General features: G+C 42.4%; 1 long non-coding RNA gene across 1 annotated transcript; it reads left to right on the top strand.

Annotated features, from left to right (window-relative positions):
- Positions 1-17285: 17285 nt before the first annotated feature.
- Positions 17286-59016, top strand: LOC140701218 (uncharacterized). The gene is made up of 6 exons (XR_012080180.1): positions 17286-17419; positions 23452-23619; positions 51933-52085; positions 52622-52745; positions 57912-58032; positions 58742-59016. It is a non-coding gene; the product is annotated as an uncharacterized lncRNA (long non-coding RNA).
- Positions 59017-72089: the final 13073 nt, after the last annotated feature.

Raw genomic sequence — 72089 nt, 5'->3', positions numbered from 1 at the left:
CCCGGGGGCAGGCAGGTTTAACAGGTCCCTGAGGCCAGCAGGAGGCTCAGTGTGGGGAAATCAGAGTGTGACAACCCCAGGGGGCCAGTCAGAGGGGCCCCATGCTCTTTTTCATGTATTTTACATCCAGGACCGTGTCCTGTTCTCAGCATGAAGGTCAGAGGATAACTCCTCATGCTTCCTGCCTGGAAAGGAGAAAATAACTGTATTGAAATACACCCAGAACATTCTGTTTCATTGGGGGAAGTTGTTTTTTGTTTGTTTGTTTTTTTAATGAGAAATTATTTTACCAGAGCCTAACCAACCTGGGAGAAGGGAAATCCCGTCTGTGTGACCCAAATTGGGGTGGTGGGAAAGAGACACACTTGTGGAGGTCACAGCTCAGGGCACAGGCTCAATGAGAACTAATCACAGGACTGCAGATGCCCTGCTCTGTCCCGCTCCCCCAACACCTTACCTCCATGTCAGTAGGGCCCGTGTGTAATAACAGGAATAAAACTAAAAGAAGTAAATGTCTCAGGAGTGTCTAGGGAAAACCCAAAGACAGCGGGGAGATAAAAACAAGGACACACAGGCTGTTTTAGCCTCTCACACCAATAGCTGTAGCAAACTACACACAGCCCAGCCCCAGTAGATAAACAGACAACCTCACAGAAGAAATTATTTATTTTGGTTTTCTTACCCAGTGCATTCCATGGTGCATCCTCGCCTAGAATTGAGTGGAAGCAAGTCCATCTCAGAAGGGAAATAACTGAAGAGGGATGGCTTCCCAGACTCTGAGGGGCAGAGAGAGCACCAGCCTGGGTTAGAGAAAGGTGAGGGGTGGGGTAGGGTGTGGGCTGCCTTCTTCCCCAAATAAGGAACCTTCCTGACGCCAGCACAGTAGGGGGGAGGGCCATGGGGTGGAAGCAGCCAGACTTCATCCTGAGAACTGGTGGGATGCCTCAAAGGGACCATTCAGGTGCCCAAACTGGGCCCTGAGTGAGGGAGCCAGTCGGTCTGACTCAGAGCCCAGGACTGAGGTGGGCGCACAGCAGGCCGGTCTTACTTGGCCGGATCCATTTCACTTCTCCGAAGCCCTGTGTAAAACATGAAGCGTGGATGGCCTGGTGAGCACAGCTCTGCCATCAAGACCGGTTTCAAATCCTCTCTTCCCAGAGAACAGCATCTCTGAACCCGTCCTGGGTGACCTCACAGAGATCACCCTAGTGGCCCAGGCTAGTGACCGGGAACATGTACCTTCCTGCAGGCAACCCCTGACGTCCACTGATGCATCATATACTGGCAAAGAGTGAGTCCCTGTGCATTGGTCTAACAGCAGAGACTCTGCCAAAGGCCCAAGAGGTGGTGTGTGGGACATGCAGGGGTGCAGGAGTGTAAGCAGTGCAAAAGTGTAACTGGTGACAGGGGTGCAGGGGCTGTGGAGGGCGCAGACATTTCAGGGGATGTGGGGGTGGAGGAATGCAGAATTGCAGAGAGTAGCAGGGGTGCAGAGGTGCAGGGAGTGTAGGGATGCAGGGAGGTGCTCAGGGACGTGGCCAGGATAAGAAGGCAATTGCACATCCTTGCAGTCAGCCTGACCCCGGGAGGCTATTGCAATGCTTTGGGGCGGCGGTGGCGGTGGCGGTTGGGAGGCTGCCCGGGCAAGCCGATCGATTTCTTCTCTTCCCTGCAGCCTGGCCTGGGGTGGGGCTTGGCCGCCAGAGATTCGCCAGATGTTGCACTCCAGGTAAGCTTGCTCCTGGGAGGTGGGGCGGTTAGGTCAGCGGGCGGCGGCAGCGGTAGAGGGGCGGAGCGGGGCTACCCCTGGCGAACGGGTGGAATAGCTGCCTTGTCCCGGCTGCTGGGCCTGGGAGCGGCCTGTGCTTCCCGAGGTCGCCGGACACTCCTGTCCCACTCAGCTTGCTGAGTGCGGAGTGGGGGCGGGGCCGTTAAGGTGCGGGACCCACGGGGGGAGGGGGGCTGCCGCGGGGGAGCCGGTCAATTCGCTCCGCTCTCCCCGGAGGCGGAGCCAGGGGCGGCTTCTGCTGCCCTAGAGGCGGGACGCGGTTCTCCAGATGAGCTTGCTCCTGGGAGGCGGCGGCGGAGGCGGCAGGGGCAGGGGATGTGTTCCAGGGAGCTGCTCCATTTCTTCTCTCCCCCGCGGCCTGGCTTGGGGGCGACCTCTGCCACCGGAGATTTGCCTGAGGTCCGACTCCAGGTGAGCTTGCTCCTGGGAGATGGGTGCGGTGCGGTCAGGGGGCTGGTAAGGTGGCGGCTGCGGGCATAGGGAGGCTGCCCCGGAGGAGTTTGTGGATTAGCTCCATGTCTGCACCGCGTGGCCTGAAGGCGGCCTCTGCTGCTCCAGGTCCCGGGACACCCCTGTCCCACTTTGCCTGCTGAGGGCGGGAGGCAGGTTAGTCAGGGTGCAGGGGTGGCGGTGGTCGGGGGCCTGCAGCGGGGGAGCGGCCCATTTGCTCCCATCTTCCCCGCGTCTTGTCTTGGGGGTGGTCGCTGTTGCCCTGTGTTATGAGACGCGTGTATCCTAGTCGGCCTGACCCCGGGAGTTGGACTTGGTACTTTGGGGGTGGTGGCAGCAGCGGCAGGTTTTCCCATGGAATTTGTCCATTTGCTCCCACTTCCCCCCATGATTTGCCCTGGGGGCGGTCCCTGTTGTCCCAAGTTCGCCGGACGTCCATCTCCAGGGCAGCCTGCTCCCTAGAGGAGGCCACTGTGAGGACATGGGCAAGAGTGATGGCTGCTGCGGGGGTAGGGGCTGCCTTGGGGAGCTGGTGGATTGGCTGCCGTCTCCCCGATGGCCTGGTGTGGGAGTGGCCTCTCCTGCCCCAGATCACCAGACGCACCTGTCCCACTCAGCCTGCTGAGGGAGGGGCGCCCTGGGCGGTGCCTTTAAGTTGCGGGGGTGGCGATGGCGGGGGTAGAAGACCTGTATTGCGGAGCCTGTCAATTTGCTCTCCTCTTCCCCGCGACCAATCCTGGGGGCGTCCTCTGCTGCCCAAGAAGCCGGATGCCCGTCTCCAGGTCAGCTTGCTCCTGGGAGACGGGCCCGATGCTGTCGAGGGGCAGAGGCAGTTGGGACGGCCAGCTGCCCCGCCTAATGGGGCCACTTCTTCTCCTCTCCCCTGACCTGGCCTGGGGACGTCTTCTCCTGCGCAAGATTCGCCTGACACCCCACACCTGGTCTGATTGCTCCTGGGAGGTGGGCGCGGTGAGATCAGGAGGTGGAGAGGACAGGGGCTGCCCCTGGAGAGCTGGAGGATAAGCTCCAATCTCTCTGGAGGCCTGATGTGGGGGCGGCCTCTGCTGCCCCTCGTTCCCAGGTCACACTTCTTCGGGTCATATTTCCCCGGGGTTGCGGTAGGGTGCGGGGGCGTCGGGGTGTTGGCGGGGGTATGGAGCCTGCCGCTTGGGAGCTGGGGGTTTAGCTCCCATCTTTTCCGCAGCTTGGCCTGAGGGCAGCCTCTGTTGCTCCAGGTCGCAAAGCAGTTTCCCTGACAGCTTAGCCACCGGAGGTGGGCAGGATGGGCTGAGAGGGCTGAGGCAGCCGCCAAGGCAGCGACGGAGGGGGCTGTCCCTGGCCAGCTGGTCAATTTGTTCCCATCTCAACCTTTGCTGCCCCAGTTTCGCAGAACGCCCTTCTCCAGTTTATTCTTCTCCAGGGAGGTGGGCGCAGTGCATGCAGCCCGAGGTCTGGGCTCTCCCTTGGGAGGGGCAGAACTCTCTTGTTCTCCTTTGTCTTTATTCTTCAGCGAAGTGGTTACTGGACGCAATTCTTAATTCTGAGAAAGTGTAGCCTGTGTTACGGAAGAGCTGCTGGACAGTGAGGTTTCTGTGTGGATTTTCACATCAGCTGATGCCCCAGGCAGGCAGGAAAGCTATTACTCAGAGCTTCTTAGTCTGGGGTTGTGGATGGCCCCGCCATCCTCACCATGCTTTTTAAAAATGTGTTACTCCCCTCTTTTTCCTAGGTGACATTTTAGGTTATTGGGTCTCAGATTGCTGGCACACTCATCCCTGTTCTCAAATATTTTTAAACTTGGGTGAAGTGATAAGTAGGGGAAGATGATTTACTGAAAGGTAAGACTACTTAAATTCGCATTAAAGCTACATTCTGTCAATCTTTCTCAAATGATTTTTCTCTGATTCTAAATCCACGACCTAGTGAATGTTGTACTCCTGTGTAAATCATTGATCTTCACATCACATTTCTTGAGTGGTCAACGAGATTTGTTAATTAGATTATTCCTGAAAGGAAAAGTTCAGGCTTTTCAGAATTCCTTGTCTGATGTCACCCAGGCAGTCACAGTAGAAGACAGAGCTGATATAAAAATCCCTCAGCTGCCTGAACTGCAAAGCTTCTGGGATTACTGATCCCTGAAATGCAGGTGACTCTTGATGATAATCTGGGGGATGGTTTATATGATCAGATTCTTCCAGTCCTATAAATGGGTTCCGTGGCCCCAGCCCTGGGAGAACTGGTCATAGGGGCCATATCGTGAGGGGTGGGATGGGAAGACAATGTGTAAGAGCTGGAATCACTGAGATTCCACACTCGCTAAACACAGACTCCAGAGCCTAATTGTTGTCAGGTTCTGTTCTGGATTTGAGAGTGTGTTCATAGATGATTCTTGCCCTTCTGGAGTCACTGCCTGGATGGAAGTAACCTTTACATAGATCTGTGGAGGATGACATTTAAGTAGATGGGCTGTTATGGTTCTCAGTGTGCCCAGGCTTGCTCTTCCAGGCACTCGTGGGACTAACGAGAGTCATGTTATTCACTCATTCACTGATTTATTACCCTTGAATTGATCACTCGTCCCACAGTAAGTGAAAGTAGGTATCAGGAAGCTGAGTTTTGTCCCCTGTCCTATCACTGATTGTATCTGTCAGTCGGGCGCCCTGCGTATGCATTGTGAAATGGTGGTATTTCGTGCCCAATGGGGCAGCACTGTCAGTTCTGAGAATCAGGGGAGACACGTGGGTAGGACAGCACCCTGACACACATGGCAACCCCCATCCCGTGAGACAGAATTGTCGATGCTCAGGTGAGCCGATGTAGACCGTGGTGCTAAACCTGAGCATGTTTAGTGATCCTGGTGGCTATGAAAATACAGACTACCAGTCGCTACCTCTGGAGACTCTGAGGGTGTGCACCCCAGAATTCTGCATTTTAAGAAGCACTTTAACGAATCCTGATGAAGAGATCTGAGTGTCCCACGGAGAAACACTGGTGTGCGAGGCACCAATATTGAGGATTCTCAGGGAATGATGTCTTTTTAGGATGGTCCAAGGGCCCTCACTTTAGACTTTTGCCTTGGGTTTAATTGTATGTGTTCAGAAGTGATGTCTTTCACTTCCAGTGCATGTCAGCATGCTCTGTGCAGGGATTTACTCTCAGTAGATGGCAAAAACTATGATTCTTCAGGTCACCGAGCTACAGTGTGAACGATATTTTATTTTGGTTTTCTTTGTAGCAATGCAGAGTCTCCCGAGAAGAGATTCAGACTGAACAGCTTTGTGTCAGACTTTGGAAGACCGCTGCTGCCCAAGGTGTTCTCTGGCAGCGCAATGACGAATCTAGGACCCTCTTTCACTGCTACATCAATGAAGTGGACCACTTGGACAAGGCCAAAGCTGGTATCCCTACCATAGCCCTTTACAGTGATATTCGGCTCCAGGAAGCCATCAGATGCAGCAGGTGGCCAGAGGAGGAGCCGAACAGACTCATGAAATGTGACATCCCCAACTTTATCAACACGGACCAGAACTCTTCCTTTGTGGAAGATGATTTCCTGATTTTGTAACTACCGATTGTTCTAGAAAATAAGCCAGTTGCCCAGAACTCACACAAAGACTTGAATTGAGAAACGTGCTTTGTCAGGTATCTTTCTGAAGATGTGAAGTCTGTCTTTGTATGGAAGGAAGTCCCCTTTCACAGAACTGAACGTGTTTGTGTCTGAGAGAGGGAAATGGAGACAGAAAGACGAAGAAGCAGAAGAGAGCCCCCTCAGAAGAGAGCTAGTTAAGGTGAGTTTTTGTGCCTTTAAAAAACATTTGGGGTTTTAGGGGGAACAAAGTATTTACACTGTCTCATTCTGCTCGTTGGAAACCTTGGCCCCGTCGTCAGAGTCAGCGGCCTTGAACGGGGGTTTCACGCTGCGTTTCATCTGGCGCTGCCACTTCCACGCTCTGCCTTTAGCACGTTGCTTTGCCTGTCAGGGTTGCCACCCTTTTAACTGTAAGGTGAGGAGTCTGGAGTAGATGATCCACCCCAGCTCTGCTGTTTTGCAAATTTCTGATTTCGTATTCAGATGAGGCTGGGATACACCCAGAGCAGTATAAACCAGGCCCTACCTCCTGCCTATTGCTGGGGCATCCCTCAGGTCTGTGCCTTCTACTCAACCCTTTACTGAGCCCAGCTTTTGTCAGGAGCCCAAGTGCCTACCGGGATGGCAGGGGACTTGTCTTTCGTGGTCACGGTGGCCAAGAATTCTATTGGTTGTGCTGAAACAACTCTTCTGAGATCCTCCGCCTACCCCTGCTCAAACATAACGACAGCACTACGGTTCCTTTCCTAGGAGGAGGATCAATCCATGGTGCATTTTATGACAATCCTGTCCCCAGGAATGCACGGAAGTTTATCAGCTGAGTGAGGGGAGGTGCCTCTGTGTCCCTGTATCTCTGTCTGCTCATAGTTCGCTGCCACCGGCTACTGAACAAGAAAAGTGCTATTCACCATGTTGTGTGTTTTCCAAAAGTGTAGGTGATGGTCTTGTGGCTCGTGCGTGGGCTTTGATTTGGGGTGGTGAAGGGCTTATAAATACCTCATCAACATGTATTCGAGGTGGCCTGGTGCCACACAGATTTGATTCATGAAGGCATCAAGCCTGCACACTGGTTTGGAAACAACTTGGTTTTGATCATTCACACTGCATGCATGACTCGCTGCTAATCTCTGGGTGGTTTTTTCATTTCAGATTTATTCACCCCATGTCTTGCTTAAGCTGAAAAATACATTTATTTCACCAGAATATTCTCTGATTCTTTGTTTACACACATCCAGTTTTTTTAATTCCTTTAAAAATGATTCTGTGTTTATAATGCCTCCTAATTTCTATCATCTCTATGTTGCCAGTGGCCTGAGACATGCACCAGATTTGATGCTGGAACAGTTCCACCAAAAGAAATCCCTTTGCTGTAATATCTTTTGAGGAAAATATTATTCTTTAAGGCTCTAACAGTAAATCGTAGAACAAAGCATGGAACATTTCTTGTAGTTAATACATGTTCATGCGAAAAGAAATGATATTTTCATTAAACAATGTCGATTTTAATAACTTTTACAAATGTGAACCTTATTATTCATAATTTAAGTAACCAGATAAAACCACAGTTATTTATTATGAAGATTGAAAACTATTTACACGGTCTCTTAATTAGAAGTAGCTTTATTAGAAGACTGAAGGGTATTTAAAAGATGGAAAAATACCCATGATGACACCATCATTTTTATTAACTAAATATCAAGAACTGTGCAGGGTTAAGATTTAACCCTCTGCAAACTGCCAAGTTAGCATGAGGTAGTTTGTGGATGCTGCCAGAGGACAGGACACTCCCCCAGGATCAGAGACAAAGGACTTCCTGCCAGCACAGCAGGCAGCCTGTGGTTCAAGTTCATATTGGTTCCTGAGTTCCTTTCCTATTGCTGTTGTAACAAAGGACCACAGACTCAGTGGCTTAAAGCAATACACATTCATCTTCTCACTGTTCTAGGGTGCAGAAGTGCAAAGTCAATGTCAGTGGGCTAAAACCAACTAGTGGCCAAGGCTAAGTTCCACACCGAGGCTCTTGGGAGGGATTCGTCATCCTATCTTTCCCAGCTTGCAGAGGTGCTCACACTCCTTGGCCCAGGGCCCTGTGTCACTGTGACCTCTGCTGCCACTTTACATCTCTGTCTCTGACTATATAGATATAGAGGAAGAGTCTTCTACATCTGGTATGGACACTTTTTCCTAAATGGACATTGTATCCTTATTTATGTGCAGATGAAAACCCCTTCCCTCCAGGGTGCAGTGGCATCAGCTCACAAGATGACCACTCTTGGCTTTAAGTGTCCACTTTGTATTGTCATCAGGGAACTTCTGTCTCCATAGTTAGCTCTGTGTTACTTTGTTGTTATATTTTACCCGGAATTACTGAAAATTTTACTTAAAAGGGATCCTAATTAGCTCTGTTTACCTGTTTCCAGAGCTGAAAGCTTCAGTTCTAGAGTATCTGTTTGATTTTTCTTAAAAATACATTCCAGTATATTTCTCTGGTGAAAGTCTCTGCCCTGTTATCTATTCTCCCATCACTTCCTTATTTTCTTGAATATATTAAAAGTATTTTATAGCCTTTATTGGTAACTCTGATGCCTACATCACCTGGGGGTTTGCATCCTTTGTCTAATGCTCCTTATTCTCATGTTATTTGTCATATAGTCTGGACATGTTGCATGTCTAGAAATTCTTTATTACATGGCAGACATTGCAAATGAAAAATCCATGTTATCTTCTGTGAGAGCTTTTCTACCTTCCCGTTAGGCAGACAGTGTGAGGGACTGATCATGTCACTCCAATCAGGCGCTGAGGTGGATCAAGACTAAAGTGCCTTTTTTCTTAAAACAGCTTTGAGATATATTTGGCAAAATAATTTTCACACGTTTAAAGTGTACAGCTTGATACGTTTTGACGTAAGTATATCCCCAAGGAACCATGACCACACTCAAGACAGTGAACATACCCATCACCCACAAAGCTTCTCTCCTGACTTTTGTTGTCCCTCCCTCCCTTCCCGTCTCTTCCCCTGGGAACCATTGATCTGCTTTCTATCACAACATATTAGTTTGCATGTTCAAGATCCTTATATGAATGGATTCATGCAGTATCTACTCTATGTTGTCTGACTTCTTTCATTCAGTGTAATTATTTTGAGAATCATCTGTGTTGCTGTATTAATAGCTTATTTGTCTTATAGTAGAGTATTGTTTAGTGCTGAGTTTTTACTGAAGAGTTTATTGTGAGCAGTGTTTGTATAGACCATCATTTCTTTCTGCATTTACTTCTTGATGGATGCATGGGTTATTTACAACTTGTGCTATTATAAATAAAATAGCAGTGAATATTTGGTTACAAGTCTTTGTATGGACATATGCTTTTCCTTTCTAAAGCACCAGATGAGGAATATCTGGATTATATGGTACATAGGTGTTTACCTTTTTAAAAGAATCTGTTAAAGACTTTTCCAAAATGGTTGTACTATTGTAAATTCCTCGTGGTGTGTATCAGTTCTGGTTGCTCTACTTCCTTGCCAGCACCTTGTAAGGTCAGTCTTTCTAACCGTATTCATTCTAGTATGTATGTGAACTAGTATCTCACTGTGGTTTTTAAAAGTATTTCTCTAATGACTAATGACATCTTTAATCAGCATCTTTTCATATGCTTATTATCCATCTGGATATCTTTACTGAAGTGTGTTTTCTGGCCTCATTCATTCATTCAGGTGTTTGAATTATTATTGAATTTTGAGACCTCTTTATTCTGGATCAGATACAAAGAGAGACCTTTATCAGATATATGATCTGCAAATAGCTTCTGTCTATGGCTTGTCTTTTCATTTGCTTAGCAGTGTTTAGAAGAGCATTGAAGAGTCTTCATGTTCATAAAGTTCACTCTATCAGTTTCTTTTTAAAATAGATGATACTTTTGGTGTCAAAGCAAAGAAATATTTGCCAAACCCAAGGCCATAAAGCTTAAGCCTATGCTTGTTCTCCTAGCTGTTTTATAGTTTTAGATTTCCTATTAAGATCTATGATCCATTTTGAGGTAAATTTTGTATATTTTGTGAGGTGTGTATCAAAGTTCATTTTTTTTTTGGCGTATCACTATCTAATTGTTCCAGCATTACATGTTGAAAAGACCCTTTCTCCACAGCATCCTTTTTGAGAATCAATTGTCTGTATAAGTGTTGGTTTAGTTCTGAACATTCTATTGTGTTCCATTATTCTATTTTCCTGTTTTACACCAACACCATAATTTCTGATTACTGTAGCTTTATAAAAATGTCTGAAAATCAGATAGTGCAAGACTTCCAACTCTGTATTTCTTGTTCAAAGTTGTTTTGGATTTTTGGGATCCTTTGAATTTTTATATGAATTTTAGAATAAGTTTTTAAATTCCTTAAATCCTGTTCTGCCAAAATTCCACCCATGTCTTTGGCCGTCTCCAAAGCCACATTTTCTGAAGAAGTCTCTCTAGATCCCAGGTGAAAGGAATTTCTCTTTCATCTGTGCTCAAATTACATTTGATATTATTTGATTACATTTAATCATATTTGGCTGTATGTACTTGTCTGATCTTTCCAGCCATATAGTAAATCTCAAAAGATTAGGAATCTTGACTTGGTTCCCTCTGTGTGCTGAGAAACTAGTTCTATGCTTTGCAGGAGTGAGCCCTGCAGTAAGAGGTATCTGCAGCACACATCTAGCTCATTGCTTGAATATTGTCAAGGAATTCTGCAGATTTAGAATTGTTTATTGATTGTTGTCTCCAAGACGGCTCAGTCTTTTTTATTTCTATTGCTACTGCTGCAGTTTCAAAGAACAATGGGCTAATTATTTTCCAAATATCAAATCATACTCTAATTGTGTTGTCACGCAAATTATGTGCTGCTGTGTCTTAACAACCTGCTTAGTGTTCACAGGCTCCTTCACTCATGGAACATTTGGGAGAATGTCATATCCTTAGAGATAGCAATGCTGTCTTTGGCGACCTGAGCAGCAGTATCTGAACTCACTCCTGCTATTTTTCCAGTGTCCCATCTAGCCCTCCTCCAGCCCTCCATGGTGGGCCCTGTAGTTCTGCCCTAGAAAAGCCTGTTGCTTCTCAGGAAGACTTCCCTATGAAACATAATCATGTCCTTCTTGTTGGGACATTCAGTCCAGAGACCTGAAAGCAGGGGAAAATGTTTAGCCTGCTTTTGGTAGAACCTAAATTCTTCCATACTTGTTAGAAGCAATTTCAATGAGGAAACTGTTTTGGCATCTAACAAATCATCATAAATGACTGATGAGGAAGATCAGCTTCCCCATCCCACTCAGTTGTCATGTTGATGTGACACTCACATTGGCAAACATTTTCTCCTGTGAGCAACGTAAAGTTCAAGACGTTATGAAAGGCTTTTTGTTTTTATTTCTTAGTCTTTCCACATTCACTGTGTCTCGTGAGATTATATGAATCCTGCTTATTGTCAGCCCAGCACTAAACTTTTTAAAAGGATCACGTGTTTAAAAGGCTAGTGGACAATTTTTTAGAAGACAGAAATCCTTAGATTTTGGTCCCAGAGTTGAATCTTGGTTAGTGGTGAATGAAAATTCCCGTTAAAATTTTAAATTCAGTGATATAAGGTCTTAAAAATAGTTAAATATTAGTCAATTTCATTAAACACTATAAGAGTTATTTACCTTTAAGCCTGTTTCTGGGGCAATTTTGCAATGATTCCCTCCCTTTATCGATTCCCTCTTTATCAGAATCCTTGAGAGGCCCCTGTCATCATTGTCAGTATCATCATCATCATCATGGAACTGATTCTTCTGGAAGATTCTAGGAAAATAAAGAGATGGACGGGATTATGTGTAGGTCAGTGTGTGCATATACAATAAGAACAGCTGTCAGACATTAGATGCAAGATACCCATTTCATTTAGGGAAGAATATGGTCATGAAATCCTGATGTGGTGAATGAAGGAAGCGGTGGGAACAGGATAGTCAATGGAAAGGAGGAGGAAGTGAGTGAATTGGAGAGCATAGATCCTTGGTTAGTTGATCAGCACATTGGTGAGAATGAGGGGAGAGTGATGGCAGAATCATGTCCCTCCCCGGCCACAGGGTAGCCACCTGTGACATGTTACTGTACACGGCAAAAGGGATGACAGATATTTTAGGATAAAAATCTTAGAGGATTTCTGTCTCCTAAATTGTCTATTAGTTAGCCTTTTAAACCCATGATACATTATTAAAGATTAGTGCAGGGGCACAAATAAAAAGGATTCATATAATCTCACCAGACATACTGAATGTAGAAAGGATAAGGAAGAAAAACAAAAAGGCACTTATAAGTGCCTTGAACCATAAATTGCTCATGAGAGGAAATGTTACACAAGGTGAATGTCACAGCCACATACATACTGCCTGAGTGGGATGGGACAAGGGGATCCTGAGATGAGACAATAGGGTGAGTAGCCTGGATTGTCCAGGTGGGCTGAATGTAATCACAGGGGTCCTTAAAATGGAGGATATTTCCCAGCTGAGTTTAAAATCAGAGGGAGGTGTAGCGATGGAGCAATGTTCAGAAAGGCTGCTGACCATGAAAATGTAGGAAGTTGAGGGGCACAAGCTAAGGAAGGTGGGTGACCTCTGTAAACTGGAAAAAAAAAAAGGAAACATTCTCTTCTAGACCCTCTAGAAGGAAGGAACCCTGCTGGTACCTTGAATTTAGCCCAATGAGAACTGTGTTGGATCTCTGACCTACACAGCCATAAGCTGAAAATTCTGTGCTAGTTTAAGCTATTAAGCTTATGGGAATTTGTTACAGTGGTAATAGGAAAATAACATAGTGAGCGGTAGTGTAAGGGATTAAAGGTCTAGGATGGGGTGTGGAGAGAATTCTGACATTTACACCTAAAAAACAACCAGGTGAAGTGGGAAGGTGATTTAAGGAAGACCTACCTGGCAGGGCTGTCAAGCAGACTGGAGCGAGCGAAGCCTTGGAATTAGAGGAATCAATTAAACCTCTACAAGGAAAATAAGAAATAAAATGTAACAGGGCTTCAGTGTTAGTAGATGTAGGAATGGAAATGGGCAGAGAGATATAAACATTATTTTGAAATTAGCTACAGGTTTGATGACTGCATGTTTGGGAGAGTTAGCCGATGTGTGGACTGAATGCATCCCCTCAAAATCCATATGTCGAAACCTCATCTCCCAGGGTGATGGTATAGGGAGGCGGGGCCTTTGGGAGGTGATTAGTAGGATAAAATGAGGTCATGAGAGTAGAGCCCTCATGAATGGTATTAGTGTTCTTATACAGGGCCCCAAAGTGCTTGCTTCTCTCTCCTCTCTGGGCCATGAAGATAGTGGGAAGACAGCCATCTTCGAGCTGGCAATCCTCTCCTAGATACATTGACCTTGAAAGCCTCAGCCTCCAAACCGTAAGGAATATGCTGGTTGTTTAAGCCACCCGACCCACGGTAATTTGTTACAGAATCCCAGAATGACGAAGACAGTGGAGAATGCCACTGAGTTTGGCACTGATTGCCTGGAGAATGCTGAAACCCAGGGAAGTGGGCAGCACAGACGTTTACTCATTTAATCCTGCCAACACTGTAGGGGATAGAGTCTACATATTCCTCGCTATTTAAAAGGTAAGGAAAAAGAGGCACAAATAATAACAATGACAACGACAACAACAACAACAACAACAACAATAATTTGTCCACGATTCACACAGAACTCCCTGGAGGGAGAGTGAGAATTAATACTTATGCAGGCTGGCCCCAGAGACCCTGCTCATAACTACTAAGTCAGATCACCTTGCTTATTTGGATCAGTTTTTTTTCAACTGTGATATGAGTGTACTGTGTCCAGTAACTTATAATTTCAAAATACCTCAGTGTAAGGGAATCATTAGTCGCAGGCATTACAAACCACAGAAAGCTAGACATACAAAAATAACTTGTTAGGGCAAGATAACCAATAATGTTTTTAAATATTATACCTGCTGACCCTTTGCAATAAAGTGTTTATTTATAATTCTGTCTGGCTACAGAATAACATCATAATCCTGCATGTGGCTGGTGGCTCCCGTGTTGGACAGCACGGGTCTAGAGAATTTAAATGACTTGCCCAGCCTTGCCCAGGAAGCTCGTGGTGGGATCAGAGCTATAGTCTGGGACTGTTCCTTCCTATCCAACAAGTCCCTCATGGAAGTTTAGAAGCTTCTCCTTTGGTGCCCAGCTGTCTATCCGTACATATGACATCTAGTCAGGTGCCCCGGCCTGCTCCTGAACATCAGCCAGAACCCACTTCTGCTCTTTTTTGGCGACATAATACCTTCTAGCAACTTTCATTGCTTTCTTGGCATCAGTTCTTACCTGGAAGGGTAGTGGCTAGAGATGGAAATGTGTCCACATGACAGGTTTTTCATAAATATAGTAGGAGTGGTCAAGAGAAGAAAACCTCAGGAATATGAGTGGAAGCAGGTCATTTAATATACCAAATGCGTACTTTCAATGTATGTTTGTGTTTCCGAGTCCAGGCTTGTTCTACTCGTGCATTACAGGCCAACACATCAGGAGACAAGGATTTGGGGCAAGAAATAGCGGCTTTAATTTGTAAAGCCAGCGGAGAAGATGGTAGACCATTGTCCTGGAGAACCATCATCCCAAGTCAGAATTCAGGCTCTTCTTATATTAAAAAGGGGAAGCGGGAATGCTTGGTTGTTGCAAACTTGGTGTATGAATTCTTTGTTGTTATAATCCTTTGCTCTTGCGGCTCTTCACCTGGGTCAGATCCGTGCAAACCTCCAACAAGCAAATGTTATTTTCTATTCTGTATCTTGTTATCTTTATACGAATGGAAAAGTGTTAATATCCTTCAAAGTCAGAGCCTTGAGAATAGGGTCTCCTGTATATTTCAGGATCTTTGCAACATTGTTTCACAAAAGGTGCAGAAACAACATGACTAAGCCTAGTAAACAGGGCACAGGTTTAAAGTCAAAGGAACAGATCTAATATGGAGTCAGATTTGTTCTTTCCTATTTCAGTAGTGCCATGGGGAAGGCACTTTGGGCAGCTTTCTGTAGGGTCCTGGAGGCTTTCTCTCTCAGCCTCTGTGCCCCTCTGTTGAAAACCCGTCATCGCTATCTGGCCTGCTGGAAAACCACTCTGCCTGTTTTGCCCTGAAGTTGTGTTCTGTTTATAACTCATCTCTACTCCTTGGAAAACAACTCAATAAAACTCAGTTGGTTTTCCACCAGCCCTGGGCAGGGGTGAGGGATAACATGTTATTATTTTATAAAAACAAATATAAAAAAGTTTTAAAACAGCACTGGGCACATAGGAGAGAGACAATCAATGCTTCCTGGCTTAAATTGAAAGTGATGACTCAGTGAGTCTATGGCTGCTGTATTTGCTGAGCTAGTTACTCCTTTGCTCCATTACACATTTATTTTAACTGAAAAAGAAATATATGCATATGGTTAAAAAAATTCAAACAGAGCAAAAAATACTCAAGTGAAAGAAGTTTTCCCTCATCCTCTGTTCTTACACGCCTCCCTGGAGATGCCAATGTTTACAATCCTTTGTGTGCTTTTCCAGATATGCTATGCAAGTTCCCACCAATGTATGTAAATTCATTTAAAGTTTTACTTATTTTTAACTTAAAGGGATTTAAATCCTCAAGTGGCTTCTGCCACAGTAATAGAAAAGAAGAAATCTGACTCCATATTAGATCTGCTCCTTTGACTTTAACCCTGTGCTCTGTCTCCTAGGCTTCATCTTGCTTGTAAAACAATGTTGCCTAGAGCCTAAAATATACAGGAGAGCCTATTCTGAAGGCTCTGACCTTTAAGGGTATTTAACACTTTTCCAATCATATAAAGATAACAAGTTGCAGAATAGAAAATAACGTTTGTTTTGTTGGAGGTTTACAGGGATCTGACCCAGGGAGATAGCTGCAAGAACAAAGGATTCTAACAAGAAGGAATTCCTACACCAAGAAGTTTGCAAAAACCAAGCACATAGGAAAGCAGCCTGAATTCTGACTTGGGGAGATGGTTTTCCAGGACATTATTTTGCCATCTAGGTCTACAGAAACTTGCTATTCCATGCCCCAACACTTGGTCTCCCAACTTACTGGCCTGTCCTGCACTGAGGAGAATGAATTTGGACTCAATAACACTTCTACCTACCTAGCAAGCTGGGTACTGGGACTGAGGGCAGCTCTCCCATACACAGGGGCCTACGGTGAGCCCATGATTATTCCCCGAGGTTGAGGTGTGGTTTACCCAGGAGGGATGGGGACTATACACCAACACTCAGGCAGTCTGCTCCTTCTGGGGCTCTGACATTTTGCCTCCCGCTCCCTGCCAGCCCAACACTTGGGACAGTGGAGCTAAGGCAGAGATCTTGCCTGCCTGTTTCCCAGCGTGTAAAAGGGGAATATGTACTCTTCCCAAGGTAGTTCTGAGAAACAACACCTGCGGGTGCTTGGTTCCCGGAGCAACAGTAAACCTAGCTCCTTGTGGGGGCAACAGGTGTGATACCCGTAGGGTTTCTGCAAAGACCTTAGCTGGAGGGCTGGGACAGGGACGTAAAATATGAGCTGTGGGCAATGACGGGTTAGAGAAGGGTGTATAGGCAGGACTGCTGCCTCCTTCGGGGTGCCCCAAGAGGTAAAACGCTTTCTCCACATCTCTGCTACTCCCCTCCCAATTCCAGATAACTGCCTTCCCTCTGCTCCTCCTGTCCATGTGTCTCCCTCCACTTTTCCCCTCCTCCCCTCCTCCTCCCCTATTCTCTGTCCCTGGGTTCCCCTTCTCTCTCAGGACCCAGAGAGGATCGCTGGCCCTCCTGCCCATGCGCAGTCGCTGCCAGCTGGACCGCGGGTTGGAAGCTCCAGCTCCGAGCCGGGGATCGGCCCCAATGGCTTCTCAGCTCTGTCGCCCTGTAGGCCTTTGGCTACTGCCTGGGACCGGGGCCTCTGGCTGTGGAAGTGTAAGGTGAGGGGATATCGGGAAAGGGGTGAGGCGGCTGCGGGAGGGAGGTCGGCGTGTCACAGCCCCCCAGGGCGCCAGTCAGCGTGTGTTCAGCTGGATTGCTCGGGCCAGGCCCCTCTGCCCGCGCCACCTGCCCCGGCGCCCCGGCCACAGCTTTCCAGGGCCAGGTGTGCCCCTGCCGCCTCTTGGCCCAGCCGGGCTCCCCTCAGTCCGCGGCTGGCGTCCCCTTCCCCTCTCCCTCCCTCGAGTCCTCTCCTCCCGGGCTTCCTCTCCTTGGCCGCCGACCAGTCCCCACCACTGGGCGGGCTGTGTCCCGGGCGGGCAGGGTCTGCACACCCGGACGGGGCGGGCGGCTTGGGCTGGGGCTGGGGCTGGCCTCCTAGCGGGGCTGCAGCCCGCGTCCCCCACCCCGCTCTCCCTGCCCCGCGACCCCGGGGCTGCCTTCCTCTCCCTTTCCCGATCCCTGAGGTCCAGATTAGCGGCGTGGGCGCTGCTCCCCGGGCTGAGAGCCCGCGGCTGTAACTCCCAGCTTCTCCTGGTGGAGTCGGGAAAAGGGAGCGTCAGTGCTGAGGGAGCTTCTGTCTCCTTGATCAGTATTTCTGCCCCAGGTAAGTACCTTGAACTCTTTCAGGTGTTATGATGGCGGTGCTTGTTGATGTAACGTGTTTTTATACTGAGAGGAATTACAGTGGTGAAAGCAGGGCTTTGTTCAGTTAAAAATGAGCTGAAGGCATGAGGCTGTCTCATCCTCCATCCTTCACTCTCCCAGGGTGAAACGTGAGACTGTTGATCTTAAAAAGATACTTATAGTCCCTAACTAGTCCAGCCCAGCTATTGTGTGTTAACAGGAACAGCACAACCCGAGGCGTTGGAGACCCAGTGACACTGCACTCCTAAAGAGCTCCTGGCAAAATCTGGTTTGTTTTGTTTTGTTTTGTTTTTCTTTGTTTTTCTTAAATTGTGGGACAGACTAGTAGTATAGAGGGAAAAATAATTGGCAAGAAGGATTTTTTCATATAACAGCTTTATTGTGATATTGTTCACACACCATGAAGTCCACCCACTTAAATGTTACAATTCAGCAGCTTTTAGCATATTCACATTTGTGCAACCATTATTATTCCAGAACGTTTTCATCACATCAGAAAGACCAGTTGAAATGCATGACCTATCCACCCCTTCCCAGTGGTGGTTCTAAAGAAGTTTCTTGGCTGTTCCTGACCACAAATTAACTTGTTACATTCCATGAAATATCTAGGAGGAATTCTAATCAGAATTGCAATGAATCTGTCTATCAAAGCAGGAAGAATTAATGTCTTTATGGCATAAACTTCTTCTACACATGAATATATCTGGGACCCTATCTTTTCATCTATCCAGAGCCAGGCCTATGGGAAATCCTCATTAATTCTTGGGTTTGTGAATGATGAGGTTCAATACATCATTAGATGCAACTGTAGCCTTTCACTGAAGAGAAAAGTAAACTCGTAGAAGCCAAGTGATTCTCTGATGGTTAGAATGAGTGACCGCCAGTGCTGGAGTGTTCGAGTGGACTTGGTGCTTGCAGAGTTCTCCACCACCTACAGCTAAGGGGATTACCGTGTTCTTTTACTTTTTTTTTATGGCATTGCTTTTATTTTTACTTATTATATAAAATTATTTTTTATTGAAGTGTAGTCAATTTACCATGTTAGCTTCAGATGTACAGCAGAGATTCAGTTATAAGCTTATGAATATGTATATAAATGTTTTTCAGATTGTTTTTAGTACAACTCATTACAAGTAATTGAAATAGTACCCTGTGCTATATAGTAGGTCCTTGTCATTTATTTTATATTTATTAATGTGTATCTGTTAATCCTCCCTTTCCTGCCTGCTAACAACAGTTTACTTTCTATGTCCATGAGTCTATTTCTAGCAGCACCGTTTTTGCTAGCAATATATGCTGGTTGGCTCTTTTCTGTTTCAGTAATTCCATCTTATGTGTGGGCGTTTTTCTTCTGGTGGGCCTGTGTGTGGTGTGCACACGTGATAATAGAGATCTGTATTTGGGAGGACTCCAGGCCTTGTGTAGTCCCTCGTATGGAGCGCCCACTGAACTGATGCTTGAACTTGGAAGAAAACAGTAAAAGTTGGAATTTCCACTATGGTTGAGACTTCCAGGTTTCTATAACCTGTTTAGCCCACCTAAATTTTGGCTGCACCCATACTGGATAATTTGGTGGAACTTCATGGTATGGTGGTATAGAGACAGGGCCTTGTATGCTTCTTCTCTTTCCTTTTTCTAACAGTCATTCTCCTGGGCCTTCCAGGTACTCCCCCAGAAGGGCCCAGGGCTGGCTTGGTGCTGCACTTAGGCAATATTTGTTAATAAGTCCCTTTCCTCATCTCTTCTGAGCCTCCATTTCCTTCTCTGCACAATGAGGGCTTAGACTAGATAAGTGCTTTTCAGTTTCTTTTAAAGCCATGTTTCCTTTGAGAAACAGAAAATTCAAATCTCTCCTCTCATCCCAACCCTTTAGATTTTGACGCGTCCTCCAAGGAGTCACATAGCTTTTTGTGGTAAATTGATGTGATTGTGATTCCACGTGGCACAGAAAAGACTCTTCAGAGATTGATTGCAGGGAGAGGGCAGGAAAGGGGCAGTATGTCACACTTTCTTGTGTGAGCACTGGAGCAAAGGCTTGGGTTTAAATACGGTGTCTGATGTGGCATCTCTCTAATCTTGCACAATGTGATAAACCTCTATCCCTAGTTTCTTAATGTGTCAAGTTGGGGTGGTAATATTTTAAGGCTTTTGTGAAACAATATACACATAAGCCATTTGTGTCTCGGTAGATACAAGACCTGCTAGAGAGTCGGAATTTCTTTAAAAATACATATATATTGTCCACAGCACTCTGTCTGTGTGTATTTTGAAGTTCCTGGAGGGTGAGGGTTGAGTGTAATGTCCATCGTGGGACAGATGGCCCATGGGTCTGTGTGCCTCAGATTGCCTCCTCCTCCCCAGTCCTCTTCCTCTCATTCCAGGATGAAGTTCCCTAGTAGATTTACACAGAGGTCTTGTGGAAATGGCTTTTCATTTTATTTTTTCACCAAGGAAGGTTGCCATCATGATCTCTGTGGTCAGGATTTGGTGATCTGAAGGCTATGCAATTGGGGATTTCTATTTAATAAAAAGAAAAAAAATTACAAATACAAAATTAGACCTAGGTTGGTGGCAGGGGCTTTTGAAAGTGGGGACCATTAGCTTTCTTAGCTTCAGGTGCAGTGGCCTCTGGCCACGAGGACCCATCCTCATGCTCTGAAGTTGGAGGGACCAGTGGGTTCAGTGGGAATATTTACTGAGTGTATCTCATGGGCTGCGCATTGTCTTATTTGTACTGTATGTTCCTTATTTGAGACAGTGAGCTCATTTAAACCCAATAGCCTCTTTAAAATATTAGACTTTTTATTTTTAGATGTAATGTAGATTCCCATGTAGTTGTAAGAGATAGTATGGAGAGGGCCTATGGACTCTTTGCCCAGTTTTCTTTAATGGTTCCATCTTGCAAAGTTGGGGTACTATTCATTCGTGACTCACTAACCCTTTTAGGTTTGTGTTATTGCCCTCATTTCTATTTATGAATAAGCTGGTGTTTAGAGAAGCACAGAGGTCTGCCCAGGTCACCCACGTGGTTAGTGTAGATTTGGGTGGAACGTGGGCTTGGCATTTCCAAGCAGTACCATTATGATGGTCTGTGGCAGGGAGCAGTATTCACTTTGCTTGTTTATTCATTCATTCAACAAACATTTATTGAATAAACTCTGTGGGTCAGATGCTTTCATAGGGTTATCTGATTCTTCAGCAGTATGGAGAATCAGGTAATATTTTCTTTTTTTTTTTTTAATATGAGAAAAATATCTCTGAGAGGTTATAATCTCCCCAAAGGAAAAATAGCTCATAAAAGAGGGATAGTACATTTGTACAGTTCCTTCTTCTTATGCAGGTGGTACACTAGGCATTTTACATTTGCATACTTCCATAATCCAGATATATTCTTGTAAGGCAAGGAGTTTTTTTTTAATTGAAGTATAGTCAAGTTTACAATGTTGTGTCAATTGCAAGGTGGTTTTTTCTTGAATTTTGAATTGAGAAAATATTTTTTGAGGGGGTTAATTAAGTTTATTTATTTGTTTAATTTTTCTTAAATGAGGTACTGAGGATTTAGCCTAGGTCCTTGAACATGCTAAGCACGTGCTCTACCACTGAACTGTACCCTCCTCCCCAAAGCAAGTTTTCTTACCCATTATTCTGCACCTTAGGAGTTCAAATAAATTGGAGTTGAAATCCAGATATTTTGATCCTACTATGGTTCTTTGCATTATATCCTGCTGAGGGGTGGGGAAGCAGTTCCTTTATTCATTCCTTTATTCAGCAGTTTTGAGCACCGACTTTGCATCAGGGCCTGCCTAGGTGCTTGGAAACAAAAAACAAGAAATGACCCTTTTCTGCAGGGGATGGAAGCCTAGACCAAAAGCTGGGTAATGTGATCTGAGCTTCAGTAGCCATGTGCAGACGCTGAGGACAAACTTATCCCCGATTTGCTTGGACTTCCCTTGCCTTCTGGCTGGTGCACACCAGGTCGCCGCAACCCAGTGAGGCACGCAGCCCACAGCACAGTATGTACATCGATTTACCCTCCCTTCTCAGCAGGGCCTGCAACATGAGTGCCCCTGACTACGTGCAGTGTGCTGAGGACCACCAGACTCTCCCCTTTGTGGTCCAACCTGTGGGGATCATCTTAGAGAATTTCTTTTGCATCTATAATGGAATCTCCTTGGTGAGCCAGATCAGCCCGTGCGGCTCCCAGTGGGCACCCTGTATCTACTATAGGTATCACTATGTGCCCGAGAATGGATGGAGTGACTTCCAGAGCCACTGCAATGTCGTGGGCCTTGTCACCATTACCGACTGCCTCTTGGCCAAGACCTTCTAGAAGCTCCACGCACAGAGGAGCTGTATGGCACCACACTCTACGACTCTCAGCTCTTTGTCTTTGTGCTGTATGGGGAGGTGGCCGAGAAGCCGCGCACCAATGTGGCCTTCAATCTACGAGGTCTGCTGTGTGGTGGAGAAGAGGATCGAGGACTTCACTGAGTCACTCTTCATCTTGCCCTAGTCCAAGTGGCTGGATGGGGCCCCCGAAAATTCTGAGGAGAAGACCCCCCTCCTCTACATCCTATTTGAGTAGGAGGACTTCGTGGGACTGAACACAGACAGCAGACAAGTCAACCTGAAGGCCGGGCCACCCTGGCTGTGTGAAAGATTGCTTCCCTACATCCAGAATGGGATCAGCAAGGAGGAGGGCTGTCTTGTAGCCAAGGCGGGAACGAGGTGCAGCCCGCCAGTTTTCAGACGTTTAAAAGTGAATCCGCCTTTGTTTCAGAGAGATCCTTTTAGGGTTAGTGTGGACACTTACTCGCCCTTTTCAGCCAGAACCCCTGGTGGGACCCCTGGAGTTGCTGTCCAATAGAGTAGCCACAGCCACTGATGTTAGGAGTGCTGGGGAGGAGGCTGGTCTGAGCTGAGATGTGCTGTAGGTCAAATGCACATCAGACGCTGAAACTTGTCTAGTAAAAAGAATATAAACTATCTTGTTACTTTCTATATTGATTACATGTCAAAATGATAGTATTTTACATACAGTAGAATAAGTAAGGTCTGTTCTTAAAATCAGTTACTTGGTTTTTTTTTTTTTTTTTACATTTTAAACGTGGCAACTGGGAAACGTTATTTACATGACTCTCATTTCATTCCTGTTGGACGGCCTGTCCTGGGACAGTTTCATCCCTTTGCTTATAGATGAGACTCTGAATCCCGAGACGCAGAACGAGGTGCTGGTTGAGCTCGGGGTGGAGCTGGTGTCTCCTGCCTCCCAGGCCCAGCACCAGCACGGCTCAGGCCCTCTCCCCTGCCTGACAGCCACCATGCCAATTTAGGACATCAGAAACACTGCCAGGGGCTTCTGAATGAGCTCCTTATGCAGGGAAAGGCGTGTCACGGAGAACGGGACAGAGCAGGGAAAAATTCGTCCTCACTTTGTCCCTGTGATTAGGTCAAAGGCCCCACTCTGCCTTGGAAGTGCAGACGAGCTCTTCTGGGCTGCCTACCCCCTCACCCTCTACTATTTTTCCCTGTTTATCTTTCAAGCTGTCCCTCGGGCAGAAGAGGGTGAGGTGTATTTGCCGAGAGGTGGTCCCCCTTTACTGGGGAGAGTAAGGGGAGCTGTGTCCCCCCTGGCCTGCGGCCTCGGGCCTTGAGTCTGGAGAGCGCTCATGGCGGTCCCACAGGTGACGGTTGGAAGACATGGTACGTGCTGCCGGGCCCGCTGTGCAGGAGGGGCTCTGTGATCCTCTGTGATTGTAAGGTCAGATTCTACTTTCTTGTTGTTGGTAAGATGGAGGAGAAGATGCCAGAGAATTGATAAAATAAAATCCACACCAGTCCTGTGAATGACAGACACAGGGGATCCGTGCCCACCTGCGTGTGGTGCCTGGCGGGATCTGGATTAATTTTCACTTCCTCCCCGGACATTCCTCTATGGCTTAAGGAAAGGGAGAGGCATGTCGTGGCCATGATCTGTTCTTGTCCTCACAGGGCCCTGTGATCTACATGCCCACACTACCCTTCTGCTCCTTGGAGATGAGGTGTCAGGTTTAGGAAACGGCACTGCTGAAGGCATAGCTGCCAGAACTGTGCTACACCAAGGCTGGCTCCGTTCACCTCACCTGTCACCTCCTGTTGAGTCCCAAGGCGTCATTCAAGGTAGGTGCATCGGTGCAATGTAAGCAGGGACCACCTTCTCCCCCTGGACAGACTGGTGGGTGAGCAGTGGAAGCCCGGAGCCCTGCACCAGCCCCCAGGCCAGTGCCTCCTCTTTTGTCATAGGAGGCACTGGTGACATTTTTGCTCAGCAACTGCTTGGCTTTGAGTCTGCAGACCCACCATAGAATGCCAGCTTGTTTTTGCCTTTTGAAGTCTGCCCTTGGGATTTGGTGGAGTAGCTGGATGTGTGCTTAGCCCATAGTGGTTGACACTGTCACCATTGTTTACCCAGAACCTCGTGTACCAGGCATGGCTCCAGGCATCAAAATACAGCAGCGCATTAAACCTCCCTCCTTGTGGGTCTGTCTGTTTTGGTACCATAAGGGCTCAGCCAGCATCTGAACGTCAGTGAGATAACGCGGCCAGTGAGCTCGGGTCAAGCACGTTCTCCTCCAGTCACTTTTACTCCATTGTTGCTTTTACTATTCCACAGTCATTAATTTTTTAAACAATGCTTTGGTTCAGGAACAGAACCTAATTCTCCCCTGTTCCTCTTGGTGGGAGTGAGTAAAATTGTCCAGCTTGCAATGTGAACACATTTTGTAGCTCAAAAGCTGTCTACACACATCTGGGTGAAGTTTTGGTTTGGGGCGCTGACCACGTTGGGGTCCCCCGGCAGCGCCGCTCCCCTCAGGCCCCTGCCTTCCCTGGATCAGGAGGTGAGGGTGGGTCTCACTGTCCCCGCGTCCCTGTCCTCATCACACTCACGTAATTTCTTGTAAATGCTGTCAGTTATTTTTGTTCTCGTGTGTTTCTAATTTTCGCTGTTCCTCTTTTCATTTTTCTATTTTCCTTTTTCTCTTATACCACCCTGTGTGCATGTTGTTGGGTCTGAAAATGTGGGCTGTGCACACCCTGCATTGGAATAGCCAGATCGCCCTCTGTGCCGTCTCCATCGCTTTAAAAAGCAAAAACTTAACAGTTGCCATGAATCATATATTATCCTAGTCATCTTCTTATTTTCTAGCTTTTTGGAATTTTTGCTCTGTTAGCACATCACCTACTGGAGTTTGATACCTGTTAAAGTCCTTGCTTTGAGGAACCTGTTTGTTCGTCCTTATATTTGGTAACAAATGCTCTCTTACTAATTTTGTTTATTTGTTTTGGAGAAATGAGATGCGAATTGATTTAGGCGGCTGCTGAGGGATACTTTTCATCGAGTATTTAAATTTGGAAAGTCAAAATCTGCAGCACCTTGCTTGATTCTGGCTTTTACACAAACGTGCTAGGCACGCGGTTCCTGGCTGTCGCTGTGTGAAGTGCGTGACGGCGCTTCCTGGCCGGCGGTCACTGGTGAGGAAGTGGCCGGCTCGGGGGTGAGCAGCTGCAGTGGACGCTGTTGGAGGAAGCAGTCACCAGTTTTTTGTTTTTTGGTTTTATTTTTGCATTCACCTTCCCAGTGCCATTTACTTTACTTTGCATTCATAGAGGGGCAGGAGCGGGTCTAAAACCATGCCACTCTTTTGTTCCCTTTATGAGGCTGGTTTTTCTAAGTATCAGGAAATCATTGCCTTGTCCTAAGGAGCTGGTTCACTTGGATCTGGTGGACACAGGGACCGCTAAAGGGGACCGTAGCTTCCTCTCTGCTTCAGCCAGTGGGTATTCAGAGCCGGGTCTGTGGTTTGCCTCAGCAGCCGTGCAGGCCTCCCTGAACCGGCCTTTACTTTTACCCCTTTTTGGCAGTAAATAGCTGACTCTGTGTCTGTTGCAGCTGATGTCAACCACTGACGGCCATGTTGTTATTTTGCGGTAGTGAGTCTCCAACACCCCTGTCAGTCGTGATGGGACCTTGCATTCTCACCCCGACCCTGGTTCATCTCACCCAGGGGAAGGGTTTGGCCACCACCGTCATGCTGGACATGAGGCCTTGTTTCTCCTTTCATGCTCTGGTCCAAATGTGGACACTTCATCCTTCACTGACTTGGTCTCGCTTGAGACAGTCCAGACTTTCTGAAAGAGTCCATCACATTCTGGGGGGGAAACAGAACAGAAGTAAGAGTCGCAAGTAGGAGTCCAGGCTGTCTGGGTTGGCAAATGCAGGCTGGGATCTGTGATGTCCGGTCTGTGCGCTGGAAACAGGCCTTTCCCGTGGCTCCCGAGAGAAAAGGGGTCGGAGCGAGGACAGACTTGCCTGGGTTCCTACCATCCTCATCTGCTCACTGACAGGAGTGTCAGCTAACTAGGAGCTCCCCCAAACCTCGGGCCCTTCAAAGCTCAGACCACGGGAGATCCTTGAGTCCCTTCTCCTGGTCCTTCTTGTGAGAATCCAGTGCCTTCTGAGGTGACCGGCAGCAGGAGATGCCTACCCCTCCAGGGAACTCCCTTCAGAGGACTGTGACTCAGTGCACCTTGCTGTGAGCTTGTGGGTTTCCATCCGTGCTCCCTGCAGAACCAGACTTCAGACTGGCTTAGCGACAGAAATGACAAGACTGATTCCAGGGCAGGGCCAGGTGGAGGGAACAGTGGAAATTGAATGTGACCTCAAACACCTAGGTGGGTGATGGGGCTGTTACTAAAATGGGGAGCCTGGGAGGTACCTGCCAGGAATCGAAGTCTAGAGTAAATGGTGGACATAAGGCTTTTTTTTTTTGACATAAGGCATTTTTAAGATGCCATTTGTCATCCAAGTTAGGACTTCCAAGAGGCATTCGGGTCTATGAGCCTGGGGCTCAGGTGAAGGAGCCGGACTAGAGATACACGTAGGGAGTCGTCATTCTTAGCTGGTGTTCACAGCCGTGCAAGTGGATCAGCTTATCTCAAGAGGTGCAGACTGTGGCTGGGGGGGGCAGGGCTGTGCCTGTTTTGGAGGAAAGCCCAGACCATGCAGCTTTGGTATGTCAGTCAGCGGCGTTTGTGATTTTCAGAGCAATGGCGTTTATCCTTAAGGTTCTGGGGGGTGGGCAGGGCCACCCAGGAAGAAATCTGAAGGGGGGGTTTTGGCCACGTGTGCGCATCTTGGGACGATCCAGAGGCTGCAGGGTCCACAAGGGGAAACTCCTCAGAAGCTGGAGTCGCAGTGGGGAGTTGGGAGAATGTAGTCACACTCTCCTGTGAGGAAGGGAGGGAGGCCTCGGGAGTCCACATCCTAGCGAACTCTCTTTCCCACGAACAAAAGGCAATCAGACAGACGATTTGAGGTGAGAAGGGATGGGCGCTGGGAGAGGAGCGAACCTGGAGAAAGGTGGTTGAACAATTCTGGAATTGTCTCCCTGAAACATAGAGTTAAAAAAACCCAGACCCTTAAGAATATTGATAGTGACTGGGGAGGAGGCAGTTGTTTTTCTGGCCTCCTAAGGGTAAGGTATGTATCCGGGGATACACAGAAGAATCAGGCAGTCTGTTCCGGGGGCTTCACCCTTACCAGGGGGAACAGTGCAAGTTTAAAGGGGGAGAAGGGCAGCTGAGGCAAACTAGCCAGGCCCCGTGTCACGTACCAGTCGGCCGCCCTACTTGCGTGTTCCATTCACATCCATGCCTCCCAAGTGGGCGGTGGCAGCCCCGTTTTGAAGATTGGGAAGCCTTCTCAGAGGGGTTAAGGAATTGGTCCGTTTAGCGGCTAGTAAATGCTGTAGCAGGATTCAAGCAGGGCCTTGTCACACTTCAAGGGCATGTTCTCGCTACTAATTCCGGTACCTCCCCGTTGTACCTGAAATGGTGAAGTGAGTCAGTTTCAGAGCCTTTCTGAGAAAGTACGCTTTAAGTGCCTCAGGACTGTTGCACAAAGCTCAGTGTTCTTTGATGGTTCGGAAGCACCGCAGTGCTTTTTGCCCCACAGGTGTAAGGTCTTACTCCTCTGACGATGTCGTGGTTGTAAATGACGTACAGGTGCAAAACCACACTTAGCAGCTTCTGAAGGGAAACTCTCCAGTTCTCCCTTGATCCGTTTTCTTCCACGGGATGTAACTGTGCTGCAGCGTAGGCCTGAGCTTTCCGTATGGAGTGAGGGTTTTGTATCCAAATTTAACATAAAACAGTCAGATGGAGAAAATCGAAGATGACAATATATTTTGGGGTTTCATTAGACAAGATATACTATCTGTTAATGGCCCATAAAGTGAATGAAATTGAGTACAGAACATTGCATTTCTTACTTTCTACTGAGAGATGTCTTCCAACATAAGATTCTCTGCTTTGGAACTTCAGCTCAGCCACTAGGGCGCCTGTCATTGTGTTGGTGTGATTGCATTTACACAGTGCATGTAATCTGGGCTTCCTTAGCCCCAAACACTCCAGTGCAGAATCATAGGCTGTAGCCATCACTTAGTTATACAAATACTTCTAAAGCTATATGATACCAAAAAAAAGAAATAAAAATAAAGAGAGAGAGGGAGATTGCCTATATCAAAGTTCCTTTGGATTTTAACTGCAAAGTGTTGTTGAGCAGCTCTGGTTTCCTTTGGATATGAATATATACATTTCTTTGCATGTAACTTGGATTTTAGGCTTGAACACCAAGCTCTTGTTTTCCATGAGCCACAAAAATCATAGCCAAATGACACACGTATGAAATATTTTATTCGTTTTATCTGAGACAGAATCCTTGAATTTGGGACTTGAGCTGTGATTTTGCTGTTTGCTCTTCCCACCCCTCTTGTCACCTCACTCCTTTTTCCCACGTGGCCTCCAAGAGGTCATGGTCTCAAAGGAGCAGGTGGACAAATACCAGTTGATCGCCAAGCACTGCTGCTGTAGACGGAGCCCAACCAAAAGCTACAGGACATCATCAGGGAGGACTTCCTGGAAGAAATTGGCTCTACATTCAGTTCTGAGGACAGAGTAAGAGTCAGCCAGGAGAAGGAATCAAGAGGGTGACTCAGGTGGCAGGAGCAGCCCGGGTAGAGGCCTGGAGGCTTGTGGGGTGGGGACTCGGGGAGACTGCCCTGTGTGGTCCAGGGTGGTGGGTGACCCTGCTTTGAAGGACACTGGAGAGGGCCTAGGGGTGGAGGGCTTCGGAGGAGCTTGATTTTTACTAGAACTGACACAGAGGAGGCAGTGAATGGTGTCAGCAGGAAGTGACCCTTAGGAGAGCAGCTCTGCCTGTCCTTTTGAGTCCCACCCCTTCATTCTTTTATTCATAACACACGCAATTCTGAGTGCCTAGGGGAGAGGGGGTGGACCCACAGTAGTAAGCAAAATGTACTTGCTTCTTGAGAGCTTAGCAGTGTCAGAAGTTGACTTAGATTAAAATGTTCTATTAACACAGCAGGGCACCTAATCCAAAGTGCGGAGGTTGGAGGGAAGGAAGGCTTCCTTGACAAACAGTCAAAATGAGCCTGGAGGCTAGTGGGAAGTAGCAGCAGGCCACAGGGCCCCTGAGGTCACTGGGGACCTGGTACTGAGGTGAGGATAGGCAAGCAGGGTCGGGGGTGGGGCTAGAACTCTAACAGGGAGCCTCTGAAGGGTTTGAAGTGGGGGAGATGTAATCAAATTTGTGCTTTGGGAAGGCTGCCTTGGCTGTGTGTGTGTGTGTGTGTGTGTGTGTGTGTATGTGTTTGTAGCGGGGAAGAGGGGGAGGGTGTCACCAACTGGGAGGGTCATTAGAAGAATATTCACAGGCTCGGAGGCCACCAGTGGGAGAGGGGCGTCGGGGCTGCTTGGGGACTGCAGGGGCAGTGTGGATGCCGGATTTCCTTATGTGGAGGGCTTGTTAGTGGGGTCGCTCTAGCGACACCTTGTGGCTGGAAGTAAACAGATGGAGGCTGCCAGGTGGACTTACCTCTTCTCTCCTTCCCTGCCTTGTGTGATGATCTTAGCTCTGCCAACATATGGAAAAGAAGAGCTAAGTTCCAGAGTAGCCCAGGACTTTGCTGAGCTTGTTCAAGTGAGATCTGATAGGATTTAGGCTTGTGTTGAGATCTGTAGGTTAACTTAGCTAGAAACGTCCCGTCTTTTGGATTTCCATAGGGGTATTAATTCTTGATAAAGATTGCTTCCTTGGTGAGAGGAAATTTAATACAGCTGATGTCTTTCTCAAAAAAAAATCTTATCTTTTAAGAAATTTAATATTCAAAATAATAGGAATATTTTAAAATGATAAACTAAGGCTTTCGTGTAGTTTCTTTGGTTTCTGAGTTGATGTGTAGGTAGACCCTTTGCATTACATAATAGCACATCTTTGTCAGTATTTAAAGAGCTGTTAGTGAGTGACCCAGACCCCACTTTTGAAAGCATCATTAAAGCTTGCTCTGAAATACTGATGTCATATAGGTCTTGTTTGCAGAAGCCAGATATTTGGTTTATAATCTGCAGCATAGCTCCCTTTATAAAATAATAATAGGTACAAAATTAAGAAAGTGGAAAATAATTGATTTTTTTAAAAACTGAAACATAAACTTTCTTGTGCTAATGTTACAACTGGAAATTTCGAAAAGAATAATCCTACTGTAATATCATCTATGTGAAATACATATATGTCTGTCACGTTTGAATAGTAACTGCACAGTGGTTTTTGAAGTCAGGATCATTCCAGCTCAGATACTGGCAGTGATGGTTGCTGGTTTTCAATGGAAGAGCCTAAATTTGATTTCTTAGCTTTATTCTTTTCTTTTTCTTTTCTTTTGTTTTCTTTTCTTTCCTTTCCTTTCTTTTTCTCTCTCTCTGTCTTTTTTGGGTTTTTTTTTGGGTAGTGCGAGGGTTGAGTAGTGCTGTGCCAGCATGATTTGGGGGCAATTTGGGGGCAGATGTCGTGCAGCAGCAGTGAGATATTTCCATGCATTTTATTTTCCGAACATCACCAGGGAACATGTGTGGTTTGTGCCTGCAGAATGGGATGCTGCAGGACTCCCTGGTTCATCAATGTTATGTCTTGGAGCTGCTCCGGTCAGTGAATGATTTTCTGTGGCTTGGAGCTAATGTGGTCTGATGCAGATGATCAGATGTGTAACTAAAGTACTGTTACTTGAAATAAGAGAAAAGCTAGCAAAAATGGCTCTAAAATACAGGATGAGGGAGGAGAATTGGCTGAGCTGCTTACAGTGGGGAATATCCTCAGGTGACTCCCTCACTGTGTCTCCTGTCACTCTCCCCCACAGCCCTGCACAGCAGTCCTACTGAAGCAACCATGCACTTTCTCAGAAACGCGCTGAATTTCCTTGTGCCTCTGATTGTTCGCTTTTTTTTTTTGAAAGCACATCTTGCCCTTTGCTTAAATGCCATCCCTGCTAGCCACCACTTACACTCATTCTTCTGGACCTCGTCCATATATAGCTGCTGAATGGATGAACAAAATGTAGTATCTCCATTTAGTGGGACATTATTCAGACATAAGAGTGAATAAAAAAGAAAAAATAAATAAAGGGGAATATGAAAAAAGCCATCTGCTCTGGGAAGTCCACCCTGACTGCTCAACCCGGCCTTTTCCCTTTTAAACCCTATCCTTTATACCACTCTCTACTATTTTTGATAGTATTTACCACCTTCTAATAAAGTTTAGCATTTTCAAAAGAAAAGAGACATGCTGATACCACTTCAACATGGGAAAGCCTTGATAACAGCACGTTAATTGAAAGGAACCAGACACAAACGGCCGCATATTGTTGATTTCAGTGATCTGAAATGCCCAGAATAGGCTCATGCAGTGGCAGAGAGCAGATGATAGTTGCAAGGGGCTGGGTGGAGGGGGGTTGTGGAGTGACTGCTAGTGACAGGGGTGTTCTATTGGGGTGATGAAATGTTCTGGAAATAGATGGTGGTGAGGGCTGCACAACCGGGAGTGTGCAGAAGACTGCTGAGCGCTGTCTCTGGGAGTGCCTGTTGTCGGGGCGGCTTTATTTTGTTCTCATCCTGTAATGTGAAGTGTCATCTTGTGCTGAGACCATTGAACTCCTGTGAGTGGTAAGGCTAAGAGACTTTGCAGAGTCATGTTTCTTTTTTCCCCCTTGCTGTAGGAAAAAATGGTTTAAACCTGAGAAAGTGCTCCATATGCAGAAATGTCTTTCAGTTTTGCCTGGTGTAAAAATCTTGAGAGCTTTTTGATCGTTTAGGACAGTCTGTAGGGGGAAACAGCCCGTGAAGCCTGGGTGAGACCTGGAAGAGCCGCGCTTCCCTCCCAGACACGGGTGGGGATTTCACCCCCGTTCAGGCAGTGAAGGGCCAAGACCCGTGAGCGAAGTTGACAGTCGTGAATATTTATGTGTATCCGCTGCTTCATCTTGGATATTAATTTCTAACTAAGTCATTTTGTGGCGGCAGCCTCATCCTACATCAGGAATTTATAATATCTGCTCTTTGAGGTGAAGACCTGACAGACTTGATTATTTAACAGTCTCCCTTGAATTGATATCTCAGATTCCTTTGTCAATCGCAAAACAGCAGAAATACAGACGTCCTTTAATGCCGATGTGACCTGGAGCAGGTTTAGTTTCTGTGCCTCAGTGGCCTTATCTGCGGGTGGGGAAGTTTATAACAGTGCTTCCCTCAGAGGGGCTGGTGAGAGGAGACTGAGAAGCACAAATGGAAGACTTACACGAGATGCTCATGAATGACAAAATTTCGTGCTGTCAGCCTGGTGAGGCCTCAGGGACAGAGATGTCAGATCAGAGCAGTCCTAGCCGGAGTTCGATCCGCATTGGCAGGTTTTATGATCACTATCACCACTGTGGGTTATCAGGTAGTTTTAAGACTTGGTAATATGAATTCATGAATAATGTTAAAGACTAGACAACTCAGATCCTGTTTACATAGTTCTCAAGATTTCCTGTGAGAAATGGATATTTTTTCCCCATCTTAAATCTGAGTGGATTCTCTAAAAAAATTCCGTAGTCCTCCATCTTTTTCCTTTAATTCTCCTTTTTTTTTAAAAAAAAGTTTTTAAATCGAGTTACTGGGAACTGAACTGAGGGCCTCATGCGTGCTGAGCACATACTATCTCAACAGAGGTATACTCTCCCCCATAATTTTTTTTAAACTTTACTTTCTTAGTATTCAGAGGCCTCTAATTCTTTTTTTGGAGACTTGTCCATAAACCTGTAAATCTAAAATTAATGAACAAAATTTGTTTTATTAAAGAAATCATTAGAACTTTCTTCAATCCATTCAAAAGGAAATGCTTATTGAGTTAAAATGTTTCTCCTTTATGGTGATTTCTAATTTTTGGTCTAGCTTAACTTATTAAAAGTAATCCTCATCATCATAATGACCAAGCTTGCTGTGAATGGACACCTACCAAAGGCTAAACTGTTTTTCTCATGTTTTACTTCAAAGCAGGTGTTTGACTGTAGGTATCAATGTCTCATTTTTGCAGCTGAGGGATTGAGAGGTGGGCAGCTTGTCCCAAATCAAACGCAGCTGGCGGTTCCTAGCTCGGTGCTGGAACCCAGACTGCACAGGATGCATTCTCAATTTCTCCTCTGATCAGCCTCCCGTTGAGTGGTTTCCAGAACACCTGAGAGTCCATAAATGACCGATTTTGGCGATCTCAGCCTGATGAGGCCTTCAAAGGAGAGACACCAGTGAGAATGTGAGACAGAGGGGCATAAATTAAAATTGTACATTTTCACAAATGTTTTATTCTCAGGTAATGACTTAAATAGTTTATGTTTTTTTATTTTAGTGCTATGTAAGCACTAAAAACAAAACATTAAAAATGATTATAGTGCAAAATAGGAGTGGGCTTTGAAAGTCCAACCATTGCTAATGATGTTGCTTGTTTTTCTCTAGTGGTGCTTTTTGACAGAATAATTTACAATGACTGAATTTGTTTTATGTATGTAGTCTTAGTATGGAGGAGAAGTTTGTCAGTGAATATTGAAAGTAAAATCTTTACTCATTTCTTTCCTGATGATAAATATGTACGTTGTTTCCATGGCTTAAGTGTATTTCCTCATTTGTGAAATTTGAGTGATGCCGTTTACCGTGTCTGACTGTGAGAGGTAGACGCCTTGTATACAAAGCATCCAAGAGCTGCTTAGTAAAAATGTGCTGTCACAATGACAGATAGTTTAGAAGGATCAACTGTGAATACTAAAGAGGGTGGCTTGTTTCTGATGCATATTCAATATGGATATATATGAATATGGCTTAAAGTAACAAGGATTCAGGTTTCGTGTGTGTGTGTGTGTACGTGCAGTATGAAGTTTTAATGAAATCTGTATCATTCTATTGAGACAGGGAGTAGTTAAATTGACTTAAGCAGACGACCTTGAAGATTATTTACACAGAATGTGTATTGTTACAACTCAGTGTACATGCTGCCGTGTAACTATACACTCAGACATTTAAATTCGTAGGATTCTGACCAGAAGCATTAAGTTTAGAAAAATCCACATTGATCATTTTCAGGGAATAAGCTTCTCTCTTTTGTGATTAAAGAAAATTTTGATTTATTTTTCTGCACTCTTAATAGGTTTTAAAATATCAAAACATTGATTTGACATGTCAGCTTTTTTAATAGAAAAAAGTTCATGCTGTATTAATATGTAAATAAATGTTTTTGTATTTCAATACACTTCTATGATTTCCTGGCTCTTTGAGAAGTATTTTGCAAGATACTTAGATTACCTACTGTTGGAAAAATACAGACATGAAATTTATGAATATAGGGCTAGTACAGGTCTGTTGGTTTTTGCTACAGTGCAAGACATGAGGACTAGGAGAGCTTTGCTGCCGATGGCCAGGAGGACAGATCCCAGATCTCAGTCTCCCCTCCTGTAAAATGAAGTGGCTGGACTGGATTCTTTCCTCTTCAAAGATGAGTTTCCATGAGCCTGTGTCTTTTGTATATATTCAGGAGTATTAGCAATATCTGATTAAATACTGAATACCCCTCCCTTTCCTGAAGCGAAGTGCAGTATGTGCTACATAAGCTTTTAGTTATCTGATTCTTGTTTCTGATCCACAGGTAATTTTTGTGTTGCATTTTTCCAGGCAACCTGGAAGGCCTTTTAAGCCATAGGTGGCGCTGTTGCAACTTCTTACAGTCTTAACTTTCCTCTTTGTAAAGGAAGTCTTAAACAACGTTATTTTTTTTATTCCTTTGCTTAGTGCTTCAGGGTAGCAAATTGTCCATTATGTCTGACTACCTGGAAATATTATACTGCTTATGCCTTAGTTTTATTCTATCATCTCGCTGTGAACATTTCAGACTTCCTGTGTAAACAGTGGCAACATCGGACTTTTTTTTTTTACATTTGTTATCGATTCATAATCATTTTACAGTGTTGTGTCAAATTCCAGGGTTCAGCACAATTTTTCAATCATTCATGGACATATACACACTCATTGTCACATTTTTTTCTCTGTGATTTATCATAACATTTTGTGTATATTTCCCTGTGCTATACAGTGTAATCTTGTTTATCTATTCTACAATTTTGAAATCCCAGTCTATCCCTTCCCACCCTCTACCACCCCCCCGGTAACCACAAGTCTGTTTTCTCTGTCCATGGGTCTATTTCTGTCCTGTATTTATGCTTTGTTTTTGTTTGTTTTTGTTTTTTAGATTCCACATATGAGCGATCTCATATGGTATTTTTCTTTCTCTTTCTGGCTTACTTCACTTAGAATGACATTCTCTAGGAGCATCCATGTTGCTGCAAATGGCGTAATGTTGTCGGTTTTTATGGCTGAGTAGTATTCCATTGTATAAATATAACACATCTTCTTTATCCACTCACCTGTTGATGGACATTTAGGCTGTTTCCATGTTTTGGTTATTGTAAATAGTGCTGCTATGAATATTGGGGTGCAGGTGTCATCCTGAAGTAGATTTCCTTCTGGATACAAGCCCAGTAGTGGGATTCCTGGGTCATATGGTAAGTCTATTCCTAGTCTTTTGAGGAATATCCACACTGTTTTCCACAGTGGCTCAAGAAAACTGCATTCCCACCAGCAGTGTAGGAGGGTTTCCCTTTCTCCACAGCCTCTCCAGCATTTGTCATTTTTGGATTTTAGAATGACGGCCATTCTGACTGGTGTGAGGTGATACCTCATTGTAGTTTTGATTTGCATTTCTCTGATAATTAGTGATATTGAGCATTTTTTCATGTGCTTTTGATCATTTGAATGTCTTCCTTGGAGAATTGCTTGTTTAGGTCTTCTGCCCATTTTTAGATTGGGTTGTTTATTTTTTCTTATTGAGTCATATGAGCTACTTATATATTCTGGAGATCAAGCCTTTGTCGGTTACATTTGCAAAAATTTTCTCCCATTCCGTAGGTTTTCTTCTGGTTTTATTTCTGGTTTCCTTTGCTGTGCAGAAGCTTCTAAGTTTCATTAGGTCCCATTTGTTTATTCTTGCTTTTATTTCTTCTAGGAGAAAATTTTTGAAATGTATGTCAGATAATGCTTTGCCTATGTTTTCCTCTAGGAGGTTCATTGTAACTTTTCTTATGTTTAAGTCTTTAATCCATTTTGAGTTGATTTTTGTATATGGTGTAAGGGTGTGTTCTAGCTTCATTGTTTTACATGCTGCTGTCCAGTTTTCCCAACACCATTTGCTGAAGAGACTGTCTTTATTCCATTGTATATTCTTGCCTCCTTTGTCGAAGATGAGTTGATCAAAAGTTTGTGGGTTCATTTCTGGGCTCTCTATTCTGTGCCATTGGTCTATATGTCTGTTTTGGTACAAATACCATACTATCTTGATGACTGTAGCTCTATAGTATTGTCTGAAGTCTGGGAGAGTTATTCCTCCAGCCTCTTTCTTTCTCTTCAGTAATTATTTGGCAATTCTAGGTCTTTGATGGTTCCATATAAATTTTATTATGATTGGTTCTAGTTCTGTGAAATATGTCCTGGGTAATTGGATAGGGATTGCATTAAATCTGTAGATTGCCTTGGGCTGTGTGACCATTTTAACAATATTGATTCTTCCAATCCAGGAGCATGAAATATCTTTCCATTTTTTAAAGTCTTCTTTAATTTCCTTCATCAGTGGTTTATAGATTTCTGTGTATAATTCTTTCACCTCCTTGGTTAGATTTATTCCCAGATATTTTATTACTTTGGGTGCTATTTTAAAGGGGAGTGTTTCTTTACTTTCTTTTTCTGTTGATTTATCATTAGTGTAAAGAAATGCAACTGATTTTTGAACGTTAATTGTGTAACCTGCTAGCTTGCTGAATTCTTCAATCAGCTCTAGAACCTTTTGTGTGGACCTTTATGGTTTTCTATATATAGTAACATGTCATCAGCATATAATGACAATTTTAACTCTTCTTTTCCAATTTGGATCCCTTTTATTCCTTTCTCTTGCCTGATTGCTGTGGCTAGGACTTCCAGGACTATTTTGAATAGGAATGGTGAGAGTGGGCATCCTTGTCTAGTCCAGATTTTAGTGGGAAGCTTTTGAGTTTTTCACCATTGAGTACTATGCTGGCTGTAGGTTTGTCATATATAGCTTTTATTATGTTGAGATAAGTACCCTCTATACCCACTTTGGCGAGAGTTTTTATCATAAATGGATGTTGAATTTTATAAAATGCTTCTTCTGCATCGATTGAGATGATCATGTGGTTTTTGTCCATTCTCTTGTTGATGTGATGTATTACACTGATTGATTTGCATATGTTGAACCAGCCTTGTGTCCCTGGGATGAACCCCACTTGATCATGATGTATAATCTTTTTTATGTGTTGTTGGATTCTATTTGCTAAAATTTTGGTGAGGATTTTGACGTCTATGTTCGTCAGTGATATTGGCCTATAATTCTCTTTTTTTGTAGTGTCTTTGCCTGGTTTTGGTATCAGGGTGATGGTGGCTTCATAGAATTAGTTTGGGAGTATTCCCTCCTTTTCAATCGTCTGGAAGAGTTTGAGAAGGGCTGGTGAGTTCTTCTTTTATGTTTGTTTGAATTCCCTGGTGAAGCCATCCGGTCCTGGACTTTTATTTGTAGGGAGGTTTTTAATTGCTATTTCTATTTCCTTTCTAGTGATCTGATTGTTCAAGTGTTCAGTATCTTCTTGATTCAGATTTGGTGGACAGTATGTTTCCAGAAACTTGTCCATCTCCTCTAGGTTATCCAGTTTGGTTCCATATAATTTTTCATAATATTCTCGTATGATATTCTGTATTTCTATTTTGTTTGTTGTAATTTCTCCATTTTCTTTCTTATTTTGCTAATTTGTGCTCTCTCTTTTTTCTTCTTTGTGAGTTTGGCCAGAGGTTTGTGGACTTTATTTACTTTTCAAAAAAACCAGCTTTTGATTCTGTTGATTTTTTCTATGGTCTTGTTAAACTCTATTGTATTTAATTCCTCTCTGCTCTTTATTATTTCCTTCCTTCTGCTGCTTTTTGGGGCTTTTTGTTCTTTTTCTTTTTCTTATTGATTCAGGTGGTGGGTTAACTTGTTTATTTGAGATTGTTCTTTTTTGAGGAAGGCCTATATCGCTATAAGCTTCCCTCTTAGCACTGCCTTTGCTGTCCCATAGGTTTTGAGTGGTTGTGCTTTCATTATCATTTGTCTCAAGTTTTTTTTTAATTTGACCCATTTTTTTTCAATAACATATTGTTTAATTTCCATGCTTTTCTTTTTTTTTCTTTTGTTCTCTGTTGTTGATTTCCAGTTTCATGGCATTGTTGTCACTAAAGATGCTTGAGATAATTTCTAACTTCTTAATATTGTTGAGGTTTATTTTGTGCCCAAGTACATGATCGATCCTGGAAAATGTTCCATGTGCACTTGAAAGAATGTATATTCTATTTTTGGGGGGTGTAAATCTTTGAAAATATCCACCAAATCTAGTTTTTCTATTGTAGTATTTAATTTCTCTGTTGCCTTGTTTATTTTCTGTCTGGAAGATCTGTCTAGTGATGTTAATGCAGTGTTAAAATCTCCAACTATGATTGTATCCCCATCAATATCCCCCTTTATCTCTGTTAGTAATTCTTGTATGTAGTTAAGTGCTCCTATATTGGGTGCATATATATTAACTAGTGTAATGTCTTCATCTTGTATCACTCCTTTAATCATTATAAAATGTCCCTCTTTATCTTTATTTATGGCCTTTGTTTTAAAGTCTATTTTGTCTGAAATCAGTACTGCAACACCTGCTTTTTTGGCTTTTCCATTTGCATGGAATATCCTTTTCCATCCTTTCACTCTCAATCTATATGTGTCCTTCTCCCTAAAGTGGGTCTCTTGTATGCAGCATATTGAAGGTTCTTGCTTTATTATCCACTCTGCCACTCTATGTCTTTTGACTGGAGCATTTAGTCCATTAACATTTACAGTAATTAATGATAGATGTGTGTTTATTGCCATTTTGAACTTATCTTTGCAGTTGAATTGATATATCCTCTTTGTTCCTTTCTTCTTCCTTTTGTGGTTTGGTAATTTTCCTTTGTATTACATGGATTTTATTTAATTTTTGTGACTCCCTTGTAAATTTTTGACTTGTGGTTACCGTTTTTTGTAAATCTATTAACCTATACCCGTTTTTATTAAACTGATAATAACATGATCTCAAACCCATCCTTCTGTTAAAAAAATTTAAAAAAGAAAGAAAAAAAGATTCTATATTTCCCTGTCTCCCTCTCCCACTCTCAGTGATTTGTATGACTTCTTTTATAATTTCGTGTTTTCTTTATTTTTAATTCATGATTTATCACCTTTCCTGCTGTACGTTTCTCATTTCTGTAGCATCCTGCAGCTTTTCAGTTTAGAATAGCCCTTCGAATATTTCTTTTAGCATGGGTTTAGTGTTGCTAAACTCCTGCAGCTTTTTATTTTGTCTGTGAAACACTTTATTCTACTTCTATCTTAAAGGATAGCCTTGCTGGATAAATTATCCTAGGCTGAATCTTTTTTTCATTCAGGGCTTTGAATATATCTTGCCACTCCCTTCTGGCCTGTAGTGTTTGTGTAGAGAAATCAGCTGAGAGCCTTATGGGGGTTCCCTTGTAATTCACTCTTTGCTTTTCTCTTGCTGCCTTTATAATCATTTCTTTTTTTTTCCCTCTTTGTTTTCGTTTATTTGATTTTTTTTGACATTGAGTTATAAGAAAAAATTAGAATATAAGAATCTTGTAAAATCCTCTAATGGCTTATGCTGAAGAGAAATTTACTTTGCAGATTTTTTTGGAATTAGAATTTCTTTTAGTGATTTTTGTTAAGCTTAAGAATATTTTCCCAGTCCAACTGCACCTCTGTAGAGGAAGGCGTATTGGCTGGAGAACAAATTACTAAATTTGCAACAAATGCCACACACAGAGACCTGGCAACAATCCCTAACATGACAGCAAGCATTTCCTGTTTCTTTTTTTTTTAATCATAACATTTTGTGTATATTTCCCTGTGCTATAAAGTGTAATCTTGTATATCTATTCTACAATTTTGAAATCCCAGTCTATCCCTTCCCACCCTCTACCCCCCCCCGGTAACCACAAGTCTGTATTCTTTGTCCATCAGTCTGTTTCTGTCCTGAATTTATGCTTTGTATTTGTTTTTTAGATTCCACATATGAGCGATCTCATATGGTATTTTTCTTTCTCTTTCTGGCTTACTTCACTTAGAATGACATTCTCTAGGATCATCCATGTTGCTGCAAATGGCATTATGTTGTCGGTTTTTATGGCTGAGTAGTATTCCATTGTATAAATATACCACATCTTCTTTATCCAGTCACCTGTTGATGGACATTTAGGTTGTTTCCATGTTTTGGCTATTGTAAATAGTGCTGCTATGAACATTGGGGTGCAGGTGTCATCCTGAAGTAGATTTCCTTCCGGGTACAAGCCCAGTAGTGGGATTCCTGGGTCATATGGTAAGTCTATTACTAGTCTTTTGAGGAATCTCCACACTGTTTTCCATAGTGGCTGCACCAAACTGCATTCCCACCAGCAGTGTAGGAGGGTTTCCCTTTCTCCACAGCCTCTCCAGCATTTGTCATTTTTGGATTTTAGAATGACGGCCATTCTGACTGGTGTGAGGTGATACCTCATTGTAGTTTTGATTTGCATTTCTCTGATAATTAGTGATATTGAGCATTTTTTCATGTGCTTTTTGATCATTTGTATGTCTTCCTTGGAGAATTGCTTGTTTAGGTCTTCTGCCCATTTTTAGATTGGGTTGTTTATTTTTTTCTTATTGAGTCGTATGAGCTGCTTATATATTTTGGAGATCAAGCCTTTGTCGGTTTCAATTGCAAAAATTTTCTTCCATTCCGTAGGTTTTCTTCTGGTTTTATTTCTGGTTTCCTTTGCTGTGCAGAAGCTTCTAAGTTTCATTAGGTCCCATTTGTTTATTCTTGCTTTTATTTCTTCTAGGAGAAAATTTTTGAAATGTATGTCAGATAATGTTTTGCCTATGTTTTCCTCTAGGAGGTTTATTGTATTTTGTCTTATGTTTAAGTCTTTAATCCATTTTGAGTTGATTTTTGTATATGGTGTAAGGGTGTGTTCTAGCTTCATTGTTTTATATGCTGCTGTCCAGTTTTCCCATCACCATTTGCTGAAGAGACTGTCTTTATTCCATTGTATATTCTTGCCTCCTTTGTCGAAGATGAGTTGACCAAAAGTTTGTGGGTTCATTTCTGGGCTCTCTATTCTGTTCCATTGGTCTATATGTCTGCTTTGGTACCAATACCATGCTGTCTTGATGCCTGTAGCTCTATAGTATTGTCTGAAGTCTGGAAGAGTTATTCCTCCAGCCTCTTTCTTTCTCTTCAGTAATTATTTGGCAATTCTAGGTCTTTGATGGTTCCATATAAATGTTATTATGATTTTTTCTAGTTCTGTGAAATATGTCCTGGGTAATTGGATAGGGATTGCATTAAATCTGTAGATTGCCTTGGGCAGTGTGACCATTTTAACAATATTGATTCTTCCAATCCAAGAGCATGGAATATCTTTCCATTTTTTAAAGTCTTCTTTAATTTCCTTCATCAATGGTTTATAGATTTCTGTGTATAATTCTTTTGCCTCCTTGGTTAGATTTATTCCCAGATATTTTATTACTTTGGGTGCTATTTTAAAGGGGATTGTTTCTTTACTTTCTTTTTCTGTTGATTTATCGTTAGTGTAAAGAAATGCAACTGATTTTTGAACATTAATTTTGTAACCTGCAACCTTGCTGAATTCTTCAATCAGCTCTAGTAGCTTTTTTGTGGATCTTTTAGGGTTTTCTATATATAGAAACATGTCGTCAGCATATAATGACACTTTTACCTCTTCTTTTCCAATTTGGATCCCTTTTATTTCTTTCTCTTGCCTGATTGCTGTGGATAGGACTTCCAGGACTATATTGAATAGGAGTGGTGATAGTGGGCATCCTTGTCTTGTCCCAGATTTTAGTGGGAAGCTTTTGAGTTTTTCACCCTTGAGAACTATGCTGGCTATAGTTTTGTCATATATAGCTTTTATTATGTTGAGATATGTTCCCTCTATACCCACTTTGGCGAGAGTTTTTATCATAAATGCGTGTTGAATTTTATCAAATGCTTTTTCTGCATCGATTGAGATGATCATGTGGTTTTTGTCCTTTCTCTTGTTGATGTGATTTTTTACATTGATTGATTTGCGTATGTTGAACCAGCCTTGTGTCCCTGGGATGAACCCCACTTGGTCATGATGTATAATCTTTTTTATGTGTTGTTGGATTCTATTTGCTAAAATTTTGGTGAGGATTTTGGCGTCTATGTTCATCAGTGATATTGGCCTATAATTCTCTTTTTTTGTAGTGTCTTTGCCTGGTTTTGGTATCAGGGTGATGGTGGCTTCATAGAATTAGTTTGGGAGTATTCCCTCCTTTTCAATCGTCTGGAAGAGTTTGAGAAGGACTGGCATGTGTTCTTATTGTATGTTTGGTAGAATTCCCCGGTGAAGCCGTCCGGTCCTGGACTTTTATTTGTAGGGAGGTTTTTAATTGCTATTTCTATTTCCTTTCTAGTGATCGGATTGTTCAAGTGTTCAGTTTCGTCTTGATTCAGTTTTGGTGGACAGTATGTTTCCAGAAACTTGTCCATCTCCTCTAGGTTATCCAGTTTGGTTCCATATACTTTATCATAATATTCTCGTATGATATTCTGTATTTCTATTTTGTTTGTTGTAATTTCTCCATTTTCCTTTCTTATTTTGCTAATTTGTGCTCTCCCTTTTTTCTTCTTTATGAGTTTGGCCAGAGGTTTGTCGATTTTATTTACTTTTCCAAAAAACCAGCTTTTGGTTTGGTTGATTTTTTTCTATGGTCTTGTTAAACTCTATTGTATTTAATTCCTCTCTGATCTTAAATATTTCCTTCCTTCTGCTGCTTTTTGGGGCTTTTTGTTCTTCTTTTTCTAATTGATTCAGGTGGTGGGTTAACTTGTTTATTTGAGATTGTTCTTCTTTTATGAGGAAGGCCTGTATCGCTATAAGCTTCCCTCTTAGCACTGCCTTTGCTGTGTCCCATAGGTTTTGAGTGGTTGTGCTTTCATTATCATTTATCTCAAGGTATTTTTTAATTTCAGCTTTGATTTCCTCATTGATCCATTGTTTTTTCAATAACATATTGTTTAATCTCCATGCTTTTCTTTTTTTTCCTTTGTTTCTCTGTTGTTGATTTCCAGTTTCATGGCATTGTGGTCAGTAAAGATGCTTGAGATAATTTCTATCTTCTTAAATTTGTTGAGGTTTCTTTTGTGTCCAAGTACATGATCGATCCTGGAAAATGTCCCATGTGCACTTGAAAAGAATGTATATTCTATTTTTTGGTGGTGTAAAGCTCTGAAAATATCCACCAAATCTAGTTTTTCTATTGTAGTATTTAATTTCTCTGTTGCCTTGTTTATTTTCTGTCTGGAAGATCTGTCTAGTGATGTTAATGCAGTGTTAAAATCTCCAACTATGATTGTATTCCCATCAATAGCCCCCTTTATCTCTGTTAGTAATTCTTGTATGTACTTAGGTGCTCCAATATTGGCTGCATATATAATAACGAGTGTAATATCTTCATCTTGTATCACTCCTTCAATCATTATAAAATGTCCTTCTTTATCTTTCTTTATGGCCTTTGTTTTAAAGTCTATTTTGTCTGAAATCAGTACTGCAACACCTGCTTCTTTGGCTTTTCCATTTGCATGGAATATCCTTTTCCATCCTTTCACTCTCAATCTATATGTGTCCTTCTCCCTAAAGTGGGTCCCTTGTATGCAGCATATTGAAGGTTCTTGCTTTATTATCCACTCTGCCACTCTATGTCTTTTGACTGGAGCATTTAGTGCATTATCATTTACAGTAGTTAATGATAGATTTGTGTTTATTTCCATTTTGAACTTATCTTTGCAGTTGAATTGGTATATCCTCTTTGTTCCTTTCTTCTTCCTTTTGTGGTTTGGTAATTTTCCTTTGTATTATCATGGATTTTATTTAATTTTTGTGACTCCCTTGTAAATTTTTGACTTGTGGTTACCGTTTTTTGTAAATCTATTGACCTATACCCGTTTTTAATAAACTGATAATAACATGATCTCAAACCCATCCTACTGTTAAAAAAATTTAAAAAAAGAAAGAAAATAAAATTCTATATTTCCCTGCCTCCCTCTCCCACTCTCAGTGATTCGTATGACTTCTTTTATAATTTCGTGTTTTCTTTATTTTTAATTCATGATTTATCACCTTTCCAGTTGTACGTTTCTCATTTCTGTAGCATCCTGCTGCTTTTCAGTTTAGAATAGCCCTTCGAATATTTCTTTTAGCATGGGTTTAGTGTTGCTAAACTCCTGCAGCTTTTTTTGTCTGTGAAACTCTTTATTTCTCCTTCTATCCTAAAGGATAGCCTTGCTGGATAAAGTATCCTAGGCTGCATCTTTTTTTCATTCAGGGCTTTGAATATATCTTGCCACTCCCTTCTGGCCTGTAGTGTTTTTGTAGAGAAATCAGCTGAGAGCCTTATGAGGTTTCCCCTGTAGTTCACTCTTTTCTTTTCTCTTGCTGCCTTTAGAATCATTTCTTTATCCTTGACTCTGGCCATCTTGATTATGATATGTCTTGTTGTGGGTCTATTTGGGTTCTTCCTGTTTGGGACCCTCTGAGCTTCCTGTACTTGTATATCTGATTCCTTCTTTAAGTTTGGGAAGTTTTCAGTCATGATTTCTTCAAAAACCTTTTCAGTCCCCTTTGATCCTTCTTCCCCTTCTGGGACCCCTATTATGCAAAGATTGGGATGCTTTATATTATCCCATAGGTCCCTTATGCTATTATTCATTATTTTTTATTTGCTTATCTTGTAGTTCTTCTGAATGGGTGCTTTCTGTTGCCCTGTCTTCTAGATCACTAATTCATTCCTCTGCATTAACTAGTCGGCTTTGCACAGCTGTTAGATCATTCCTCATCTCTGTCAATGAGTTTTCCCATTTTGCTTGGCTCTTCTTTATAGCTTCAATTTCATTTTTGACATATTTTATTTCTCTAAGCATTATCTCTTTTAATTCCTTCAGCAATTTGATCACTCCTTTTTTGAAATCTTGATCTAGTAGGCTATCGATGTCTATTTCATTGAGCTTTCTTTCAGGGGATTCCTCTTGTTCTTTTAATTGGGAAAGGTTTCTCTGCTTCTTCATCTTGCTCATACCTCTCTGGCACTGTGGTTTATGGAGTATCAGTTGTCTATTTTGGATCTTAAGGATTTTATCTATCTAATGCCTATTTAGGAATAGAACTTAGGAAAAAAAGAAAAAAGAAAAAAGAGAAAAATAGAAAAGAATAAGAGAGGGAGAGAGAGATTTTTAAAAGAAGGGAGAAAGAGGGTTTGAAAATGTATAATGAATAATAGAAGAGCGGGTTGAAGCAGAGTATTAATCGGGTGGAGACGTCCGTTTAAAACCTTTAAAAAAAAATGGGGTGGGGCGATGAATATATGTGTTTGAAGCCTGTGTCTTATCAATAACAGGACATGAAAACCCAAGAGAAATAGAAATGAATTAAGAAGTAAAAACTAAGAGAGTAATTGAAAATAGAACAGGTAAAAACAGATTAAAAAAATAACAAAACTAAAACAAAAACAAAAAACAAAAAAACAAAACAAAAAAAAAACAAAAAAAAAAGGGGGGGGGTTGTCGGTGTTCTCCTGGAGTCTGTGTGCTTTTAATGTGAAGTCCTTCTGTCTTCGTCCTGTTTTGGAAGCTCAGCTTGTTTTCATAGGCCCTCCGTTGGCGTCCTCTTCTGTGCTGCTCCCAGCACCTGTCGGCAAGCAAATCGCGCCTCCTCGTAACACGGGGTCAGATGCAGCTCTCCTCTGCTGCAGGCGGGCGGGTCACTGCCCCTCCAGATGCCACAGTCAGATGTTGCAGACTGGCCAGGCAGGAGGGCGGGTCGTGCCCCCTCCCAGCACCTCGGTCAGGGGTTGTGTTCCTGCCCGACAGGCGGGGGGCCGCTCTCCCCCTGCCTGCGCCGCCGGTAGCTCCGCTGCTCTGTGTGGCTGCGCGCTCTACGCCGGCGCTCCTCCCTGGCCGGCGCTCCGAACATCGGACTTTTCTTGCAGTGTTAGAAACCAGTGAGCCGGGATTTTATAAAAGAGCTAGAAGCGGCCTCTGGAGCACCTTAAAGCTGAAAAGTGTACTGAGTTCCCTATGTATTATCCCCACCGCTGTGTGTCAATGGGTGGTAGGAGATTTGGTACATATATGAAGGGGTGTAGTGATTTGACTTGTGTTTGCGTGCACGCGCTGCCACTGAGCTAAGTGATCCTGAGTCAGTTCGTTCGGAGTTTTTCCCTCGTCTGTGAGATGGGGACACTCATTTCTTCTTTGTAGAATTGTGAGAATAAGAAATTATGTAAAGTGTTTAGCACAGTGTGTATGTCAAGAGGGCTCATAAACTTAACTGCTGTTTGGTGTGAAGCCATCATTTGATAGTCTTTGGCAATTACTGAGAAACAGGAAAATAAGGAAAGCTGGTTTTATGATGAAAGATATTTGAGGAGGTTCCATAGTTCCTATACACATAATTTAGCATCAGCAGTGTCAGGACCGTTACACAGTCGCCCTGAACCAATGTTAAGCCACAGAATTTTTTGTTACTTCATATATGTTGGGGCTTAAGGGTACCCAATACTTATACACATGTTGTGTCCAGCAGCCAACTGAGAGATGACAAAGAACAACAGGCAGGCGATAAATGTCTCCTTTATTACTGATGAAGCCACGTTCTTCATGAAATTCAGGGCTGTGGGAGTGTGAGTGTCATGACACTATGTCCCAGAATTAGAGACTCATGCAGTCCCAGGTAACTCTGGGCCACAGCGAGCATTCCCTTGAGAGGATCTGGCCCATAATGCACAGGAGTGTCTTGCCATGGAGCTGAGCATCCCAGCTGCTTCCTAAGGGTGGCCAATACTGGAGGGAAAGGAAAGGTTTCATATGCCCTGCTTGTCTCCCCGGACTCACACCTCAATCTGTTAGTGTGAGGAGGGCTAGCCGTGGGCCAGTGGTCAGGGGTGTGAAGGGAGAAGCAGTCTCCCATGGACCAGAGGAGTGGGGAGGAGGGATCCCCTCCCTCATGTTAAACAGGTGGTGACTTGAAAGAGAAGGGTGCTCCTCAAGAGTTTATAAGAGGGAAAATAAGGATTTCCTTTGGGACTCAGACTAGCCATGAAAGACAGAAGATGATTAGATGGGAGACTTGTAAATCACTTTCTTATTAAATTGACATTTGTTGGGCACCAAAAATGTGCTACATTCTTTTCTGAGAGTTTTACAGAAATGAATCCTTCAATCTTCACAACAAGTGAGTAAGAAAGATTTGATTGTTATCCCAGGTTTACAGTGTGGAAATTGAGGCACACAGAGGGTAAGTAATTTGGCCAAGGTAACAGAGCTAGCAAGTGGCAGAGCTGGGATTTAAACCCTGGCTATCTGGTTTCCAGGCTCCCAGGGATGGGCTTTGGGTGTTTAGAGGTATCTGCATCCCTGGATCTCTGTACCTCTGCATCAGTTAGACCAGAAAGGACAGGGAAAGGGGAGTTATACAGGTGCTCACAGTCGTGTCTCAGCCACTGCCCATGAAGTGTGCCCCGTGATTGGCGTTAATAGTTTTCCAGGCAGTAGATCTGTTCTTATAACAGAAATTTAGTCCATTGAGTTAATCTAGAAACCCTTCCTGCTCTGCTTCTGTCCACGCTTGCCATGTGACTGCCTGCCCGAGATTGGGCCGTGGAGGAGAATCTGTACTCATGGTTGAACTCTGATATTTCAATCTGGTTTGTAGTTTCACATCTCCTGTTACATTAATAAATTAAATTTCTGGGTTTCTTGCATCAGTGTGTCATAAGTTTGGTTAATGTGAAACCAGTCCATGGGAGCCCAGGGGTGCTGACGGTATAATTTCTGAGCATGTGGCATTTCTACCCATGCAGATGTGGCTGGAGGATGTCCACCTTCCTCACTGATTTCTCCCAGCAGCAGGGTCCTCTCCCACCCCCGGATGTGAGGATGGGATCTCTCTGAGTAGGCCAGTCAGAGGCCGAGTCCACCAATCAGATGAAGTACCTGGAAGTGGGTTTAATAGAAGAAAAGAGCTTCCAGGTAGTCCGATGGGCTCTTCGAGTCCGTTTGGTGAAAAGCTGTCCACTGTCTGTGGTTGAGCTGCTTCTTTGCTGTTTAAAAGTCTGTATTACATGAAGGGATTTTAAAAAGCAGAAAGGTGTGATTTCAGGTGGTACATCCGCACCGGTGACTAGTGCTGGATGACCTTCTGTGTGAGGAATAGACAGAGTCTTACAAACTTCATAAAACAGCTTTAAAAGCTCTGCCATCTGAGTGCACTTCGTATGGGGTCCAGTTCATGACTGGTCACGCTGAGAGGGCATGAAACTGATGATGGCAGAAAGGACACGGAGGCATCAAATAGGTCTCAGTCATGTCCCGTGTTTAGAGGATGTGGCACAGTGTAATATATTTGAGCTGGTTTTTCACTGAACACTTTTGAGTATTTTCTAGGACTCCCCAATCCCCCAAGGTTCCATGCAGCTGGGTGTTCCCTCAGTGCAGCTCTGTCAGCACTTTCCCTGGGCTAATGCGGTGTCACGGGGAGCAGGACGGTCAGCGTCCCCGGCTCCTCCGAGCTCCGTCTCCTCATCCGCAGAGCCGGGTTTCTCATCCGTGTCTACTTAGTAGGGTTGCTGAGAATCACACGTGATGGTTGTTAGGTGTGATTTGTGGTTGTCTCTGTGATTGGCGTATAGTCAATATTTGATAGAAACACTTGATTTTATTATAATTGTGGCTCCTAGTTGGCAGTGGTTTTTAGTCTGCATTTATTTTTTTATATAAATTTATTCTTATTTTTAAATAAGCACTTGTATTTATTTATTTTCATGAAGGTACTGGGGATTGAAGCCAGGAACATGTGCATGCTCAACAGGTGCTCTACAACGGAGTAATACCCACCCTCCTTGTCTGCACTTAAAAATAAATATTTCAATACACAAAATATTTCTTAAACACCATCATGGGTCCTATTTTCTGCATAGACAATTGAATACATATGTCATCTCAATATGAATAAATGTCATAGGGACTTACCTTTCTAAATCTGTTTACGTGTTTTAAAATGATCATAGCTAGTGAAAAACACGAGTCTTGGATCCACTACTTCTTAGGGTCTGCTTTGCCATCATGGGGAATTACATTCTACAGGGAAGGCTAATTGGATCTCATTGATATTTGGATGATTTTGCAATGTTCAAGGCTTTCAAAAGCTGACCGTTTTGTATTTTAAACTAACTACAAAGTTATCTTCTAGAAGTTGTAAGTCCTTAGCTTGTGACGTGCCCAATAATTCAGTTTGTATATGTCTGTGTCTCTGTGAACGTGTATGTGTGTGATTTCAGGAATGTAGAAATAAGTTCCATATAGCCTTCTGAAACCTTTCTCCTCCAGTTCAAGGTGTAGGTATATATTTACACAAATAAATTGATACTCTTTTGTGATTTGGCATATTGGTGGGAATAAGAGGTTCTCATAATTGTTTCAGAAGGGTTGGGGACCATGAGCTTAGAAAATGAGAGGAGATAGAGGCAGGGAGGTTCTTTAAACTTTGTGCAAGATGAGAAACAGTAGCTTTTCTTTTTTCTTCTAAAGCATACTGGCACTGAATTGTAAAATACTAATACTCAGAATTGCTTTTCTGATCAGAGACAAGTGCCTCAGATTTTTCAAGGCAACATGAATGATGAAATGTGTTTTAGCAGTTATCTTTATAAGTAGTTTCATTTTTCAACTAAAAGGCTATAGCCTGTTATATTTTTCCAGCTGTACAAGAATTTCTCATTGATCCAGGTACGTGATCAATGTGTTTAGTTTTTTGGGTTTTTTTTTTTTTAAGTGCTTGATTCATTCTGGTGTGAATGAATGTTTAAACTTTCTGGATTTTGATCTTTAAAACTTGCTGATTTATCAGAACTGCTAAAAACCTGATGTTTGTTCCTTGTTTGGTGGGGCAACCTATTGATTTATGTTGTCTGTTATAGAGGGAAATTCTTCCTCTAGCCTGTAGATAATTAAGTGAATGGTTTGCAGTGTGTCTTAAAAATTATTTGAATGCATTGAGCATGTTTGTCCAGTGAATATTGGATTGAGTCATAATAATGACTTTGCTTCGATTCTGTGGCTTTTGTCCTCTCCACAAGAATTTGAATTCTCTGTTGAATTTTGTATTCGTGTTCTTAACATGGGAAGGAATTTTGCATTTTTTACAGAGGTGGGTTTTCTTATCCCCTCTGAATTCCTCTGTAATTGATACAGCGAAAATCTGTTATTACAGTGCTTAATTATTTCATAAAAAATTTTTTGGCTTAATCAGAAACAATGACAAAGAATGATAAGAAAAAATATGAAAACCTTCCTTCCTTTGAAGAATAGAAATGAGGTGTTCAGGCTCACGCATGCTTTGTACCTGACACACTTACTCTCATGTCATTGTGTATCATGAGTCGGAGATGGAGTTGCTTCAGGTTTATAGCTTTTTTTTTTTAACATTTGTGTTGAATTAATTCTCTAGGCATGATGATTCCTGTTGCCTTTGTAGAAAGTGTAGATGAAGGGAAACAAATGCTTTGTTTTGTTTTCAGGAGACCTGAGATGCTGATGAGAAAAGAGTAGAGGGAGGGCTGAGGAAAATAGTGACAGACCCTCACCTCCAGGCTGAAATTGATGAACAAAGAAATCAATTAAGTGTATCGGTATTTGACTAATAGAAGTCAGGCAGCCCAGGCTGTCTAGTTATGCCCAAAGGAAAGTGCTGAATTCACCTGCAGAATTAGGTGCTTTACCATGTAGAAGCAGCTTAGAGCAATCAGAAAAATCAGTCTTATGATGAGATATAAAAAGAATATATTATCTTTTATTTCTGAAACTTTTCTACGTTAAGTTGTGTAGAGATAAAATTAAGTTTCAAGCACCAGAAGTTAAGAGTTTAGGTGGTTCTGTGGGATCGTTATTCAGGGATGTGTCTAGACCCTGCTGGAGTGGCCGAAGCTGGCAGGAAAAGACCCAGAGCCAGGATTTGTCATCCTAGGATGTCATCCATAATGGTTCCATGTGGGAGCCCATGATTGGGTTAACAAGTTGTAACACATCCCAGCCGCCTGTCAACTTTAAGAAGAAAAAATGTGCTTAGTAACTGCTTTAAAGCAAGCACCTGTGCATCCTCACTCATGTCTCCTTGCCATAAAAAGCAGAGACAATGCCTTGCTTGCATATTTGAGGTTATAGATAGCACTCTGCTTATTGCACAGCAATGACCCAGGCCCTCAGCTATAAACGCCAGGCCTGCGTGGTGTTAGATAGTCTATTATCCCCAAAACAGGGACCAGGCTGATCTGGTGGTCTGCTTTGTAATGAACATGTCTTAAAAATTGTATCTTGTTCCCCTCACCCCATGACTTCCCTAAAGGTAAACTAAGCCTTAGTACTCATGGTGGAGTCTACAATCTCTGTCTCATCCCTTCTTTCCCCAAGTTCCTGCCTACTATCTCACAACTGTTAATGACTTTTTCCTTTGATTATACACAATAAATATGGGAGCATTTGAGAGACTCGTGGAGTTGGCTCCCTAATCCCTCTCGCTTTCTTTCCTTTTTCCGCAGTCTTGAGTAATTCATTCAGTGTCAGTAAGACTTCCGCCAGCCAGAACCCACAGTTCCAGGTGAGAAGGATGCAGGCTTTATCCCTCCTACCCGAGGGAGAGAGAGGAGATAATTGAGATATGCTCCCCTGTGGTCCCTTCCTGCCCCAGGGCCACTCCAGTTCACCTGCAGCCTTCTGGCCTCTGCTCACAGGGCCTCTGTCCCAGGATTGACCGCAGCCTTTTATTCCCTTGTCAACATTCCCTGTGCCTTTCAGAGGTTGGTCTCGTCTCTGCAATTCAACCCTGGCAGATGTGATGGTGGTCAGCGTGCTGGTGGGCAGTTACTTGGGGACACCCAGGAGCCATGCTGATTCTCCTGAGTCATTCGGGGTTACAGAACTGTCAAGCACTGCAGGAAGGCCATTCACGTGAGTTCAACACAGCATTACATCAGTATCATTTTATTTTTGAATTTTCAGTTGAGAAATTATTTGTAGCACACTGTTCCAGATTTTAGGCCGCCTGCTTTCCTCACCACCATTTCCTTGTTGGCTCTGGTGCTTGTTTTAAGAACCAGGTTTCTTCTCTGGTCATTTGTAGCAGCTGGGCTTGCCGAATCCTTGATTTGCATTTGAAGCAGAATGCTTCTTCGTGATGTCAAACTGATTTTGCTTGTCATGTCTGAATATTTCGTGTACACTCAGCAACAGTTTCAAGTGAATTGCTCTTGTCCAATTTCGGTTAACTAATATTTGCTGATCTCCTGCTTTCATGCTGAGGGCAGTTTCTTCTTCCTGTAATAAATGTTAGCAATTTGCATTTACTGTGGAAGGTACTAACCCGAGGTGCTTTTGTTCTTAACAGTTTTAATACAAATCACCCATTAAAATGTACAGCGGATTTTACTCTATGCCCAGAAATGTGCATCCCAGTCAATCTTAGAACATTTTCATCCCCCCAACAGGAAACCCAGTACACATAAGCAGACATTATCAACTTCCCCATCCTCCCCAAGCCCCAGGGAGCCACTCTTCTGTCTCTGTGGATTTTCCTGTGCTGAACATTTCATGCAAATCGAGTCACTTCATGTAAGTGGAACCGTCTATTTTGACTGACTTCTTTCACATTGAGTAATGTTTTCAATGTTTGTCCACGTTGTGGCCTGGGTCAGTACTCTATGCTTTGCTATTGCTGAATAATATTTCACTGTATGGCTGGGCCCCTCTGTTTACCCATTCATCAGGTGATAGACATTTGTGTTGTTTCTGTTTTTTGGCACTGAAAATTAATGGCGAAAAGTAATGGTGAATATTCCTGTAGGAGTTTTTATGTTAACATTTGTTTTCAATTCTCTTACTTGTGTGCCCAGGAAGTAGAATTGCTGGATCATTCAGAAACCAAATGTTCAACTCTCTGAGGATGTGCCAGGATGTTTTCCAAAGTGGCTACGCTGTGTTACATCCTCACCAGCAATGGCTGCGGGCTCCGCTTCCTCTGTGTCCTCATTAGTGCTTGTTAAACTTTTTTTTGATTATTACCTATTGTAGTGGGTGTTTAGCGGTTTCTCCTAGTTGTTTTGACTTGATTCCCTTTAGAGCTAATGTTATTGAACACCGTTTCATTGTGCTTATTGGCCATTTGTTTATTTTCCTTGAAAAATATCTTTTCAGATCTTTTTTCATTTTTTAATTGAGTTGCCTTTTTATTGTTGAGCTGTGGAATTTTTTTTTTGATACACAAATTCCTTATCAGATAAATGATTTGAAAAAATTTTCTCCTGGGTGTTGTTTTTTCACTTTCTGGATGGTGTCCTTGAAGCTAAGTTTTAAATTTTAATGAACTCAAATTTATCTCTGTTTTCATTTTTCCTTGTGCTTTTGGGGTAATATTTAATATCTGATGTATTTTATTAAACTTGTATATATAAAATAACTTAATTCTTAGGACCGTTCTAGGATATGGGTGTGGTTGTTTTCCCCAGTCTATGCATCGGAGACTGAGATGCAGAGAATTTGACTGACATATTAGTGTCAAAGCTACCCAGTGCTGTGGGAATTCAGACCCTCATGTTTTTCCCTAGCATCTGAGCTCAACATTACCATGCTCCACTCTTTCCAGGAAACGTTAATGAAAAAGTCTTTACTTTTTTGATTTCTTGTTAGATTTTTTTCTTATTGGGGACCTCAAATTCTCATTTTCTTTTCGGATATCAGTGTAGATTTATTTTAGGTCTCATGTAGGGAGAAGAATTGCTATCAGTTAACTTCTTTATTACTCACTCTCCAGTGATGATTGTTGCTAGGTGATCTAATCATGTCATGCTTAATTCTTTCCTGCTCATGACACTAACAGCAGAGTCATGACTTATAGAATGCTCAAAGAAGAAAGTACTTGATTGATTTTATTTTGCCAACCAATCAAACCAATCAAATAAAACCCTGGTGTTGACACAGGCTATAAGCCCTCCAGAATAGGGTCACTGTCTTCCTTGTGTTTCATTTGTTGGGTCACAGTGTCTGGATAGTGCCTTGCTGTCCAGCAGTTTTGTGAGGATATGGTGCTCGTGAATCATTGTAAGGACAGAATTTTGACAACAGACTGTGTTGTCCATTTCACGAGGGAAAAGGTAATATAGAATTACTGCTCAGATCTGTTTTAAAATTAAGCTTTGAATTTTGAGAATAGTTCAAGAAACCATAAACAGAATTTTTCACTAATTTTAGATCTATCTTAGACACATTATGTTTACATAGCAGAGTAACTTATCAAGTAGATTTGACAAGAGGAGTGTAATATTGATTATTTGTTTTAGTTGAAATGTTCTACCTGGGATAAAGTAATCAGTGCCTTTAAATGAACAAATATGTTTTTATTTCTATGCAACATGGGAGCAGACTTCATATGTTTCTATATAATATATATGACTGTGTGTTTTAATCTTTCTGTCAGTGTTTTAATAGTTTTTCAGCAATTTTTTAACTTTAGAATTCTTCTAAGAAAATCACCCCCGATTCTAGTGCAGTTTGTACTGTGTATCCTGTCTTATGCATGGGATTCCACTGTCCCCTCAGTGAGGAATTTCCTCTCCTATTGTGTTAGTAGCAGAGTTAAAGGAACTGTGATTTCTAGGCCTTTGCTCTCCATGTGTTTGCAGTTGGCTCTCAGTCACGATTTTCCCTTTCCAGAGTTTTCATTGTTAAATTAGAATTTCTGAAAATAACTATTAATATGTTGCTTTGGTCTCCCTAGAAACTTGACGTCTTAGTGCTTTTCAGTTTTCAATTTATGAAAAATGCAAATGCACTTTTGTTTTTAAGTTGTCCTTTTTCAATAGATATTTGTTTATCTCTTAATTGATAAAATAATTTTTTCCCAATGAATGAATCGGTGTGCATGTTTTAAAGGATAACTTACTTTTTATTTTTCTTATTGTAACAGTTATATCCATTGTAGAGAATTTAGTAAATAAGGATAAACACAGTAATAACTTCACAATAGCCTCTAATCTCACCTGGAGATACAGTTGTAAGGTTTGAAATTGAGAATTATAAGTCCTCTCAAATTTTTCTTTTTCAAGTACGTATTGGTTACTGAGATCCTCGAATTCCCATATGAATTGTAGCAGCAGATATTCAGTTTCTGCAGAGGAGCCCGCTGGGATTGTGATCGAGACCACGTTGAATATACGGATCGCTCTGGGGAGCACTGCCATTCCAAGAGCATTTTCTTTTGATAGGGGAATGTGTGTGGAGTGTCTGTCCTGGTATTTAGGTCTTCTTTAACTTTTTTTTCAACAATGCTTTGAGTTTAAAGAGTATTATTTTACTTTAATTATCTTTGCCTTTATATTGAGGACAAGTGTGCAAGGTACCAGGATCAGAAGTGTATTTGAGCCCCGCAACTTGCTGCCACCATGGATGCTGTGCTCTTGCTTCACCCGCTGTACAATCTTGCACAGAATGCGACCTCAGTAACTCTCTCTTGAATGAATGATTATATGATTGTTGGATGATGCTTGAGAGTCATTGTGATGATTTTTTTCCCCAGCCTTTCCCCAGTTCTTAACTATGCCCTTTCTCTTCCTAAACTCCAGCCTGGGTTTCAGCCTGCCTGTGGCATTGATTTTCCTTGTCTGTGGACTCTTCCTTTCACTGGTTCACGATAATGTTACATGTGGGCTGTGGAAACTTGCTAGATGTCAAGAAAGAGCTAATCCATTGTAGGCCAGTATTTTTAGAGTTTGTTATTGTTTTATTGATTGAAATTAAATGAGGCTGCCCCCTGAGCCCTCCCGTGAGCTCTTTTGACCTTCCTACAGGTGATACTGCTCTCGTTGCTACATGTGCCCTTTCCCCAGCCTTGATTTTGTAATTGAATAAGTCACCATCACTGGAGCCCTCTCTTTAAAAGATAAAGAGAACATTTGCTCCTTTTCCCTGTTTGGGGACTTGGATGAGATGAGATCCCAGATAAAGAATGGAGCCCCACCTCTTTCTTACCCCCGTTGTTTCCGTTCCTTTCTTCAGGGGAAAAGAGTACAACTCAACCGTATAAAGATTGATTGTGAGCTAATGAGATAGACAAGACAACCGATTATTTATTAAATACCCTTTCATGATAGAAACAAATGTATTATACACTCAAACAGCACACAAAGCACGGTAGTACCGTGGTTACAAACGTGGGTCCGAGTTCGATTCCTGCTCTGGAGAGACCAGTCCTGTGAGATGGAGAACTGGTAGGTTGGCTTAGCCTCTCCAGGACTGGTTTTCTGTCCTGCAGAGACGGGGCTCGCTAGGCGTCCCCCCGGTAGAGGTGCTGTGGGGTGTAAATGACGTGCGTGGGCAGCCTGAGCACAGCTGCTCATTCCTCGTAAGTGCAGGGTAGCATAGCTTTTGCGGTGACGGCTTTATGACCGCCCCATGTAGACTGTCAGTGCTCCGAAGGGATGCCTTGTGGTTTGGAGAGGGATTCTGACTTCTGTAAATAACCAAGTATAGTGTTATTGGGCCCTGCTGATTTGAGTCTATTCTTTAGAAAGTACATATTATAGATATATTTTTCAAGCATGCGTGCTTTTTTTCTTTTACTATTTAAAGTTCTACCCTCTCATTTCTTGGTGTTACTTTTCATGGAATCCAGGAAACAGTCCTAAGCTACCTGCCTCTTCACACTTTTCCGTGGTGGTTTCCTTCCCTGATTAGAAGAGGGTTTTGCATAGGAAATTTTATTTGTTCCCCTTTTCTTGGAGTCTCTCTCTCTGTCTGCCCATCTCTCACCTCTCAATCTGTCCATTTCTCAACCCACTGTTTCTTCTGACATGTTCCAAAACACATTTCAGGCAGCTTACAGAAGAACAGATATCAAATAAACAGGTGAGAAAATGGGGCCAAGTTCAGACAGTGAGGCTAGGAGGCGAGCCTGTGTGAGGGTTGCAGGCGTGAGACACACGCCTCTGCCATGTGACTTATAAGATCGACAGCAGCAGTGTGCTTCAAGCTCCCAGCAGACACAGGGAAACAGGGTTTGAGGGAGATGCTTACTGGCTGTGAAATAAATAAGTGGCTTAGGAGAAGCTCAGCCTTTCCAGCTACTAAGGCTTAGGAGAATATTTTGAGTGTATTCCAAAATCAGAGTATGGCATCTTTTCTTTTTTCAGAGTTCTATGTATAGTTGGTTACATTCTATACCTGGAAATTTCTCCAAAACTGCTTCCCACGTGAGTCCCATGGCTCGGGAATTGGGTGGTTCTGCTCATTGACGGGGGTTGGCCAGAAACAGAAAATGAGAGCCTCAAAGGAGCCTGGGATTTGTCAGTTATGTTTTGTCAGTGCTGTAGGGTTCAAGAAATGCTTTCACCGTTTCTCTCCATCTGAGTTGGCAGCGTAATCTCTTACCAGCATCAGGAGCTCAGGGCCACGGGATGGTGGGGGCTGACTGCACTGCCGTCAAGGCAGCTGAGCTAGTCACTGCAGGTGTGGTTCTTTTACATACTTCATTTCATGTTCTTTACTAGAATGTTTCAACAGGGAGTTAATTAACTGAGTTAATTAACATTTAATAAATATGATGCTTTGTTGAAAAGACAGTTATAGGCAGAATATAAGCTGTGAAGTCTTTGAAAACGGTTTCATTACTGAAATTTCATTTGGGAAGATACACAGTTTATCTTATATATGCCTCTCTTTTAAAGTAACAAAGAAACAAGACAGAAAAGGCAGAGGATGATTTCTGTTCTTCCTCTCGGCTTGCAGGTGCCCTCACCCCCAGTAGCATCAGTCAAGACACCAGCACTGACACTGGCCTTGCTCAGAACTGCCTCAGCCCTGAAGATGCTGCTGACAAATAGAAGGGGGCCACGCCCTTTTACAGCAGGTGCTCTCACTTTGTGGGTCCTTATGTAACTGCGTGGTGTTAATCAGGGTCGCCCGTCCTACATTGTGTGATGCTGCTGCCTTGTCTCCTAGTTACTTGTTTCTCTAAGTATTCTTGTATTATTCTCCAATGCGTAGTACTACACACCTACAAATGCTTTTTTCAGATGAAAAAGAATGTGTATTTAAAATAATAAGTCTGAAAAAGGGGGCAAAAGAGGCTATCCTTGTCCCGCTATTCAAAGATAATAATTAACACGTTAACGTATATTTTCGTCAGTGTGTATCACCTCTGTCATAAAAAACCAGACAGCACTCTGTGTCTGTTTACTGTGTGGACACCTCCATTTTCCATTCGACTTTTTATATGTTTTTCTACAATATTTTATCTCCTCTGGCATGATTTTTGATGACCAGTATAGCATTCTGTCTTGTGGATGCATCGTCCATTTTACTTCGGACTTAAATAAACTTTTAAATTCCAAGTATACTTAACTGAAATACTGAAAAGAGAACTGTGGTGGTACAGGATGGCCCTACCTCCCTTCCCCTTATTTCCGAAGAGTAAAAACTGTTGAAATTTGGTATATATATTTCATGACCTTTATGCCTATGACATACATATATACACACATATGAGAATTCCATGTATACGTGTGTGTATATATGCTTTATTTAAAAATGAGACCATACTATATGTTTTTCTGCAGCTCGCTTTAATCACTCAGGTGTATATCATAGACGTCCTCCCACTCCAGACTCACCCGGTCCTTTCAGATAGAGTGGAGGGGTCTCCTGATTTGCGGGTGTGGTCTCTTTCCCACGCACACCTTTGGTGAGAGAATGCTGTGGACAAGGCCCTGGACCACGGCGAAACGCCGGCTCCCTCATTGCTCGCAGCTCGTCGTGATTTACCGCATCATTGTCTTGATGGTGGACAGTTAAGTTTTCTCCATTTTCCACTGTCAGAAAGGATATTTGACTGGCATCCTTCTTGTACAGACATTCCTGTGATCTTTTATGAGTATTCTTTAGTTAAGGCTTCTGGAAATTTAGTCCCTGGATGTGACATTTACATTCATCACAGACTCCTTTCAAGTGACTCTAGAAATTCCTTCCATAGGGGAATGAAAAGATGCACAATTACTTATGTAACCAATTCTCTATTGCTGGATATGATTTCACTTCAGTTTTTCTTCCCACCATTGTAAACAGTTTGTGTAACTGCCCTGATGGGTACATCTTTTTGGACTAAATTTGTTTTTTCCTAAAGGAAACGATTCCTAGAAGTGGTGTTGAGTCAGTGTGTACGTACGTTTTTCAGAGTTTACATATCCATTGACATGTCGTCCTCTGAAAATGTCGCTCATGGTTTCTTCTTCCACAGATGGACACTAGATAGACAATCTTTTAAAAATATTTGCCAATATGATGAGCAAAAGTGCTTTTTCATTGTTTTAGTTTGCATTTGATGACCAGTGAGGTATTGAGTATTTTTCACTCATTAGCCATTTGACTTTTTTAAAATGAATGATTCCTTTTATCCTTTGCACATATTTAAGTGGGGGAGCTTCTTGTTGCTTTGTGACAGCTCTTTGTATGTTATGAACATTAACTTCTTGTCTTCATCAACATGTATCACAGAGATTTTTCTTGTCATTTCTTGCCTTTCATTTTGTTCAGGAGGATTTTTACTTTGGTTGTGCCTCAAAATATTCTTATGATAGTAAATGTATTCCTTATGGGTTTTATCTTTGACATTATTCTTAAAAATGCTTTCTTATACTGGAATAAATCCTCTGTAGGTTTTTTTAATCTCTAAGATGGAGATGATAATAGTGCTTGTTAATGTAAGGGTAAGTTGAGTTAATAAGAGCAAAGTGTTGTATTTGCTGTTATTAGTACTTTTTAATATTTACATCACTGTCTGTAATTTATCTTGTGGTCCTTATGAGAGGAATAGTATTTATTCTTTCCAGGTGATTCTCTGATTGTCCCAGGACAATTATTGAAGTCATACTTTTCTCTTTGATTTGAAATCCCACCTTTACAAAATACTTATGTACACTAGAGTCTCTTTTTGAACTCATGGTTCCCTTCTGTCTATCTGCCTTTCTTACTCCAGCACCATAACTTACATATTGTAAAAATTTATTTAATAACTGGCAGTCTGAATTTTTTTGATTCTTTTTTTCCATCCCAAATTTTCTTGTCCAGTATTATGATTTTATTGTTCCTGAAGAATTCCAAAATATTTTGTTCAAGTTAAAAAAAAAATCAGATTTGAGATGTCATGGGATTTTTTAGTAAGTTTTGAATTATTCTGATGAGAACTTACATCTTTACAAAACTGCTTTCCTCCATGCAATTTGTTGATGTTTCTACATTCACACCTCTTACTTTACCCCTCATTACAGTCCTGAAGTTTCTCCATTTAGAACATGGGCATTATTTTTGAATTTATTCCAGATTATTTTTTATGTTTTTGTCAATTTTGTAAGTGAAAATTTTTTGCTATTATATTTTTAAATGCTTAAAACTGAAATTTAGAAAGGAAGATTCGGTTTGTAAATACTCACTTTGTAACTTGTCATTTAAAATTGTAAGTATTAAGTAGTTGTTCCAGAATCCTTTCTTTTTTGTTTTTAAAAATTTGTGTCGAAGATCCTCAAAATGGTCATAGCTAAGTAGTATAGGTGGGGAGACAGATGGAGAGAGGTAGTGTGGCTCATGTACAAACTGTGAGCAGTTTCATGGCTGCCTTTAGGCTGGAGAAACCACAGAAGAGCCCAGGTTAGACAAGGAATGGCTTTGTATGCAGTTGAAAGCCAGCTTTCCTGCCTGAATGGTGAAGCCTGGTAGGTGTGGCAGGTAGATGATCAAGGTCTGATCAAGTTCATTGGCTGCACAGAGCGCTGTGTCTGTGAGAATTGGTGACCATTGCCATGGCAAATGCTTGGTGCCAGGAACAATGCAGGGGAGCTGGGGAGCCTGTGTTAAGGATTTTCCAGTCCTGGGAGTGGGAAGATCAGACTCTGCCTTCAGATCTGAGTTTGAATTAATCCTCTTTAGTTTACTGGTCCTCTGACTTTTGTCAAGTTATACATCCTGTTTGAACTCCTGCTTTGTTGTCTCTCAAAACAGGAGAATTACAGCCTGCTGCTAGAGTGTTTGATCAGGGTAAATGATTTGTGTCTATAAGATGCCACGTACAGCCACAAGCTCAGTGAGCAATGAGCTGTCCCCTCTTCTGCAACTCAGTGCTCGATAAGTCATCAGCGGAAAGCGAGTCCCTAATTTGTATGTGGTGCAAGGAAGAACAAAACTAACTTCTTGCCTTTCCCTGGCAGTATTCTTACTCCTTTGCTTCATGTACCTCTTTCCTCCTTCACTCTCTCCTTTCACCTCCTCCACCAAGAGCCTGAGACTCTCTCAGAACACTAGATTCAAATTATTTAAAAGTTGGCTCATCCCCATGAAATTACAGTGACTTAAAAAAAACTGTACACATCCCAGAATTCATTGTATTTGATTTACACACACACACATCAGGCTACCTCCCATTTGCTGAGGGAGAAGGACCACTTTTTCTGAGTTTTCATTTACTGAGCATGAGAGCAGTCTCTTAAGCAGAATTTCACCTGGCTTCATGCATGGTTTTTTAAATTGGATTTCTGCTTTGTGTCCATAAAAATATTCTCCTATTAGAAGACAGGAAGTGGAGACATAGATATTCTGCTGAGATATTGGTGTTATCATATTTGAGTTTTAATGGACATAAGACAGCATAGAGTCATAAATTATTATGGATGAAAATCCATGATGATGTAACTTGGACAAGAACCTGGGTCTCCTGCCATCGTGTCCACGCGGGTGAAGAGGCAACTGGGTGGGGGATGGCAGGGAACTTTCTTGCTTGAGTTCCAGGTTCTTGTTAGTTTTCATTGCTCAGCTGCTTTTAGTTTATGTCCATGAGGCCTCTCATGGGAAGGTCATTATGTCCTGAGAGGCTGAGTTACTTATCAGCAAAACGCTCTGGACCCACTCATATTTTCCAGAGTTTTTCTGCTGACCTGCTGACACTTTATATAAATGAGACCTAACAAACTACTGGATATAAAATCCTAATTGTTATCATTTGCTCTCGAGTTCCATAGGAATGGGGTGCTGTCTAAGGCTAGATCTGAACAAAGATAGGGTGATAGGCTGTGCTGCTGGACCCTCCCTAGTCGAATGGGATTTCCACCTTAGTTTTTAGAATCAGGCAGATGAGTTCAAATCTTGTCTTTACCAGTTATTAGCTTTGTGACCTTGGGGAAGTAACTACTTTTTTGGTTTCCAATTTTCTTTATCTGTAAATAAGTTCAGTATTTATTTTAGGGTTTTTGTTTTAGAATTGAATGAACTAATTCCCTAATTTATTCCTAAAATACTGATCACATGGTTCTATGCTGATGCCTTAGTAGTTGATTACTAAGAGACTCAACAATGAGAATGGGGGTGGGGCCCCCTGGATCATAGAGCTTATATTCCAGGATATGCTTGTAAAAGACAGGATTGCAGTGGATTTTTAGTAAATGTCCATTCCTTTCCTAATCCCCATTGATTGTGTATATATCTTTATACTAATATATGAACAATTTTTTTGCAATTTAAATCTCTTTGTAGTATTTAAAGAATGTAGCTATAACAAAAATACATGAAATAAAATGACGACTATTATTTTCCTTTCAATAAGCAAAACAAAAAAAAAGAAAAGAAAAGAAAAGTTATTGAAGGAGTAGAAATAATTTTATTTCCGTGGAATCAACTCCCTATGTTAGGTTTTTCCATTGTGTTGTTCAACAGCATATAAAATTGACAGGTTGTGACTTCAGTGTTGATAGCTAGGTGAGTATAGTTTCTTTTTGTGGTTGTCTTTGATGAATTATTTGCACTAGATCATAAATGATGTGCATGTTACATATTGGAAACAAGGAAATATTGGAGACATACTACCTCCAATGCATTCATTTTGTTACCGAGTCCAAACTCGTTCTGCTAGCCGCATGACAGGCCAATAAACTGGGAGATGAGGTGTTGGAGCAAGGAACAGTGACTTTACTTGCAATGCTGGCAGACCCAGAAGACGGCAGACTGATATCCTGGAGAACCATCTTCCCCAAGTAAGAATTCAGTCTCCTTTTATACTAAAAAGGGGCGGGGTTGTGGTTGGTTGTTGCATACTTCTTGCTTTATGAAATGTTTGTCCTTTGAATCCGCTGTTCTTGCAGCTGTCCATGTGGATCAAATCATGTACCCCTGTAGAACCTCCAAAAAAACAAAGGCTATTCTCTATTATGCAACTTGCCATCTCTACAGAAGTGCAGATGAGCTAACATTTTTAAAGATCAGGGCCAGGAGAATAGGCTTTCCTGTAGATTTCAGGCTAAAGGCAACTTTCTTTTTCAAATGGTGCAGAGCTACCAAGTCTGAGCCTAGGAAACAGGGCACAGGTTTAAACCCAAAGGAACAGATCTAACATAGGGTAAAAACTGTTATATTTTATTACAATTCCCTTTCCAGCTTCATAGATAATTTTAGTAAGAAACATGAGCAATTTTTTATTTTTGCTTCTTAATAACCGATAAGTGGACCAACTATATTTTTGTGAGCAGGGATGCTGTGCAGGCTTTGGGGTGACAGCAAACTCTTGTTGGGGGTGGCCGACCCTGCAACATCTCTGATGCCCCGTGAGTGTTGGTGAGGGTCCCCGTAGCCAGGGGCTCTCTTCAGGAACCAGCATATGGGCATTGACCTCTGGAGACCTCTTTTTCGGCTGCAGGAATTTTTTTTTAGATATTGAGATTGAAAAATCACTCCAGCTGGGAATAATTAGGGAAAAAAGGAAAAGGAAAAGGGTTTGGAGTAGAGTAGAAGAGTAGGTCATAAGATCACGGAGCCTGAGTGCTTGGCAGCGGGGCCTCGGGAGAGAGGGGAGCAGAGGTGGGGAGGGGCCTGGCTCTGGAACCAGCTCCTGTAATTGTCCCCGCGCCCAAGCCACATAGCTTTAAATTGGCCTGGGCCACCTCTCTGGGCTGGATATCACCCTGGATAGAACCGTGAGAATCAAAGGTAAGGGGTGGGCAGCACTCACCTAGGGGATCACTGAGGATTCAAGTCCACAGTACCTTTTCTGGTCATGTGTCTTCACTTGTTCTTTATCTCGGGATCTGAGAAGCAGGAGCAAGAACTCAGGGAGAGTTCCAGGAAGATATCAGACTGCATTAAGAGAGGACTGAAAAAGTGAAATGGGGAGTGAGGACACTTGCAGCAAATTAAAATGACTTCACAACTATTGCACAGAGCTGCAGGTGTAAGAGAGCCTAAGCCTGTCTCAGATTGCAGGGGACAAGTGGAAAGGAATGGCAAAATTTCCACTGACAATTGAAATTTTGTTAAATACCCTGCTACAGTTGTTTGTATCACTTGAATGAATGCAGGCATATTTCTGTGGGCATTTATAGGTTCACTCAACCCCACCAGCCCCTCTTTCCCCCATCGGAGATGGGCTTTCTCAAGCACAGTGCCCCGTCTGCTTGGTTGGAAAACACTGCTGGTCCTCACCTGGGGCTGGGCTGCTGCAGGGCACTGAATCCCCGAGGCACGGCCTGTGAGACACAACAGGAACATCTCTGCTCTTGACTGGGTGCCTCCGTTTCCCCTGCAGTGTAAGAATGCCGGTGACTAAGTTAGAAGCATGCTTCCAAGCTGTCCATGTCCTTGGCATCCAGAAGCGGAGCCTGGAAGCTTCCGAATTTATCCAGAATGCGGTCTACATTCACCTTCAGCAGGTGAGTGTATGTCCTTACACAAGTGGAGGAATTACTGCAGTTTTCCTGGAACTTTCTCACCACTAGTCCATTTGATTTTTCTGTGCTAGGATTCAGTATGGCCTGCTAAAAACTCTGGAGTGAGATCTTGAAACCCTGATGAAGAGGATTATTTATTTCATTTCTCTATATGATACTCTTTTACTTTTAAAATTCAGAATTTTTGGTTGTTTCATGAATTTTTGGGGGGGTTGGAGAATCATCTTTGCTCTTACCGTCTTTGCGACCTGTTGCTTTGTGCCTCTCACCTGTCTTCTGTCACTTGTGAGCCGGTACCATTTGTGACCCTGTCCTGGTTGTTCATATTATAAAACATAAACTCTGTAAAAGTACAGTCCCTTTTCCTCCGAAGACATTCCACAAATACTCCTTTAACCTGGGTGTGGTTTTAAGAAGACAGAATCATTAAAACATGTCCTTGCAGGTTGCTAGTGCAAAATCCCAAAATCAATAGTCTAGCTCAACATCTAAAATCTTTCTAATTTACCTTGGAATTGTATGGATAAGTGAAGCAGTTTGCTAAGAGCTCAAGACCAGGTTTAAGATACAGGCTGGTGTAGCTCAGCAGGTCCTCCCAAGCTGATGCTCTGCCAGAGGGCGGGGCCGAGGGTAGAGGGCGGGTCCTGCCCTCCCTGAGGTGACAATTTCATGGCAAAGACTTTCACCGGTTGAAGAACTTGGAGTTTCTTCTAAGAAGAGTGGGTCTGAAAAGAGTCCAAAAAGCGTGGGAGTGACACAATCCCATTTGTCTCAAGTAGGGGAGAGCGGCTGTGGGGCCACTTAGGAGACTCGTGAGTCCAGGTGGGCAGTGTTGGTGGCTTCCACTTCAGCGGTGGGACAGTCAGTGTGTAAAAGCGAACATATTGAAGGCATATTTAGGTGGTAAAAAGGAAAGGATGAATGCTGTCTGTGAATGTAGGATGGAATAAGGCCCAGGTTTCTGGGTGGATTAATGAGGTAAATGATGGTCCTTCTGTGCTCTGAGGAGGGAAAGCTGCAGAGGGTGTTCTGCGGAAAACTGATGAGTTCAGCTGTGGGTAAAGTGAAAGGCTGGTAGATGTGTGGTCTGGGAGCTCAGGTGAGACCAAGTAGTGAGTAGGGGGAGGGGAGAGGGACTTTCAAATAACTTTGTCTTGTGAACATACAAATAAATATGAGTAATGACACAATTAACACCTCTATATTCTGGATTTAAAGCCCAGTAACAGTTTGCTATACTGACTGCAGAGGTTCTTAATATTTTTTAATAGAAATAAATAGAAACAAAATAGTGGAGTTAGTGAACATCTTAGAGTAGATGTGTGTCCTTGTATGTATTTTTATACCTCATCTGTTTATAAACATAATCTACAAAAAGTTAACTTGCTTAGCATAAGAGTTAAACAGAGGGCCTTGACACACACTGTTGGGGGTTGAAGCTGATCTTCTTTGGCAAATTATGGACCCTCTCTTTGCCTTAGTTGCATTGTCTGTGGCTGCCCCCGAGACCCTCATCACAGCTGATTTCCTAGACTAGATGTTGGGAGGGAGGCTGCTGAAGGGAGTAAGAGGTGGCAACTGCTAGGGATATTGAAGAGAGAGACAAAAACAGATTAAAGCCAATAAACTGAGTACAAATACCCTCAAAATAGAAGGAATCCCGCAGTATTTTGAGCCACTTAGCGTAAGGGAAACAAAATCACGTGGATCCAAAGCTCTTGAGCATATGAGTATTGTGGGTGGGAGGGTGTCTTCATAAAAGTGTTGAGAAAAGGCCTCTTCATTTCATTTGACGTTACCAGTAAGGATGGGGCACAGGAGCGAAACCCCCTGCTTCACAGTTGAAGGTGCTGTTTTGTGCAAAACTGACCAAAGTTTGGAAACCAGTCATCAGCGATGCTGGCAAATGAAGAGGCTTCTGGATTGGGTGGGGCACTTGCTGTGACTTCCAGGTGACCTGCTTGCTGGGGGCTGTGAGGCGGGCAGTATGTTTGGAGGGTGGCCCGGGCATAATCCCTGGCTCTGATGCTGCTGGTCTGATTAACAGACCTGGGCGCACACTGTCCTAATGGTGCAGCTCGGGATGTGGCCAGGGACACCTGCCGTGCTGAGAGCGAGAAGAGGGCTCCCCTGAGGGGGTGTCCCTGAGGAGAGTGGATACGTCATCCTGCAGGGGAGGAAGAGCCTCTGAGCAGCAGGCCGGATGCACAGGCAAGACCAGCCTGAGCAATGAGGTTTCCGGGAGCCGCAAGTCATACAGTGGACCAAACTGCCTTGTTCCTGAGAGACTGGAGGGAAAAGATGCTGAAAAGGCAGGCTAGGGTCAGACCCTGTGGTGGGTTATGAGTGACAGGAGAGGACTGTTCAGGCAGGCATGAGAGAACCCTGTGGGCGTCCCAGCTGGGGCGTCACACCGAAGGGAAGAGCAGAGTTATAGACTTTGCCACTTATTAGCTGTGTGACTTCGAGCAATATCACCCCACCTCTCTCTATATATATCTTCATCTGTAAAGTGACACAGTGACAAGGTCGTGTCATCAGAAGTATTAGTTTAGCTCTGATCCTCTTTGTCCAGTCCTGTCAGTGCTTCCCTGCAAGGTTCTGCAACGGCTGCTCTTACCCTGAGATGGGAGGGCATAGAGGGGCATTGTAATTCCCGAGGGCAGGAAGGGGTTGCTTTAAAAGCAGACATGTAACTGCCTGCAGCTGCAGACCTGCAGGCAGTTTGGTTGACGGTCCTTGAAAGGACTTTGGAGGCCTTAGCGTCGTCTTAAGTCTTGTTTCCCCTTGGGGACCGGATTTGCCTTTGGGGATTGATGTTGAAGATTTGGGCTTCTGGCAAATCTGTTTTCAGAGATGGGTATATACTTAAAATATCATATAAAGTAAAATGATTTATTTAACGTGTGCGACTTTGTAGCTGTTGGGAACAGCTTGTTGGCCTTGTCTCCACGGAGGACATCAAGGGTCAGCAGAGCATGCGGGTGTGCAGGTAGCCTGCAGTGCTTCCGCAGGGCGTTCTCCCCAGCACGGCGCTTTGCTGAGTTGACTCTTCTATTAGTTTGGTTGCCAGAGAGCAGACGGCAAATTAATGAGTTCTGGAGGGATAGTATAATGACAGGAAGAAATAGGAACCCGGAGATTTTCCGGACTAAAACACGCTTTTGGTTCCTGATTCAGTGTGTTCCATTACAAAATTGATGAGTTGTGTCTATTCTGGAACGTCATTGAAATAAACGTTCAGCCTAAATGTTAAGGGCTTTGTTTTATTTGGCTGAAGGACTCGAGCCGGGATGACAGCCTCTCAGATCACTCTGAGGGACTGCTCCCAAGAGGTAGGGGAGGAGCTAGGATATATATAAGCTTTACAACAAAGACCAGGTAATTGGAACAATAAAATTTTGCTTGTTATCTAAAGAAAACCAGATATCTCAAGATCAAGTATTTAGTGCTTTTCTATGTATGGTGGGAAGCAAACATTTGGGTCATTGAATTCATTCCTTTGGCAAGCACCTGGCTATCTAGGGCCAGTATCCTGTCCTTTCTTACTCTGAGTCTGCTCAGAGGGCACCACTGTGAGTGGCTGAGAGGCCGGGCTGCAGGCATGTACTCACTGGGGTTTGGCAGCAGCCGCTGATGACTTGGATTCAGCATTCTTTGTTTACTGACATGGTTGCAGTATTTTCATTCACATTGTAGTATTTTCATTCACATTGTTTCCCCTTGGTCCTAAATTCGACCAATATTTAGAGAGACATTTCATGACCAATTTTGTCCCACGGTGCTAGGATGGCTCATTCCTAGTTCAGGTGAAGAATCTTCTGAGTTGCCATTAAAGGTGTTAGTTTTTTTATCAGGCCCTGTTGATACTAAAAGTTATCTGGATCACCTGTCTTACTAGTCTATTATGATCCAGGAATTGTTTACCCTTCTTTGTTCTTTCCCATACCTAGAATCACATTATTATATTTATTTTATTCAGGGTTATAAATTTAATCTGTTTCTTCAAGATGTTTAGCCATCATCAATATTGTGGGCCTAGTTACACATTGGGAAATGTAACAGTCAACAATTTTATAAAATAGACAGGATATAAGTAATACAGCTAGTAACGTTAATAAAGTCATGAGTAAGAATTTAATAGTCGAGAAGTTGTTTTTTTGGGTTAAAATTTTGCTTGTGTTTCTGAGTTTGATCCTATGAGAAAGTTCATATTTATGGTCAGGGTCAGAGCAGGTATTAATTGGCCAGGTGAAATCTCCCACCTTGTAAGATCAACAGTGGCCTAAACAGAACTATAATTTCTTTTTAGAATAACATTTCTGAGGGCTATCTAGTTAGAGCCTTGGAGTAGGGGAACCCACCAAGGTAACACAGAAGTACTAGACATAGGTAATTTATCATAAACTTAACAAGTGGAGTAGTTCATAATCAAAGGTTGGAGAAATTATCAAAGTAATTGGTATACAGGCCTGGTCCGGTGTCTTGGGTCAGCTGTCTAGCTCAGATGTCGTCTTCTTCTCATCCTGGTCTGGTAGCTTTTTCTCCATTCGGGCATTGTTTTAAGGTGAGCAGCGCTCTATAGGCCAGTGCACTGCAGGGGATGTTTCTGATAGGAAATGAATCCGAGAGTCCGTTTCCTTCAGCTTTGGTATGTATGGTCTGGTAAAGAGTACCTGAAAAAGGGTCCTTCCATTCAGGTTGGAGACAGTTCTTTAAGCCATGCCTGTTCCAGTATGTATAATCCCCTGGCTGCAGGTCATGGGGCATTGGAACTTTACCCAAGGATAGATTACTGAGCTTCAGAAACAAACCTAGAGTATCCTTTTCATAATTCAATTAAACTGTACAGCAATGTGACATAACAGCAAGGAATGATCTGGGAAGTGTCTTAGTAAATATGGACCTCAATTAACAAAACTAGAATTTAATATCCACTAAAATATAATTTTTTTCTCTCTAAAGTTACCCTCAGTTTTCTCAAATGTAGCCAAATCAAGGTTAATTTCTTTTCAAATTAAATCTGATTATTTGATCATATAGGCTTTTTAAAATTGACTGTGTTGGAAGTTTTAATACGAAGTCTCAGGGTAGAATGTTAATAAGGTTTGCTAAGGCCAAGAAAGCCACATCAAGGCTTTTCATGGATTTCTGCCTTACAGATTTAGGTAAATTCTTTACTCTTTAAAATCCTTAAAATACCTTTATACTCCTATATCTGTTAGGAGATGATCTCCCTAATTTGTCTGATAGAGCCACTGGGGACCTAAGTGTTTTTAGTCTCTTGAGGGATCAGATAGAGAGAAAAGATAACTGTTCCATGTCTGTATACATAGGTATAATTTATCAAATTGCTGTGAACCATAACTAGCTTAAAGAGAAGAGATTCTTTATGTCTGGGAAACAGGTTAAAAGCCAGTAGTATTTGAAACAATATCAAAAATTATAACCATATTCACCAGGTTACTCAGTCCCATGTAACTAATTCTTTTAATGAGAGTTTTCATTAGAACTTTAAAATTTCTTACCCAGTTTAGTTCAGTGTTATAGTTTGAAATTTATTAGAAATCAGTAAATCTCCTTGAAGAGAAAGCATTTTGCAAAACCATCAGAAGAAAACAATTAACTGTCTATAAATGACAAAATATTTAAAAGCATGGTTAAACACCGTTACACTATAATCAATAAAGAAACCTGTTCACTATACCCATAATTATCACTGGTAACATTTCAGATATACCAGAATTTTAGGGAGTCCATATAATTTCTACAATACCTATAATAATAATATTTTCTCATTCAATATAACCTAAGAAGTTTTATGATTCATTTGACAATTCGATGTTATTTAAAATGCCAAATGAAACTTTATAGTTAAAAATCTCTCTTTGGGATGTTTCAGGTGCCTTCTGTAGCATCCCAAACTTAACTGGAGATTAAAAGAATTTTAATTAATTAAATTAAAATTAATTAATTAATTATAATTTTATATTTGGGGAGCTTCTTGAAAGATTTCAGAACACTTGGTCAGATAAACATATAGATCACTGTAAAGTAGTACGAATTCATTAACAAGAAAATATGTCAAAGGTAAAGGCAGAACAGATCAGCTAAGTGGTATAAGAAGATTTACAATCTGTTACTGAAAGTGGATTAATATTTTAAGAAAATTTTTTTCCTCTTAACAGAGAGAAAACCAAATCTAATCTTGTACCAGCTTACTTCTAAGATTCATTTACGTTGCCCAATTTGATTCTAAACTTAGCCAATTCTGACCACGTACAAAACTCTTTCCTCAGGGTTCCTTTTCCACAAGCCTTCCACAGCTTTCTATACTTATATTAGTATGTCCCTTATTTTGTCTTCCATTCAGAAGTAACCAGCTTCAGGAGAAAGTCACTATTTTTCATTAACAAAGTATAATTCCATTCTTACATCTTCCTTTACGCATTTATATTACTTTCCTAGGATACTGAGATCATTCCCTTACTAATAGAGACTATTTCATTGTGGCACCAACAATTTATTAATATTTCTGAACACCTTTATTTTCACTGTAGGAGGAAGTTAAATGTTAAGTAATTCATATTTCAATAGTATTTTATATGACAATGGCATAGATATTTAATAAAATCTTGTCATTTAACTTAATTTAGCACAACTGTAGAATTTAAAAATATCAAACATTTAGAGATTATCTTAAGCATACATTTTAAAAATATATTTTAAATATTTACCCAAAGCTCTCAACTCATTTGCATTTAATTTACTTAAAATTTTACCACAGCACATTACTGTTATATTTTTTTTGACAAATCTGTAACAGATATAACAGGATCTTATTTGACTTTCATTAAACCTAGGTACAGTAAAGGTATTATACATAATATTGATGACTTTAAAGATGTCTATATTAATTAGAACATATGTAATCTAAACAACATCAAATATTATCTTAATATTGAATATTTTCCATTTCACATGACGCTGAAAGTAAATTTGTTCAGTTTTTATTTTAAAAACACTTAATGTTTAAGCTCTTATATTTTTATGTCAATTAAGCAGAGATTTTTGACTTTGAATTTTTTTTTTAGCAGTAGAAATATCTCACATCTATAATCTGTACGCAGGCTTATAAACAGACAAAAGCTAGAGATCTCATAGCTTCACTTTAAAACTTACTTATAAGATAGGTATAATAATAGTT

The sequence above is a fragment of the Vicugna pacos genome, chromosome 14 (genome assembly GCF_048564905.1).
Source record: "Vicugna pacos chromosome 14, VicPac4, whole genome shotgun sequence".
Classification (NCBI taxonomy): Eukaryota; Metazoa; Chordata; class Mammalia; order Artiodactyla; family Camelidae; genus Vicugna; species Vicugna pacos.
This window is presented reverse-complemented; position numbering and strand designations above follow the sequence as displayed.